The 72,089-nt window shown below is 39.6% G+C and overlaps 1 protein-coding gene across 1 annotated transcript; it reads left to right on the top strand.

Moving 5' to 3' along the window:
• Positions 1 to 33,393: 33,393 nt before the first annotated feature.
• Positions 33,394 to 63,685, top strand: LOC124789172 (trypsin 3A1-like). Its single transcript, XM_047256466.1, has 3 exons — positions 33,394 to 33,769; positions 63,031 to 63,128; positions 63,347 to 63,685. The coding sequence occupies exons 1-3, from the start codon at positions 33,394 to 33,396 to the stop codon at positions 63,683 to 63,685; spliced, it is 813 nt and encodes a 270-aa protein (XP_047112422.1).
• The last annotated feature ends 8,404 nt before the right edge of the window (positions 63,686 to 72,089 follow it).

The raw sequence follows: 72,089 nt of genomic DNA, 5'->3' as shown, positions 1-72,089 counted from the left end.
AGACAACATTCCATTAGAACTACTGATGGCCTTGGGAGAGCCAGTCCTGACAAAACTCTACCATCTGGTGAGCAAGATGTATGAGACAGGCGAAATACCCTCAGACTTCAAGAAGAATATAATAATTCCAATCCCAAAGAAAGCAGGTGTTGACAGATGTGAAAATTACCGAACTATCAGTTTAATAAGTCACAGCTGCAAAATACTAACGCGAATTCTGGTAGAAGCCAACCTCGGAGAAGATCAGTTTGGATTCCGTAGAAATACTGGAACACGTGAGGCAATACTGATCTTACGACACGTCTTAGAAGAAAGATTAAGGAAAGGCAAACCTACGTTTCTAGCATTTGTAGACTTAGAGAAAGCTTTTGACAATGTTGACTGGAATACTCTCTTTCAAATTCTAAAGGTGGCAGGGGGAAAATACAGGAAGCGAAAGGCTATTAACAATTTGCACAGAAACCAGATGGCAGTTATAAGAGTCGAGGGACATAAAAGGGAAGCAGTGGTTGGGAAGGGAGTGAGACAGGGTTGTAGCCTCTCCCCGATGTTATTCAATCTGTATATTGAGCAAGCAGTAAAGGAAACAAAAGAAAAATTCGGAGTAGGTATTAAAATTCATGGAGAAGAAATAAAAACTTTGAGGTTCGCCGATGACATTGTAATTCTATCAGAGACAGCAAAGGACTTAGAAGAGCAGTTGAACGAAATGGACAGTGTCTTGAAAGGAGGATATAAGATGAACATCAACAAAAGCAAAACGAGGATAATTGAATGTAGTCGAATTAAGTCGGGTGATGCTGAGGGAATTAGATTAGGAAATGAGACACTTAAAGTAGTAAAGGAGTTTTGCTATTTGGGTATCAAAATAACTGTTGATGGTCGAAGTAGAGAAGATATAAATTGTACACTGGGAATGCCAAGGAAAGCGTTTCTGAAGAAGAGAAATTTGCTAACATCGAGTATAGATTTAAGTGTCAGGAAGTCGTTTCTGAAAGTATTTGTATGGAGTGTAGTCATGTATGGAAGTGAAACGTGGACGGTAAATAGTTTGGACAAGAAGAGAATAGAATCTTTCGAAATGTGGTACTACAGAAGGATGCTGAAGATTAGATGGTTAGATCACGTATCTAAAGATGAAATATTGAATAGAAATGGGGAGAAGAGGTGTATGTGGCACAACCTGACAGAAAGAAGGGACCGGTTAGTAGGATATGTTCTGAGGCATCAAGGGATCACAAATTTAGCATTGGAGGCCAGCGTGGAGGGTAAAAATCGTAGAGGGAGACCAACAGATGAATACACTAAGCAGATTCAGAAGGATGTGGGTTGCAGTAAGTACTGGGAGATGAAGAAGCTTGCACAGGATGGGGTAGCATGGAGAGCTGCATCAAACCAGTCTCAGGACTGAAGACCACAACATCAACAACAGTTATTGCAGTTTTTACTGTGTCAAATTTTCCATTTACCACTTCAAATTTTTCATTTACCGCATCAAATTGTTTATTTAAATCGGTAAAAGCTCGCATTAGTTCTTTTTTGTCTTCCTTCTCTCGTTCAGCTCTCTCTCTCTTGCTTTTCGTTCCTTTTCTAACCGCAGTTGTTCCTTTTCCCTATCATAATTTGCCATCCAATTTTGGATTTGATGGAGCTTTGCATTCGTATCTACAGTTGGGTTGCTAGCTGCGGGAATCGTTTGAATTGTTTGGTCTGTGTCAATCATATCACCGGCGTTAGCCTCCGCCTCCACTCGCATACTAATTGCACGTGAGCGCAACGAATATTGAGTGCTGTTCATATCGTCACTGTCACCTGCTGTCGAGATTAATTTCTGTTTTCCCTCCGCCATCTCGCGGGTCTGTTTGTCAACAGTATTACGTCAGCTACACGTGGTCTACAACGCTGTTCGTCTGTCCTTTGCTTGTGACGTCAGGTCACGTGCTGTCTGCCAAGTTGCACTCGCCTATCAAACGACTGTGAACTGTAGCGGAGAAGACAAGATGGTAGACGGGCACATTAAACAACTGAATTAGCACACAGCGCTAGCATTTTATAGGTAACACGACGCCATATTTACACATTGAAATCAAGACTCAACAATGGCATTTCGACACTACGCCGCAAATCCTACTAAATTTTGACAAAAAATAATTTTAAGCTGATTTTTTTAAAATGTGCAGATGGAAATAAAAGGAAGAATGGTAATGTATCTCGAAAGACAACTGTAGTACTGAAGCGTCACAACTGCATATGAAAATTTATTCGTAATGTACTTTTGATGACTTGCAAATCGGCAACTAGATATAAAATATCTCTGTTTTCCGCCGTCGGCTCGTCTTTCCTCTTTGAAATTTTCGTCCGCAATTTTTTTAAGCGCGTAGCGTCCACATGAAAAATAAATGTGTTGTGAGATACATCTGTACTAACAGCAAACACAAGAGGGCTGATTTTCGTGATTTCAGTAGAGTCCCTGTTCGGACGCCAAGTGCGTTTTCTTTAATTAGTTATATTTTGGTTAAATTATTATTCTCTTGTGAAAATTCAGAAATCTGTTGTGAGTTTTGCACCACTTCTTGGCTGGAAGAGCAAAGACTTCTAAAAAAAAACTTAAGTACTTTATGTGATAGTTTATATGTCACCTGAAATCGTTTGCAGAAGGCGTAGCGTTCTCAAGATCAAGAACAGAGTTCGCATTGCCACTTAATTTATTTGTGTCGTGATCATGTTCGATCACGACCGGATGTGAGACATAGCAACTACGAAAGCTAAGGGACCACACAGAACTGGAAATTTTCCTTGCTATATTACACCACACGTTAAAAGAAATTGGATTTAAATCACAAACAAGGTAAATGTCAATGCGCCTTCTGCCTTAACTACGACGTTTTCCGACATGCAGTCGGTCCCTGGTAGCTGTATGAAAACTATAAAAACACCGTTATTTCTGTTGCCATTGATAGGAGGTGGATAGCACAGAAATACTTCAAGTAATTTAAGCAGGCACTACAGCATTTGAGAGCACAATAACCAATTTAATTACCTTAGTCAGTATTGCTAACAATAGGCTCCGTAAAGTTTTATGTTCTATCTTCGGTATTCCATAATAGATGCACACATAAATTCTTACATATCACTGAACAATAGTAATATTTTACAATAACTAATTAGTGATTGCGGACCGCGCCACATACACGTCCGCCGTCTTTAAAAAATATATCAGGTCTGTGGTAACAGAAGAGGATTACAATTCTTCAGCTGTGAAAAAATAAGAAACACAAAATATCGTTATCCATACAATTTATGAACAATTCGTATTCTGCGCCGTGGCGCGTAAGATATTCTTTGAAATATCAGGTGGTCGCTGCTCAGCGACGATCTAAGAAATTTTTACACAAATTGTATGGCTTTTATGAGCCTGCATGGTTAGATTATCGAATGTAAGTTTATTTATGTTATCGAAACAGATACTAATATTACACCATTCCTAATTCGGTAATATCTATGTTGAACGGTATTATGGAGAATAACATCCTAGATTGAGAAAAATACAGGGTGGCGCACGAAATATGTTACCAATTGTTTCTTTCACAATTTACGACGCACATTAGATATCCCGCTGGGATCTCTACAGCAGTACCAGCAGAGCTTGGAAAAACAAATGAATTGCGAAATGACGTGTAATTCACGATACTGCCGCTAGGAGACTAGTAAGCAGCAATGGCTGACAATGGAAGACTGACGACACAGCAGTTGTGTTACTTTTTCATGAAATGAAGAGCCTTGTTGTGACTCAGAGGCGTTTTCGACAACAGTTTAACACACGATGGGTCCCTTGCAAGAAGACCATACACAGGTTGTACGATAAATTTGTACAGGAAGGAACAGTGTTGGAAGCGGAGCGATCTAGGCCTAAGCCTGTTTGTTCGCCGGAGAATATTGAAGCAGTACGAGTTGCTGTACAGAGAAGTCCCGGGAAATCGTGTAGAAGGCAGCAGTGCAACTGGGAATATCCAGACGCTCCGTTCAACACATTCTTTGACCTGTGCACAGAAACTCACTGAAGAACACAAGCAGCAGAGACTACTGTTTGCTCAGTGGGCGTAGGATAGGGAAGAAACTCTCAACAACGTTTGGTTTTCAGACGAGGCGCATTTTCATTTAGACGGTGTGGTTAACAAACAAAATGTACGCTTTTGGGCAACTGAAAGCCCAGAAGTGCTTCATGAACGATAACATTATGCTCCGAGGATTACAGCGTGGGCAGCAATTTCCAGTCATGGACTTATTGGACCCTTTTTCTTTGAAGAAACTGAACAGCGAACGTTATTTGAGCATGCTTCGCAATAACTTTATTCCACAGCTTCTTGCTACTGCCTTGCCCTTCAACACGTAGTGGTTGATGCAAGATGGAGCATTTCGACATGCGGATCATTTCACTTAGGTTCCCAGGTCACTTCAATGACGGACAAAATTAGCCCCCCAGTAGTCCAGACCTCAATCCATGTGACTTTTTTCTTTGGGGGTACCTAAAGGAAATAATTTTCCCGAAACGTCCACGTGATTTAATGGAGCTCAGAAGATTTATTCTTCAAGCTTGCAATGAAATTACGGAAGACATGTGCCGTAGGGTAATCACTAACTTCAGTGTTCGTTTGAAGGAAGTTAGGAAACGAAATGGTTGACGTATTGAGCATGTGCTGAGTTAGAACAAATCTCCATGGACGGCTCTTCATTGTAGTATATGTTCCTTTCAGATTGTATTGACAATAAAGTTTATATTCGAAAACAAAATGGCAACACATTTCGTGCGCCACCCTGTATGTCTGTCCTCCATTGATGCAGCACTTCTGTATAATACTTACATCGTCATTATTGGAGCCTGTATTAATAATCTCCACATAGTTTACAGGTGAGTTACTAAAACTACGGGCAGACAGAACATCTTTTCTCAGTCATTATTGCCTGAAAGGTCTACTAACACACCAGCTGACTTTTGGGTTTCCTTATTGCCCCAGTATGCAAACCGCTGTACAATGTTAAATGCAACACAGCAGCTGTTCGGTAAATTCTGTGATAATTTATACCATACAGAAGCAATTGGCACAATGTAAATACTGTTTGTCGTCTCCTAATACATAAAAGCAGTCTTGCAGAGGGTTAAACACACAGTCCAATCTTCCAGCCTCGTAATACCATGTTCTTTAGCCAAGAAGAGTGAAAAAGTTTCCTGTAGATACAGATCACGACACTTTATAAAGTCGATAAGATGTCTACTGATGTCTTCGTTCAGATCTTGGTTTGTGATTCGACATGTAAACTTGTTATACGTCTTTACTCTACAGTTGGAGCTCATGGACATTAAACGGTCTATTCTAGCTGTCTTACCATTGTTTACAATAACGTGCTGTGTCCTTGGTACTATGCTTGCAGACAGAAGTCATGGTTTGATGTCAAGTAGTCACACATCTCCATTTTGTTAAAAATCCGAGCAGTATCTTGCATTGGAGTGGCCGTGCTGTTCTAGGCGCTACTGTCTGGAACCAAGCAACCGCTACGGTCGCAGGTTCGAATCCCGCCTCGGGCATGGATGTGTGTGATGTCCTTAGGTTAGTTAGGCTTAAGTAGTTCTAAGCTCTAGGGGACTGATCACCTCAGAAGTTAAGTCGCATAGTGCTCAGAGCCAGTATCTTGCATTATATACACACCCATAAGATATGTCTTCTACATGCAGATCTTGCAAAATTCCAGCAGTTCATCCATTAGAATACCCATTTGAACGTAGCAGAATTCCACTTTACGTGGCATAGCTACAGACGTTTTACGTTATTTCTAAATGGTATCCAGTGCTTACTTGTCAGTTTTTTCCAATATACCTTCTGCTGTCACATTGCCATTCCCTGTAGGAAAAACGGCAGCTTCACCTAAATGCCATGCCTTGGAAAGTTATCCATGTAAATTGTTGTCAGACACACCACAAACTTCTTCCTTTAGCGTTACAGATTGCCCATCATCCAACTGTTGTCGAGATTCCATTTGATCACAGATTTTAACCAACTTAATGTTGTCACAATATGGTTCTTTAGTAGATATAAGGACATGCACTATGTGATCAAAAGTATCCAGACCCACTCAAAATCATAGTTTATCGTATTGGGTGCATTGTGTTGACACATACTGCCAAGTACTCCATACTAGCGACCTCAGTAGTCATTAGACATCATGAGAGAGCAGAATGGAGCGCTTCGCGGAACTCACGGACTTCGAATGTGGTCAGGTGACTGGGTGTCACTTGTGTCATACATCTGAACGCGAGATTTCCACCCTCCTAAACATCCCTAGGTCCATTGTCTCCGATGTGATAGTGAATTGGAAACGTGAAGGGACACGTACAGCACAACAGCGTACAGGTTGACCTCGTCTGTTGACTGACAAAGACCACCGAAAGTTGAAGATGGCCGTAATGTCTAATAGACATCCGGACCATCACGCAGGAATCCCAAACTGCATCAGGATCCACTGCAAGTACTACGACTGTTAGGCCGGAGATGAGAAAACTTGGAGCTCATGGTCGAGCGACTGCTCGTAAGGCACACATGACGCCGGTAAATGCCAAACGACGCCTCGCTTGGTGTAAGGAGAGTAAACGTTGAACGATTGAACAGTGGAAAATATGTGGAGTGACGAATCACGGTACACAAGGTGGCAGGGTGTGGGTATGGCGAATGCCCGGTGAACGCCATCTGTCAGGTGTGAAGTGACAACAGTAAAATTCTGAGGCGCTCGTGTTAGGGTGTGGTCGCATTTTCAATGGAGCGGGCTTGCGCCCCTTGTTTTTTTGTCTAGCACTATCACAGCACAGGCCTACATTGATATTTTAAGCACCTTCTTGCTTCCACTGTTGAGGAGCAATTGGGGGATGGCGATTGCATCTTGCTACACGATCGAGCACCTGTTCATAATGCACGGCCCGTGGCGGAATGGTTAACGACGATAACATCCCTGTAATGGTCTGGCCTGTACAGAGTCCTGACCTGATTCCTGCAGAAAACCTTTGGGATGTTTTGTAACGCTGACTTCGTCCTGGCCTCACCGACCGACATCGATACGTCTTCACAGTGCAGCACTCCATGGAGAATGGGCTGCCATTCCCCAAGAAACCCTGCAACAGCTGACTGAACGTATGCCTGTAAGAGTGGAAGCTGTCATCAGGGCTAAGGGTGGGCCAACACCATACTGAATTCCAGTATTACCTGTGGAGGGCGCCACGAACTTGTAAGTCATTTTTAGCCAGGTGTCCGGATCTTTTGATCACATAGTGTATAATTCTTGTTGCTAAGAAGTACGCCATTTTAAGAGTAATTTATGTTACCAACGTCAGTAAGAATATTATCCAGGTACTCTGATAATAACCATATACCATAGCGTTTGTCCTCCCAAATAAGTGTAGGATGTTTAGCACTTCGGAGCAAGACATGTTAATACTTCCATCTACCACGGAGAACTGATCATCTGCGGATATTAAAGCTTCATACAGACGCTAAAGATTCAAGATGTTGAACACAGTCGGTCATGTAATACGATTTCACTTCCAATTATACCTTCTAAATTATGAACACTGTTGTACGCTGTTCGGTAGTCCCGTACATTTAAAGCGTCTTGGAGGAGAGCACAAGAACTGGCATATCTGCCTGAAACAACTACCATAACAGAAGAACACAAACGCTATATGTAAAAGAACAGACCGTTGCAGATCTGCAGCCATGGTTTACATATTAATTTAAACACAGTGTATGGGACACTTTCTTTCTTTCTTTTTTTTTTTTTTCAAACACAATTTCACGTTTGTTTTCGCTTGAAAAGGGATGTTTGGTTGTATTTAAATGATGTGGGACTGGAGGTTACTGTTCGTCATACTGGGACCCTTATCCAGTGGAGAGCAATTGTTTGGTTAGCTGGAGGCGTTACAAGAGGTGCGGTTTATTTATTTTTGTGATTATGATATCGGTATGTAGATGATGGGGGTCGAGACAGCTTTTTATCTGACGGAATGGTACTATTGTACTATGATCGGTTCCTGAGAGCATAGTAGACTACAGAAACTTACAATCTGTAGAATTCACAGACACTAAATTAATTGATACTTTGGGTGTGGGAGACATCGAAGATGAGTAAATGTTTTGGATATTCTGCATAGTTTACATTACATTAAAAGTATACAGTCATACATCCTATGGTAGAGTAACGCCAGTGGCAGTTGCCGCAAGAGAGGCCTTACCTGTCTCTGGAGGGTTACTGTAAAATTTGTGGGAGTGAATATTCCAGGTAACATATCACTTCTTCCCACGTACGACTCGCGAAATGATCGCAATAAGAAATTAGAATTCATACAGGGACTTACAAACAATAATTCTTTCCACATGGATGGATCAGGATACAGTCTGCATTTCGATTGGTAAACACACCCCGTGTTGTGTCAACTAATAGATGTACAGATACTTTTGATTAGATAATGTATCCACAATGTTGATCACACAGAGCACGGCACGGAAAAAGAGTGGACCATTGCAGAAGTGCAAACAATGATTACAAACAGCTTTCCACGTGAATGGAGCAGACACAGAGCTTAAATGTTTGTAGTACTCTGCACCACAGATCATAAGGTGGGGTGCTGTTGACATGCAAATGATTTCTTCAGTGCAGCCTTGGTCCAAATGGCTCTGAGCACTATGGGACTTAACATCTGTGGTCATCAGTCACCTAGAACTTAGAACTACTTAAACCTAACTAACCTAAGGACATCACACACATCCATGCCCGAGGCAGGATTCGAACCTGCGACCGTAGCAGTCGCGCGGTTCCGGACTGAGCGCCTAGAACCGCGAGACCACCGCGGCCGGCTTCAGTGCAGCCTTCATAAAGACAATATCATCATCTGGGAAAAGGTCATACGTACCATATTATCTTTTGTAAAAGTTTTGCATCGTATTAAGAATGGCATGCTTAGTCAGCAAGCCGAGGCAACTCGTGGAATAGTATTCTGTCACGATTTCTTACAATACTTTTAGCGGAGAAACAGGAGACCGTTGCAGACGGGCACGAAACGCTTGCAACTTACATTCCATTAGATGAATACATACAATCATCTTTTCCTTGACCAGCAGTTGTGTGTAATAAGTGCGAAAACCGGTAATACCGTTATGATGCACCCTCCACCATAAAGAGTATTATGGCTTGCAGGGTATATGTTTAGATGATGATCTAAGTCATTTGCAGTTTATTGTTTCCATTACTTTCCTGCAAACTATAAGGAAACTCCAGCAATAATTTCCGCTTTGTTGAGAATCACTATTTTATTTAGTGCAGAGCACTGTTGTTAAGACATTTAGTCCTGTGATAGACATGTTCTGTGCTCTTGTTGCCAAGTAATATTGTTGCAACATATCCACGGATGAAGTGGCTTGATCAATACTCATAAGACTCAGACGCTTAACATGTTATATTAGTACAAAAGGCGAAAAAGATCCTATAAAGTGCGGAGCGTTTGGACATGGGATAGTTATGGAGGTGCTGAACAAACTCTGAGATTTTTGGCGAAACAATTGCTGCGAATGATAACACTGTATAAACTGCTACTGCGATTTCCTACAAATGTTATTATAGAGGCAAGAGGCTGCAGTGGGATGTACTGGGATGTACTGAATGGTAAATATCCTACTGCATTACGTACCGACTAAAGTATGTGTCTGACTGAGAGGAATCTTAGGGAAATGTAATGCACTCACAAATAAAGTGACTTCCAAAACATTTATAAGACCTCGTCAGTCTCGATCTCTTAGCAGGCGACATTAATAGAAAAGGTGTGCAAGATCCAATCCACAGTGATATGCATATGAGTATCACAAAGATACTCAACAACAAACTCCAGTGCGCAGTCGCCGCAGGATTGGCTTTTCCTGGAAACCTACCAATGGTTTATGTCATTCATGGACACTGCAGGGTTAGCTGTTGGTATCTGGAGATTGTCGTTTAACGACATCCATTGAAAGTAGTTTGTTGTATGCAGGGATAATAACGATCGTTAAAATTGTGTACGAAGAATGGCGAATTTTAGTATATACAGCGTTGTGACCGGTGCGACGTGAGTGGTTGGGTTGAGGTGTCAGTAGGAACACTGTTGACGGTTAAGAATGACTTTTTTAGTTCAATACATGATAATAATAATGTCGTGTGACGAGGGCGTCCCGTCGGGTAGACGGCTCGCCTGGTGCAAGTCTTTCGGTCTGACGCCACTTCGGCGACTTGCGCGTCAATGGGGATGAAATGATGATGATTAGGACAACACAACACCCAGTCCCTGAGCGGAGAAAATCTCCGACCCAGGCGCGAATCGAACCCGGGCCCTTAGGATTGACAGTCCGTCGCGCTGACCACTCAGCTACCGGGGGCGGACTCAATACCTGATGCAGTGTGGGGACCACACCTCTCTCTGTTGTCTCTGGCTAGTGCTGATGAGCGGGCGGTGGCTTCCACCCCGGCTGCTGACCTGGATCTCTGCGTTGGTGACAGAAGGCCTATTGTCGGCTTGCAGTCTGTGGAGGCCACAGTCTTTGACGTCAGTGGCGCGCTACGTTTCTCGACACTTTGGAAGCCGAGTGGACCCTCACATGCTCGTGGCACCACAGCTATGTGCGAAGATTGCTGTGCGTGGGGTGCGACTGGATGCCTGCTGGCAGGACTTGGACGGTAGCTGATACTGTGGCTTCAAGTCCCACTGGAAACTCACCATTGGGAGCAGCAGGTGCGGATGACAGGTTGGTGGGTCTGTGGCACTGAACCCCGTAAAGGATGCAGTGCTGGTGGCAAGTGCAGTCTGGTCTCGAGCCCATGGATGGTGTTGGCGGCACCCACTTGCCTTGCTGCCCTACATTGCTCTGGAATTGTGGTAGTGTTGCTGGTTTGCTCAAAGGCTGGGTACAATTTTAGAATACATCCACGGAGCAGTGTGAAGTATTTTTCGGTTTAGTAGTAGCGATACTGATTCTGGTTTTTGGCTGGTGGTTGCACACATGGATGGAATGTGTGTGACATGGTCAAAGCAAAAAATATAGCCACAGCTTATCGTAGGGGTGCTACCACGAGAGACACAGGTCACAGATTGGGGTTGCTCGGGCAGTGGGCTGACGATCGAAGCAGCACAAGCGCCGGCCTTTGGCTGTGGTTTCCTTGTGCATCACGCTGCCAGCTATGGCAAACACACGTGACTTGAATGTTGGCAACCAATGCTGTACAATCGCAATAAAGTCATGAGATGTTCAGTTGACTCTTTTATTAGAACATGTTACGCGTTTCGGGATCACACCCATATTCAGACATCTGTTACAAAAAAGTACAAAAGACAGCACACTCAACACGTCTCAACGTTACAGAAAATTAGATCGGGTCATATATATTACATACCACAAACTTCAACCCCTTTCTAACCAAGCAGGCGTACAACCTTGACAACTCAAAGAAAGTGTCCAATAACATATGACTATAACTGAAACACAAGCAGTCTTGAAGCAGAGCGTATATTGACACTAAACAAGTCAACTAGCAGCGAAGCGCCCTCGGTAGGGGGCGCTGCATGGTCATGTGCTCCATGCGTTCACATGTAATTTGATAATAATATACTCAGCATGTAACATCTGACAGGGTGTAATTACGACTAGCAACCGGAATGGTACTTCCGTACACGTTAACACTAAAGTAATTTTTGAAAAATTCTTTAAAAACTCCAAAATTTTTACATTGCCATCCTATACCCACAGCCAGTAGTGGCACTAATACGAATCAAACCATATGTCAGTATAAAATAAATAATGGGGGGGGGGGGGGGGGGGAGAGTTCCTTCGTGAATAAACCTTTCAAGCTCCTAAATCTGTAAAAGAATACCACCAAATTAAATACAACCAACAGTATCCATCAGGAACTAAAACCCTGTGATCAGCTCGCGTACGCAAACGTGTTAGGCGCCATCTGTTAAAGCCAACAGCAACCACGTCGGCGGCAGCCATCCACCTATCGAATTACAGCCAAGTGACATTCGTGGGCCGTGATTGCCCAAATAGAGGCCTTCAAACAACAACTTGCACCCCTCTACCTCATGGAAAAACGTTTAATGGTGAGAAGAAGAGCATTTCCATAAAATCCCAAAACACACACGTGGGTTATACCTCATACATTCCTTATATAAAGTAGTGGCACGACAATTGCCCGAGTCTTACCTATGCTGTTCGGATACTGGAGAGCTCTAGATTTAAAAAAAAAAAAGTGAACAAATGCGTATACGCCAACCTATCTACCCATGTAACTTTCCCCATATGACTTTAAACTAGCCAACCACTCAGCAAAAAACCTAGCCTATCATAACGGTACGTGCACAGAACACCACCAGCTCCTATAAAATACACTATCATAACTTCTTATGAGGGGCTGACAGACACCAAACTCGAAATAGTATCCGTTCGAACAAGCCAAAAAGCCAGTTGTTCTCACCGGAAGCCTGTTCATTAAAGACTGCGTTGGCAGCATGCTGTATACGGGCATAGATCTCCAGATCTTCAAGGTTATCTAAAATCTTCCCTTTTTGTTCTAAATGCAGACTCCTTGGGCTATCTTCTATCGGGGCCAGCTTATGGCCATTCTCCCTCATATGGCACCCCAGCCCACTATTATTACTACACTCCTGGAAATTGAAATAAGAACACCGTGAATTCATTGTCCCAGGAAGGGGAAACTTTATTGACACATTCCTGGGGTCAGATACATCACATGATCACACTGACAGAACCACAGGCACATAGACACAGGCAACAGAGCATGCACAATGTCGGCACTAGTACAGTGTATATCCACCTTTCGCAGCAATGCAGGCTGCTATTCTCCCATGGAGACGATCGTAGAGATGCTGGATGTAGTCCTGTGGAACGGCTTGCCATGCCATTTCCACCTGGCGCCTCAGTTGGACCAGCGTTCGTGCTGGACGTGCAGACCGCGTGAGACGACGCTTCATCCAGTCCCAAACATGCTCAATGGGGGACAGATCCGGAGATCTTGCTGGCCAGGGTAGTTGACTTACACCTTCTAGAGCACGTTGGGTGGCACGGGATACATGCGGACGTGCATTGTCCTGTTGGAACAGCAAGTTCCCTTGCCGGTCTAGGAATGGTAGAACGATGGGTTCGATGACGGTTTGGATGTACCGTGCACTATTCAGTGTCCCCTCGACGATCACCAGTGGTGTACGGCCAGTGTAGAAGATCGTTCCCCACACCATGATGCCGGGTGTTGGCCCTGTGTGCCTCGGTCGTATGCAGTCCTGATTGTGGCGCTCACCTGCACGGCGCCAAGCACGCATACGACCATCATTGGCACCAAGGCAGAAGCGACTCTCATCGCTGAAGACGACACGTCTCCATTCGTCCCTCCATTCACGCCTGTCGCGACACCACTGGAGGCGGGCTGCACGATGTTGGGGCGTGAGCGGAAGACGGCCTAACGGTGTGCAGGCCCGTAGCCCAGCTTCATGGAGGCGGTTGCGAATGGTCCTCGCCGATACCCCAGGAGCAACAGTGTCCCTAATTTGCTGGGAAGTGGCGGTGCGGTCCCCTACGGCACTGCGTAGGATCCTACGGTCTTGGCGTGCATCCGTGCGTCGCTGCGGTCCGGTCCCAGGTCGACGGGCACGTGCACTTTCCGCCGACCACTGGCGACAACATCGATGTACTGTGGAGACCTCACGCCCCACGTGTTGAGCAATTCGGCGGTATGTCCACCCGGCCTCCCGCATGCCCACTATACGCCCTCGCTCAAAGTCCGTCAACTGCACATACGGTTCACGTCCACGCTGTCGCGGCATGCTACCAGTGTTAAAGACTGCGATGGAGCTCCGTATGCCACGGCAAACTGGCTGACACTGACGGCGGCGGTGCACAAATGCTGCGCAGCTAGCGCCATTCGACGGCCAACACCGCGGTTCCTGGTGTGTCCGCTGTGCCGTGCGTGTGATCATTGCTTGTACAGCCCTCTCGCAGTGTCCGGAGCAAGTATGGTGGGTCTGACACACCGGTGTCAATGTGTTCTTTTTTCCATTTCCAGGAGTGTATATGTGGCCGATTCCCGACCCGTCTGGCCAATGTATGTCCCAGCACATCCTCCACATTTAATTTAGTATACACCGGATTGCTTAAACTTATCCGCTTTCCCTTCTTCCTTATATCGTAATATTCCCCCCAACTTCTTGCTTGTATGGAAGTCTACGCGAACGCCTGCCTTCCTGAAGGCTCTAGTTATTTTTTGGCAACATGGTCCAACATATTCCATCGACACAAACTTACTATTTAATTTTTGGCGGCCCAGTTGCCGTGTCTTGCTAAGAATCGTAGCTACAAACTCTCGTACAAATTTTTTCGAGTACCCGCTAGCCCGTCCTATTCTTACAATCATTTCAATCTCCCTATCAGTGGCTTCTGTGCTCAAATTAAATCTGATTAACCTGTTAAACATTGACGAAAAGAACTCCCGCCGCAATTATTGTGTCTGTTGTCGTTGGCTTCCGAAATATGCCTATTTCCAGCCATTCCAATTCTTAGTAATTTGTAGATCGAGATAGCTGAGGGAATTTTCGACTTCTACCTCTACTGTGAGCTTAATGCTCCCATGCATACTATTAAACTGGATAGCTAGCTGGTGTATCCCATCCAACCCCCTTTAAATACAATAAATATGTCATCAACATATCTCCTGTAAATTACAATCTCATTTAGCAAATTGCTCTGAGAGCTGAACAGCTTTACCTTTAGATTATTCATAAAAATCTCTGATAAAAGGCCTGAGAGGCTTGACCCCATAGTAAGGCCATCTTGTTGCTCGTAAGTCTTACTGTTAAATGTGAAATAATTAAATGACAGGGTCAGTCGTAACAACTACATAAACTAAACTACTTCATTATAAACCATCTTACCATTCTTTAGCAAATTTTTGTGGATAATCTCCAGTGTCTCACTGACCGGGATGTTCGTATACAAATTAGCTATATCAAATGAGGCTAACACAGCCCCTCGGCCACCCTAATATTTTGTAGAAGGCCAACCATCTCAAAACTATTACAAACACTAAAGGTCTCCTTAAAAGTATAATATTCTTCCAGTTTATCGTGACAAAATCTATTCACACGAGTAATTTGGGCTTGTACAAGCACTAACAATTGGACGGATGGGTTTCTTAATTTTATGGAGCTTAATTTGAGCCCTAAACCGTGGCATTTTGTGATTCATCATGAAAAGCCTCTTTCTCTTTACATCTGAGTCAAACAGGAAATTCGAGTCACTGCATAACAAGGGGTTAGACTTTAATTTACCTTCACAGACTAATGGCAAAATCATCAAGAGGGTGATCGCCGAGGTGAAGAATGGATATGATTTAGCAAAAGAACCCAAAACTTTGCAGGCCGATATAGCTGTGGTAATTTGTAACGCACTTACGTGGGCTAGACATATGCCACATTTTCCAGATACAGTTTCTGATACTGTGAAGAAACTAAATTTAAAATTAGAGGACAGTAAGATCTTGGTAGTCAAAGCCGATAAAGGATACTCCGTTGTGTTGATTAAGGATAGTGTCTACACTGCTAAGACCCTAAGATTTTTCAATGAAAATGGTATCGTAGAAACTAGTAAAAAGCCCCTAACTCAGTTTGGCCGAGATATTAAAAAATGTATTAATGACTCTCAGTTCCTGTTTGACTCGGTTTATCGTGACAAAATCTGTTCACATAGTAATTTGGGCTTGAACAAGCACTAATAATCAGACAGACGGGTTTCTCAATTTTATGGAGTTTAATTTGAGCCCTAAACCATGGTATTTTGGGATTCATCATGAAAAGCCTCTTTCTCTTTGCAGTGGTCAATATATCTTTAAATCCTACAAATGTAGTTTTGCAGTTCAGAGATCATTCAACTTTCATTCAATTTTGTAACAACAGTATGAGGATTTTGCAATTTCATCGAATTTTGCTATAAATTTTCTATATAAATTTGCTACATATGACTGCAATTCCTGTTCTGTAGTGGGTGTCAGGATGTTTCTCAGGGTATCAATAATTTGCAGATTGGCATGTATACCATCCTGGATAATAATATGGCCCAAGTAATGGACTTTTTGTAGTAAGAACTGGTATTTTTCCATATTAAATTTTAGCTGTGCTGAATATGAACGATCAAGGACGTGATGTAAACATGTTACGTACTCGTGGATATCATGGGAAAACAATACGATGGCATCTAAGTAGATCACACATTGCTTTGGTTTTAAGCCCTGTAATATCCGTTCTATAGTATGTTAACTCAAGAGCGAGCAGCGCTTTTGGTGGGGGAAGTGGCCTTTCCCGGAAGAACGCTGCCACCGGCCTACAGGGGTACCCAAAATCAGTTTCCTGTTACCTGTCTAGTGGTGTAGATCGGCGTGCAGTGATATACGTCTTTTCTGTCCGTGGGATCTTAGTTTCCAGCCTCACTCAGTTAACTTTGTATACTCACTGATATACTTCGGTATCCGGAAGTAATGCCTCATCGCCCTGCACTACAAGAAAATGTGCAGGATACGAAGAAGAGGAAGTATTTGCGGAGTAACGAGCTTTTCGATCGTCTCTAATGTTATTACAGCGTGTGTTAAAGAGGCAACACAAAAAGGACTGTTGGCTAATATTTCCAGTCCCAATCAAAGGACTGAAATTTATGTAAACGTCAGCGTTACCACAATAGGACGCATAAGGAAGGAAAAGCGAAAATAAGCCGCATGCTTTACTGGAATCGCCAGAATTTTGAGAGGAAACCCGTCGTTATAGACAGTTGCAGAATCACGTAAAACCTTTTATGCTTATGAAACAGTAGCATTTGAATGTATTCTGTCACTAAATCTCTATCTCATTTACTATTCTCCTGATTCGAAGACATATTACTTAAAAAATGTGCGCAATAGCTATTCTAAAAACTGCTGAAATTTCCTTCGAAACATATACACCGATTCCGAACTTCTAAGTAAAAAGCTTGACATACGAGGTGCGTTCACATATGAATTTTTTTTTTGGTAAGAACTTTATTTGCTAATCTGCAACAACGTTATCCTCTTCAAAATATTTGCCATTACGCAATATACACTTATGCCAGAGCTTTAACCAATTCCCGAAGGCCGCGCGGTCTAGGCGACTTGTCACGGTTCGCGCGACTCCCCCCGTCGGAGGGTCAGGTCCTCCCTCGGGCATGGGTGTGTGTGTTGTCCTTAGCGTAAGTTATTTTGTGTTAGATTAAGTAGTGTGTAAGCCTAAGGAACGATGACCTCAGCCGTTTCGTCCCATAGTCCTTACCACAAATTTCCAAATTTTCCAATTCCAGACACGCTTTAGGAACTGTTTTTTCAAGATAGTTTATAGGTCTCTTAACTGTGCATTTTTAATCTCATCCGTGCGTGTAAAACCACTGTCCTTTAAAACCTGCTTTGAAATGTTTATACGACTTGTATGTACTCGGTTTACTGATAACAGACTCACCAAAAGCAATATTTAAGATTTCTAAAAATTTCATACACTTTATTCAATTGTTATAACAAAATTTAATACAGATTCTCTAATTTGCTTTTATACAAAATAAATAATCGTTGATGCTACCAAAACACATGTAACCTTTTTGACAGCTGACAGAGTAAATACCCAATATGAGTAACATTGTTCACATACTTTTCAGATATGTTTACGAAGACAGCGAGAAAAAATTAGTGCAAATCGGACTAATACAACACACAAAATTATAAATTTCTGCTTACTTTTTAAACACTCTTCGTGTTGGAAGAATTGTTAAGTTTCAATGCAGCCTTTCAAAGAAACTCCAATCTTTTAGTAGAAACACAAGGTAAGAAGAAGCCTTAAATTCTAGAGATTGATAGCGTTATATGGGGTTCGTTTTACGAATGACAAAAGAGGAACATACATTCACATGAACAGGCATTCGTTTCTATGTTTGTAGTAGAATCCAGACTTCGGTTCTTATGTTTATAAATATTACCTTATAATGTTGTGTTTCGGAAGAAGCTATCATCTTTTGTAACCCTTCTAGTCTTAATGCATTTGCTAAAAATAAACGCAGCAGCCGGGACGTATCTGCACACGACGTCGCCACAGATTTAAAGCCCGCGCCGCGGCAGGGCCGACACTACTTTGTGAAACAGACAGTAGAAGCGCCTCGTGACGTAGCTGGGTTGGCACAGTAAGGACTCGCTCGCTCGCTCTTGAGTTTACCGACAGAGTATAATTGGCTCTGTAAAGTTGCTGATCCATTTTTCAGTCCATGTGGCATGCAGCAATACTGATATCGACCAGACACAACTGTGAATGCAGCCTTAGGACGGTCTCGCAATGTTATCTCTTATTGATGCTATCCATTTTGTATGTCCATAGTTGTAAAACAACGACATTGACCTAATATGAAACTTCCTGGCAGATTAAAACTGTGTGCCGGACCGAGACTCGAACTCGGGACCTTTGCCTTTCGCGGACAAGTGCTCTACCGAGCACTAGGTTCGCAGGAGAGCTTCTGTAAAGTCTGGAAGGTAGGAGACGATGTACTGGCAGAACTAAAGCTGTGAGGACGGGGCCTGAGTCGTGCTTGGATAGCTCAGTCGGTAGAGCACTTGCCCGCGAAAGGCAAAGGTCCCGAGTTCGGGTCTCGGTCCGGCACACAGTTTTAATCTGCCAGGAAGTTTCATATCAGCGCACACTCCGCTGCAGAGTGAAAATCTCATTCTGGAGACATTGGCCTAGATTATTTTGTTTATTAGGTACAGGGTAGGTATGTGTGACAATCCACCACTTCACATAACGGTAGATGCTGCAAAATGTGTATGCTTTACTGCCATCTGATGATTTCTTAGGCATGATTACAATTGGTGTGCCCTAGGGGCTATTACTCTCTTCTCTGTTCTCTTAAAATGTTGTTGATTTATAAACTGCGCTGCTAAATCTACAGAGTAAGAACCAACTCGTTTTGCCAATTTTTTTCTATTAAGAAAACTACTATTAACCACCAACAGTAACACACTCTTCAAAGCCAAAACACAATAAGGATCCCTTCTGCGGATCAAGCAAATAACTAATTCGACCGAGCGAGGTGGCGCAGTGGTTAGCACACTGGACTCGCATTCGGGAGGACGACGGTTCAATCCCGTCTCCGGCCATCCTGATTTAGGTTTTCCGTGATTTCCCTAAATCGCTTCAGGCAAATGCCGGGATGGTTCCTTTGAAAGGGCACGGCCGATTTCCTCCCCCATCCTTCCCTCACCCGAGCTTGCACTCCGTCTCTAATGACCTCGTTGTCGACGGGACGTTAAACACTAATCTCCTCCTCCACAACTAATTCCTATAATCAGAGTGCCCTCCGACTCTATGCCCATACAACTGTTCCACGTCGATGTCGGCTGTTAGCAGCTGGTAGCCAGCCTAACACGACGGAAGCGACGTATCACAATCGTTGCGGAGGAGAGGATGGTGGAGGTGGCGCACCGCTGGACCGACCTATCTTCTCCGCAATCGGCGAGTCAACTACCTGCTGAACAGCTGGGCGCCGCCGGCTTATCTATCCCCGGGTGAAAGGATATTTCTGGGACTTTTTGCACACACTTGATTGCCAGGAAACAGTTCGTTGATCGTCGCGCCCCCCTTCCTCTGCTGCTGGTTGATGCCATCTGATGGACGTTGACCGTACCTACGTATTTTTTTGTCAACTGTGGTACTTGCTTGTGAACACTCTTGCGTCAGCAGACTTCACAACGGAGTTGGCAACCCGTATCGCTGGTCTGTGTGCGGTGTTGCCGCTGCAGTATGCGTCAGCGTTGACTGCAGCATGTGCCATTACAGTTCGTAAATGCTGTGGAATTCTTAAGGTTTCTTAAACACATGTGAGTCGTTGCAGTGATAATATGATGCTGAGTAAATGGCATGTCAGGCAGTGGTCCAGGAGGATTAAATAACTCAGTGTATTCTCTCAGCAGTGTTTCCATGTTCTCCTTATCCTGTCCCTCTAAATGTGATACTTTTCTCTTCACTAGACCAAACATGACATACCGTCTTGGCATCACATGGACTGACATGAAATCTCTATTCATTTCATCCTTGTTCTTTACTTCTAAGCTGGTTGTCAAAGTAGACGAAGGTCAAGGTAGTTGATAGGGAATCAAAGGCAAGGAATTTTGAATTTCTCTGATACCTCTACGGTTCTACATGTTCTGCAGGTATGCCTATTGAAGTAGGACCACTTGGTCGTTTTGATCTGTGGAGGACAGAGGCTTGGAAGTGGACAATGTTTTCGTAACAATTGCTCCTAAGTTTAAGTAAGCTTCAAGTAAGTAATACTTTTATATTAATGAATTTTAATTGATTCCTCTTAAGCCTTATAGATTTACTGATGCTTAAACAACAATTTAATGAAATTATTCTGTAAAACTTTACGCACGTTTAAATCTGTATCTACAATCTCGACTGCAGTTAAGATGGTGAATTGTGCAGCGGCTAAGATGGCGAATTAGCCTTGTCACCCACTTCTCTCTGGTGCCATGCTTCTGATCCCTTTGTTATTGTATATTCATGTCATTTTGATTACAGGCTGCGTAATAAATATGGGGAAAGTGTACAGGGTGGTCCATTGATCGTGACCGGGCCAAATATCTCACGAAAAAACGAAAAAAAAACGAAAGCACGAAACTTGTCGAGCTTGAAGGAGGAAACCAGATGGCGCTATGGTTGGCCCGCTAGATGGCGCTGCCATAGGTCAAACGGATATTGCATATTCGTGTAGTACGTAAAGAAATATGAATGTTTCAGTTGGACCACTTTTTTCGCTTTGTGATAGATGGCGCTGTAATAGTCACAAATATATGGCTCACAATTTTAGACGAACAGTTGGTAACAGGTAGGTTTTTTAAATTCAAATACAGAACGTAGGTACGTTTGAACATTTTATTTCGGTTGATCCAATGTGACACATGTACCTTTGTGAACTTATCATTTCTGAGAACGCATGCTGTTACAGTGTGATTGCCTGTAAATACCACATTAATGCAATAAATGCTCAAAATGATGTCCGTCAACCTTAATGCATTTGGCAATACGTGTAACGACATTCCTCTCAAAAGCGAGTACTTCGCCTTCCGTAATGTTCGCACATGCATTCACAATGCGCTGACGCTGATTGTCAGGCGTTGTCGGTGGATCACGATAGCAAATATCCTTCAACTTTCCCCTCAGAAAGAAATCCGGGGACGTCAGATCCGGTGAACGTGCGGGCCATAGTATGGTGCTTCGACGACTAATCCACCTGTCATGAAATATGCTATTCAATACCGCTTCAACCGCACGCGAGCTATGTGCCGGAAATCCATAATGTTGGAAGTACATCGCCATTCTGTCATGCAGTGAAACATTTTATAGTAACATCGGTAGAACATTACGTAGGAAATCAGCATACATTGCACCATTTAGATTGTCATCGATAAAACTGGGGCCAATTATCCTTCCTCCCATAATGCAACACCATACATTAACCCGCCAAGGTCGCTGATGTTCCACTTGTCGCAGCCATCGTGGATTTTCCGTTGCCCAGTAGTGCATATTATGCCGGTTTACGTTACCGCTGTTGGTGAATGACGCTACGTCGCTAAATAGAACGCGTGCAAAAAATCTGTCATCGTCCCGTAATTTCTCTTGTGCCCAGTGGCAGAACTGTACACGACGTTCAAACTCGTCGCTATGCAATTACTGGTGCATAGGGATATGGTACGGGTGCAATCGATGTTGATGTAGCATTCTCAACACCGACGTTTTTGAGATTCCCGATTCTCGCGCAATTTGTCTGCTACTTATGTGCGGATTAGCCGCGACAGCAGCTGAAGCACGTACTTGGGCATCATCATTTGTTGCAGGTCGTGGTTGACGTTTCATATTTCTCTGAACACTTCCTGTTTCCTTAAATAACGTAACTATCCGGCAAACGGTCCGGACACTTGGATGATGTCGTCCAGGATACCGAGCAACATACATAGCACACGCCCGTTGGGCATTTTGATCACAATAGCCATACATCAACACGATATTGACCTTTCCCGCAATTGGTAAACGGTCCATTTTAACACGGGTAATGTATCACGAAGCAAATACCGTCCGCACTGGCGGAATGTTACGAGATACTACGTACTTATACGTTTGTGGCTATTAAAGCGCCATCTGTCACAAAGCGAAAAAAGTGGTCCAACTAAAACATTCATAATTCTTTACGTACTACAGGAATATGTAATAAAAATGGGGTTCCTCTTTTAAGAAACGTAGTTGATATCCGTTTGACATATAGCAGCACCATCTAGCGCGGCAACCATAGCGCCATCTGGTTTCCCCCTTCAAGCTAGACGAGTTTAGTTCTCTGTAGTTTTTTCGTTTGATGCTTATTTCGTGAGATATTTTTCCCGGTCAACATCAATGGACCACCCTGTATGTAAGGAAGACAGATCGACAGAAATGGAGCAAAGAGGCATTGTGGCATCTAAGAAGTGGAATTCATGTTAATGGCCCCACTAGGAAGTTCAGCCTCTCTGAAGCTACTTTACATCACTTCGTAAAATACATATCAGTGAAGTAAACCCTGTTATATTCATATTTAAATATACCTGAAAATCTCATTTAAAATTAATAATTTATCTATTTGTTGTTCATTAAAAGTAAAGTTAAAATAAAAGCTGTCACTTGAGCTTTCGAAAATCTCATTGTGGAACTAATAATTCACATAGCATATTTTATTTCAGGGTTTGACACAAAATGAGGACAGATTTCAAAATAAGTTTGATGATCACCAGTTACAAGGATCAGAGCAATATCTCATCGATTTGGACAGAAGAGCTTTTCGATTGACATGGTCTGACTTCACTCGAATTATCCTCGATTATGCTGAATTTAAAAATATAGACCACAGATTCAGCAAAGCTAAAAAGATGACTGGGAAACATTTTATTCACACTTTCATAACACAGTTCAAGTTTTCTTTTTGTAAGCCAGAACCTATGGTGGCAGCTAGAATGGCCGCATTTAATAAAGTGAATGTTGAGGGATTCTTTCATGTATACAGGAAAATAAGAATAAAATACAACTTTGAGTCCCGCCAGGTTTTTAGTGTTAATGAGACAGGATGTTCAACTACTCCCACAAAGGTACCACCAGTACTGAGTCCTGTTGGCAAAAGAAGGGTAGTGAAGGTTTCCTCTGCTGGGAAGGGAGCAAATGTCAGCGTTGCTTGCTGTGTTAGGGCCACAGGTCAGTTCATAGCTCCATTTTTTTATTTACCTCTGGGCTAGAATGCAACCAGGATATCTTGATGTTGCACCACTTGTATCTCTAGGAGTTGACCAGGAATCTGGCAGGATGAATGCTGAGAGCTTTGTAAAATAACTGGGGTATTTCATTAACCAAGTAAGATCATCCGAAATCCAGTCCTTTTGCTTATGGATAATCATATTTAACATCTCACTTCCGAAGCCATTACTCCCTGCAGAAATAATTTCATAACTGTTCTAGGTTTCTCACCTCACACAAGCCACTGATTGCAGCTGTTGGATGTGTCACTTTAAGCACCTCTGAAGACTACCTGTAGTGACTGTCTTGCTAATCATCCAGGCCAGGTAATAACAATACCAGTCATTGCTTTTTTCAGCATTGCCTTTAGCAAAGCTGCATCTTTAAACCTCTACCAAGGCCTTTACCTAACCCTATACTAATTATATTTTATCTCCATTGCCCCATGTAGAGCTTGGTGCGTTATCAGTATCCTCACCTACCTCTAACTTTACATAAACCTCTGCTTCACCTCTGTTATCTGAAGCTGTACCTAACGGAGGTGCAAGAAAACGAAGATATAACTTGTCATCTATACACATAACCTGTCCACCCATGAAAATAGCTCGAAGGAAAGAGACAGAGAAAAGAGGAGAATCAGAGGAAAGAACAACAAAGAAAAATGAAGAGAGAGAAAAAATTAAAAGAGAATGCAAAGGTAGAAAAATGAAAGAAGTTCCTAAACATAAACTTGCGTTCGACGAAACTTTTGGAATGAAACAAAGAAACGATCCTTGAAGAGACCACTGAGACTCACCTCCAAACTCATCCATCGAAATTGAGTACGCCGACAGTGGTTCCGATTATGTCGATGGAAAAGACTGCATCCATCGTGGTGAATCTGGAAAGGGAGAAATATGGTATCAGCGTTCGCGCTGTCAAGAATGGGCTCATGCACAGTGTACAGGGATTAAATTAATGAGAAACAAAGGAGAAATATTATATTGTGATTTTCGTGATGAATAGATAAGCAGCAATGAAATGTCTTTGTTCTTTAAATAAAATGTTCACTCTGTGATCTTACCCATACCCCAGACTCATATTACCCTCCTTGTAGGGTAAGTTGACGAATGGTACTATCATTAACCAAAACAGGTCCATCTAAAAAAAAATTTAGTCTTAGGAAGCGTTTAAGAGCTTTAATCTAAAGGGGACACACGAAGTAATAATTTTTTCCACAAATAAACTATTTGACTTCAAAATAAACGTCAAAAATATCATAATATAACTTAATTTCGTCAACTTACTCGACTTTTTCCTACCATGGGATAACTTTGGTTCTGTAAAAGTAAAGCTATCTATCCTGGCAGGCACAATTTACTTTCCATCAATTTACTGTACATTGGAAAAACAACATCGTGTAAAACACTGTGCTTTATCCATCTCTTCATTATCAGACAAAGGCTCAACCATACTTAAAAACTTAATCAGTAGATCAGTTTCTACACCTACCCAGAGTAATTTTCCTGTACCTTTAGGTACGATATCCAGTGAACTGACTTTAAGGAATCTTGTGCACAGTTTACTTGACCACCCATGACCTAGAGGTGATCGTGGTTACAGTGTTGGTTCTCTGGCCACAAAAGCAAGGTAGAATTGTGTTCCATCCAGTTGTAATACACGCGTTTCTAAGTCAGCTTTTGTGTGATGTGTAACCAGAAAATCTAAACCAAGTATACTTCTACTGCTAACAACAGGAAGAACTCCTGCAATGATTTGGAAGTTACTTCCCCACTACTTGAAATTCCAGCACTGCAAAACCAAGTGAGTGGAACATTACCCTCACCTATATCACTTAACCTCGAGTGTGGTAGATTCAGTTTTACTTCACCAAGTACCCTTTCTTGCCAAAGTTACTTACGACCCTGTAGCAAATAAAAATCTGCTTAATTTTCCTCTCAAGTAGCTGCGCGGAAAGAAGTCTACCAATAATCCCACGAAAGAGCGCCCCATGGTAACAGTTACTAGTGGCGTTGTACAGTGGCCACACTACCCCCTGCCTTATTTAATGGAGGGCAACGAGGCAAACCATGTGACCAATTTCCCTGTTTCTGTCAACTTTTGTGTATAAGGTTTTGTCTGGAGTGTCCACACCATTTTCATGCGTGACATTATTGACCTCGACGATAAAACAGTTGTCGTTTGTACTAAATACCAATTTTTCACATGGTTTAGTGACCACATCAGCTTCGTGTAATGCTCCTGCAGCATCTACTGCTTCATTTAAAACCTTTGAGGATTCCGTTTGCACCCTACATGAAATTTCCGATGCTAGATCGCGCAGAAATGCATCAGGTACTCCATTCTCGGCTTCCTGTAATATTGTCTTCTTGGCATCACCGTCCTTGGTCATTTCATAAGCGTTAATATCAATTTTCTGAAAGTAGTCTACAAAACTGTCTACCTGTTCTCTGTGTTTCTGAAATACGTTGTTAAGCTGATAACTGTAGTACATTCATGAATTTTACCTCTTATACCTTTTTACTATCCCTTCTCTCAAGTTGTGAAATCACTGCGCATCTCTTAATTTGCCGGCCGAAGTGGCCGTGCGGTTAAAGGCGCTGCAGTCTGGAACCGCAAGACCGCTACGGTCGCAGGTTCGAATCCTGCCTTGGGCATGGATGTTTGTGATGTCCTTAGGTTAGTTAGGTTTAACTAGTTCTCAGTTCTAGGGGACTAATGACCTCAGCAGTTGAGTCCCATAGTGCTCAGAGCCATTTGAACCATCTCTTAATTTCTTATGGTACATTACACAAATTCTGGCGCCCACCGCTAGATTGGAAAGAAACCATACGGGTCCAAGTAAAGTCTAAGTCGACACTTCTAATATTGCTGCGTAGGATACCCCTCTTGCAAAACCATGGTACTGACTGTTGTCATCCATTGGTTGTCCATCATCATCTTCAGGAATTATTTTCACACCAAATGCAGTGACATGTGTAGTACGGGCTGGTGTGGGCACTGACTCTCTACCAGTGGGGGATATGGATACTGTGGTGTCACCGCCAGACACCACACTTGCTAGGTGGTAGCCTTTAAATCGGCCGCGGTCCGTCAGTATACGTCGGACCCGAGTGTCGCCACTATCAGTGATTGCAGACCGAGCGCCGCCACACAGCAGGTCTAGAGAGACTTCGTAGCACTCGCCCCAGTTGTACAGCCGACTTTGCTAGCGATGGTTCACTGACAAATTACGCTCTCATTTGCCGAGACGATAGTTAGCATAGCCTTCAGCTACGTCATTTGCTACGACCTAGCAAAGCGCCATTACCAGTTACTATTGATGCTGTAAAACATGTACCATCAAGAGCGATGTTCACCATTTACGAATTAAAGTTAAGTATTCCAACAGCTACGTCCATTTTTGCTAAAGTCTAACTTCCTTGTCCTGTTCCAGACCTCACGCCAGCCTGCGTGGGCTAAAACGTGTGCCTTTCGGCTTCCTCTCATAGTGGGTTGGCTCTCTTGTCAATCCACAACAGATACAGCAGAAGGCAGCTTATGGATACAAGGAAATCTTTATTGTTTATTGACATTTATTCAGTCTTCGACAGTCTTCGATGCTGCTCGGGTTAATATGTGGCGAGTGTAGCAAATACGCTGGCACAGCATCTCAACCTTTCTCGACAGCCCAGCACCACCCCTGTCAGTGGTACCAAGCACCTACTGACACCATCTGCATTGTGTCAGTAGATGTCTCGAGTAACCAGATGTAGCAGGCTGGTCGTAGCATTAGCAGCTGTTACAGTGAATACGGCACGCTACCTCTTGTGCCAGTGACAAAAGATCATGTTTTACACATAACAACATCAGCTGGATTAATATTTGTCAAAGATAAATCATAACATTAAATCCTCCATGATTCCAGAAATATTACACATTTTTGGAATCAGTATGAAAACTGTTTTATTATGAGACGATTCCACATGATATCTGAGTCTATATATTTCGCAAAAGTTTCATTTATTTATTTCGCTAAAATGGTAGACCAGTTTGTGCGAATAAAACTGCACTGAATTACGGTTGATAGCACTGAAATATACATGCAAACAAATTTAGTACGGAACACAAAAGCTCTATTAAGTTAATACACACACAAATTAAAGCTAGCCTTCAGGCAGCATAATTTTATTATTTAATACATGTTTATAATTTGTTTCGAGTCGTCACATTCCTTAAGTTTGGGACAGGGATTGGGATGTTTTTAAAAACATTTCAGAGAGGCGCCAAGCGTCTCTTTAGGCTGTGTTGATGATTTGGTAGCTCACTTAGATCTGGAATAATTTTAATTTTTGTTAATTTCAGCCAAATGTAGGTTGGCAACATAGCAACATAACTGATGTTATGTAATAGAGTCTTTGAATCTACTGAACCTATTAAATTCATCACGTTTCACTGATAAAACGCGCAAGTTGTATTTGTGGCAGTTTGTATTGAATAGGCTTTATTTCTATCAACCCTAAGCATGGGTAAAGCAACTCCTAGGAGGCGTGCGCTGGCCAGGGGCAACCATCGCGCCAGTTGGGCGCGGGCTGTGTTTCTGGGAGCTGGACTGCCACTACCCTGAGGTGACAGAAGTCAGGGGGTACCTCCTAATAGTGAGTCCGACCTCCTTTTGCCCGGCGCAGTGCAAGTGCAGCAACTCGAAGTGGCATCGACTCAACAAGTCGCTGGAAGTCTCCTCCGGAAATATTGGGCCATGCTGCGTCTATAGCCGTCCATAACTTCGAAATCGTTGCCAGTGAAGGATTTTGTGCATGAACTGACCTCTCGATTATGTCCCATAAATGTTCCGTGGGATTCATGTCGGGCGATCTGGGTGGCCAAACCATTTGCTCAAACTGTCCAGAATGTTCTTCAAGCCAGTTGCGAACAACCGTGGCCCAGTGACGTGACGCATTGTTATCCATAAAAATTTCATCTTTTTTGGGAACATGAAGTCCACGAATGGTTGCAAATGGTCTTCAAGTAGCCGAACACTATCTGTCCCCAGGCAGTGTTCGGCTCAGTTGGACCAGAGGCACAGTCCGTTCCATGTAAACACAGCCCACAGCTGCCACCAGCCTGTACAGTGCCTTGTTGACAACTTGGGTCTACGGCTTCGTAGGGTCCGCCCCTGGAGAGGTGCTGCAGGCGATCGTGCTGTTAGCAAAGGCACTCGCGTCCATCTTCTGCTGCCATAGACCATCAACGCCAAATTTCACCGCACTGCCCTAACGGATACGTTAAGCGGACATCCCACATTGATTTCTACTATTATTTGACTCAGTGTTGCAGCTCTACGCAAACGTCGTTGCTCTCGGTCGTTAAGTGAAGGCTGTCGGCCACTGCGTTGTCCTTGGTGAGAGGTGACGCCTAAAATTTGGTTTTCTCGGGACCCTCTTCAACTGTGGATCTCGGAATTCCCAAATGGAATGTCCCATGCATCTAGCTCCAACTACTTTTCCGCGCTCAAAGTGCGATAATTCCCGTCGTGCGGTCATAATGACGTCGGAAACATTTTCACATGAATCATCTGAGCACAAATGTCAGCTCCACTAATTCGCTACTCTTTTATACCTTGTGTACGCGATAGTGTCACCATCTGTATACGTGCATATTCCTATCCCATCACATTTCTCGTCTCAGAGTATAGTTCCAACTGTGTTGCAGCTACCATAAACCACGCCGCTGAACGTTATAACAACGACTCAAGACAGCTGTAATTTGGGCGATGTCCTCAAGCTCTAACGGATACGTTCCATTTACGGTAGTAAATCAGTTGGAAAGTCCAGAAGTCCAGGAATACGAGAGAGGATTAGACTTACCAAGTTGCATTATCAACTAAAGGGCTAAAGTTGTATTTTAGTGCTCAAACAGAGGGGTATAACTAATTCGATTCTATGTGGGGGAGTTCATAAGCAAGCACTGACTGCAGTTGATGTCTTTTGGTGATATGTGTACATTGGTGGATTTCTCGCCTATTTTAGATTCGTCGGATTAAAAATTCAACACTCCCTGTAAACACTATGTCCTTTTCAGTAATAATTAATGTTGTCAATTTAAAGTACGTATTTTCCACCCTTGTGGTATGCTTTTATTGACCCACGTCACTGACTCAGGGGTGCTCGAACAAATCATCATCATAACACGGATTCGTTTTAATTCTTCAATATTTCGCTTATAGGAGCAGGAAATCAGTGTGAAATAGCTACAGAACCATTTGGTCTCATTCGTTAACCAACGGGACCATGTGCACCCTTCGGCCTATCCTTACTGACTTTCTTTTGATCGACACATCTTTCAACACTTACATTAGTGATGCTGTCGCGCTGACAAATCTGAAACAAACGGGTCGTTATGGATAGATTCAAGCATACACTCAACAGTTGAATTTAGAAATCACATGAAGAAAAAGAAAGACCCTGCTTCGTTATACCCACGCTCACTGATGATGCTCTTTAAATGAAAATACGCATAGTAAGAAATGTTCTGCTGTAGTGGAGCAAAACTCTGCAGTCATTTTATTACAAAGGGAGCTATACAGCAGCTGCAGAATAGAACCTCTACATAAGACTCGGCTTTCTTTAGGACTTCCTTTTGTAATACAGTCCAGACTGCACAATTATCAAATAAAGGAAACTGGTTTCAGTCTTTCAGAATGTCTAAATATGAAGCAGGAAGGCCAACGTTTATTTGGAAATAGTGACGTTTGCAATATATTTTGAAATAGTCTTTAAATTACGATCGTTGAACTGTTCTAGATCCAGGTGGCTTGACTTTTTCTCTTTTCTAGTCATCTTGGTTCAGCAGAAGGTTAGGCAAATTCTTAACCATCTCAAGAGGTCTGGTTCATGAAGACAAGGGGGAAATCTTGAAAAATTTGTCACTTCTATAAATAATGTAGCCCGAGGAATAAGAGTGGTAAGCCCGTGTAATGCTTACCATCCTTTAACAGATCTTTTGGGAGCAATTTTATGTATGATTCATAGCTTTTGGTCTCACACTTTTTTCTGAAATGTATTTTGTGTTCCAAGTGAAATAAAGCATGTAAATTAATTTGTATAGCATACGTACATATATATGGAAGTAAGAACAAAGTAGAAGCTTATTTTTTCTGGAAGCTAGGTACACTACTTTGTTTAAAGCTGACTTCTAACAAAGATGTTGCTGTCATAAATTATGATACAAATTTTTTTTAATAATGATTATCAAAAATTTTAGTAATTAATTCAAAGTTTTTCTTTAAAACAGTCTTTAATTTTCAAATTTAAGTCGTAAGAATTGTCTACTTTTTAGTTAAATATGTTTTAAGACAGACGAAATTTCAGCCATCGATCTTTAATAGTTTAAAACCAATGTGCGCCAGAAAATCAGAAAAGAATGAACTTCCTGGAAATTCAAGGTTACGTTTGTGTCTCCGCCTGCAGTGCACAACACTAACGCATCCCAGGTCGATATTCATCTTGTTTCTGGTGTTGTTCTCCTTCCATTTTCTTTTTCAGGCTTTGTATTCTTGCTTCTTTGGTGGCTTCCAACACTGTTTTCTCTCTGCTTCGAATAGTCTCCTGGAATCAAGAGCAGTTAAAGGTTTTGCATGTTTATTCCATCAGGCACTCCCATAAATTCCGTAACATTAAACTTTGACGTTGCACATCATGGAAATATAGCACAACACCCAGTGCGGCAAGTGAAAGAGAGAGACGGATAGATAGCGAGAAGGATTTAGGTGAGAGTCATAAGTCCTTTTCCTCGAAAATGTCCTCCCTTCACGCCTCCTCTGTGTTTCCAAATATGATATTGTGGTGTCACCGCCAGACACCACACTTGCTAGGTGGTATCCTTTAAATCGGCCGCGGTCCGTTAGTATACGTCGGACCCTCGTGTCGCCATTATCAGTGATTGCAGACCGAGCGCCGCCACACGGCAGGTCTAGAGAGACGTCCTAGCACTCGCCCCAGTTGTACAGCCGACTTTGCTAGCAAGGGTTCACTGTCTACATACGCTCTCATTTGCCGAGACGGCAGTTTAGCATAGCCTTCAGCTACGTCATTTGCTACGACCTAGCAAGGCGCCATATTCAGTAGTGAGAATGAATTCTGAACAGACAATATTGTGAATCATGTACCGTCAAGAGCGACGTTCATCATTAATGGATTAAAGTTAAGAATCAAACTAGCTACTTCCGCTTTCTGAATTCTCATTCCTTGTCATGTTCCAGACCTCACGACAGTATAGTTCTTCCCTCCTCTCGCCAGCCTGCGTGAGCTAAAACGCGTGCATTTCGGCCTCCTCTAGTAACACGGTGTTGGCTCTTCAGCCAACACAACAGATATATCACTGATCTCATTTATACTAAGGTTACAGTACACGCTAGTTGCCTAGTTGCTTCTACCGCCCTGATGGAATGCATAAGTTATGAATATTATTCACCAACCTGCGGTCTTCTATAGTCGTTGTCCCCTGAGCAGAAAACAGCACGCAGGTCGCGGGTCCTGTATCTTGAAGCTGTAGTAAACTAAACTATTAATAAGGAATTGGTATTATAAAAATAATTAAATTTTTAATTGGTTTGTTTAAACGGGGTGCTACTCGCTTTTTATTAGAAGAATACGAGAAACTGGACGATTTTACGTACCCCAAGTAATTTCCATGCTTCACACATTCACAGAAAATGAACAGAATAACGAACTGCATGTTTGCATAATTACTATGAAACGAGTTTTCAATTACATATCCAAAAACCAAAGATTCCTGATTAAGTTCTTAACCACTATCGACCGCGGCCGACATCATATCTGTCCTCAGAGTCTACCTATCAAGCTATCACATTTTTAAACCAGACATTGCTAATTAATTAATGATTGATACCGACCGCGGCAGACAATTTGTCTGTCCTCCGAGACTGCCAAACCAGCTCTTTTATTTACAAACCAGGGATTGTTAATTAAGCCATAACTGATACCGACCACGGCACACATGTCATTCCGCCGAGACTGCCGGTAGAGTTCTGATTTTAGAGCAAAACCACTTCGCCTGCCATCCTATTTAGGCGCGATCCGAAGATCGAAATGCTTCGTCTGGCTTCTCGTCTAGCATTTTTTTATCATACTGCTGGTAATTGACGCTTTTGTAATAATGGAATGATAGCATGCTACTGAGAGATGCTTTTACATGAAATGTAAGTAAATTCATTGTTTAGTTTTTATAATGTTAGTAACATAAGTTTATCATTTTGGCGCGATTCCTCCGAACACAGCAGCCACTAATTGTGGAGGAGGAAGATAATTTAGGAGATCTTTCTCACGATAGACGCACAAAATACACCATCTGTCACCGTTTCCTCAGAACACATTAAGTCATCTTCCCACTGCTGCCTTCTCAACTGTTCTAAGAAGAGCTCCTTGTAGCTGAATATGATGGCTGTAAAGCCATAAATATTACACCAGCACACCTATTTTTCAAGGTAGTTAGTCCCACCAGAAAAGATTTTGGTATCTGTTCCCGTATAAGTCACTAAAAAGTCACAAAAAACAAGAAAGTGAGAACAGAATCCTGTTTTTAGCACAGCTATATGAGTAACATTGGGGCTTTATCACGTGTTGAGACGCATTTAAATTCCTCTTCCTTCAGTACAGAATTTTTTAGGACAAAAATTAAATAATCGATTTTTTGACATATTCACGTACTAGTCCCCTTAAAAAAGCAGACTACGCAACTGGCTTTCGCCACTGAGTGTAATGTCAGTGCTGGAACGATTATGTTCTCAAAAAATTCGTTTTGAATGTGGAACCCAAGCACCAGAAGTTATGTGTAGTTCCCCTTCTTTACTGCAGTAATAATACCAGCTATGAAGCCACATCTTCCTTAGCTTGAGAGATAGCGGAGGGTCTGCTTGGGCTCAGTTGACATTCTACGGCGGCAGCCTAGAGGGCCGCGCAGGAGTCGGCGCGATGCTGGCGCCTCTAGTGGCGGTGCTGGCGCTCGTCAGCGTGGCGTCGACATCAGCTCAGGTCCCGCGCATCGTCGGCGGCACCAACGTGTCGATCGAACTCGTGCCGTGGCAGGTGTCCGTCCAGATAGGAGACAAACACTTCTGTGGTGGTTCCATCATCAGCAAGTCCTGGGTGCTCACCGCGGCCCACTGCATCCGTATGTATTACAGTTACCGGATTCGCGCCGGCACCGCCAACTTGAGAACAGGCAGGCTATACGACGTCATAGAGAAAAAGATACACGAGAGATACAACATGCTGGCGTACGACTGTGACGTGGCGATCTTGAAAATACGGGGAGAGTTTCGGCTGGGAAAGAAGGCCAAGGTATGTGGTAACGGAATTATCTGTATATAGCTTATCGATTAGAATGGTAAAAGTTGGATAGATAACGTCAATTCACAGGGAAAAAACATCCATTTCTTACATTTTTGTTTGCGCTGGTATTGTATTTCTTTATTCTAAGAGGTGCATTCAGTAAGTAATGCAGCATATAGTTTTTCTGAAAGCATGTTGCTTTTATTCTGGATTCCAGTACACCATATTATTCCACGCTCTTTGAGCTACAAAGCCATATTTTTCAGTGTAATCTCCGTTCAATACGACGGCCTTAGGCCACGTTACTGCGAGGACCTGTACGCCCGCATGATAACACTCTAATGGTCGATAACGGAGCCATCTTCTTGCTGCATCAACAATCTCCCCATCATCCAACCCCTTGGGCCAAGCAGATGGGAAGGTGCGAGATCCGGGCTGTAAAGTGGACGAGGAAGAACCGCTCAATAAAATTTTGTGAGCTCCCCTCGGCAGCGAAGACTTGCCTGAGGCCTTACGTTGTTACGCAGAAGGAGAAATTCGTTTGCATTTTTGTGCTGATTAACACGTTGAAGTCATTTCTTTAATTTCCTGAGGGTAAGACAATACGCTTCAGACTTGATCGTTGCACTGTGAGCGAAGACATCAGAAAGAATAACCACTTCCGAATACTAGAAGACCGTCGCCATGACTTTACCAGCTGAGGGTGGCGCTTTGAACTTTTTCTTCGGAGGAGAGATAGTGTGACGCCACGCCGTGGATTGCCGTTTTGTATACGGTTCGAAGGGGTGGACACATGTTTCACCGCCTGTGACGACATTTGACAAAATGTTGCCACGATCAGTCTCGTAACGCGCAAGCAATTCAGCACAGACGGTCCTTCGTTGCTCTTTATGTCCTTTTGTTAGATAGCCAGGAACCCAGCGAGCACACGTGCTAGAGTACCCCAGCTAATGGACGCCTGTGTCACTACTGCCCACAGAGACGTCCGCTTGTGCAGCGAAGTGTTTGGCGGTGATCCGCCGATCACTTCGAATTAGACTGTCCGCACATTCCAGCACTGCAGGAGTCACAGTTGTATGCGGACGGCAGGCACGCGAAAGATCGGACAGTTTTGCGCGACCTTTTCGTGATCATGACAGATACTTCTCCCTAGGCCTCAGCGTGCCAGGCCTCTGTACACATTCCGGGACCATCTACCAATATCTGTCATGCTGTGGTTTTCCAGCAAAAGAAGCTCATTGGCAACTCTCTGCTCGAAACGCACTGCTAAAACGAAACTAGTCTCCTCCTACTCTATTTTTGATTTCCCTTCTTTTTTTATTTACACCATGTACTGTAACATTCTGATAAATATGATACTGTGCTGGCTGTACCGCACTTTTACCCAGGTTCTGAAACGTTTCACCATGAATTTCGACAGTTTTTGTCCGCCCTTTGGCTCATGTTCGCAAAAACTGAACTGTCATTTCATCAGTATCTGAGCATATATTCCTTCATTGATCATACAAAACGTCTTGAAATTCAGAAACAAGTGTTGAATCTCGCCTGTAATCTTCTTAAACTATGTCCTCATTTTCAATTGGTCAAAATTTGTCTGTGCAGTTATGAAGCCTCTTCAAGTACTGTTTCCATCTTCACACCTATCTTCCGCTTCTGTTACCAGTTTACTTTTGTCATCTCTATTCGATGTGCTTCTTGTTCTGTTCCTCATACAGTGATTGATTATTATCTGTGTGCAATATCTACGACACACTAGTTTAATTTTTGCGCTAGCGCGTCACTTCTGTTGACAATCAATTGTACCCTAGTTTTCCTACATTCATGTAGACTTTCGACATTTTGCATTTTATTTGTTTCTTTACGAATTCCATTGTATCATCTATTACCTATGGCTGCTTCTTTTTATGTTTTTTTTCCAGTCCTAGTACATTTTATGTTGCATTTAACACGGCTCTTTCAAGACCATTCCGTTTGGTCTTTCACGTCAGTGCCTCCTTGAAGTTTCCTTCTACATTTGTCGCGTGGTCAGGCTGAGTATTTGATTCGTTCAGCTTTTTTAGGTTCCGATAGTACAGCTGCTTCCTCTTAAACTTCTTTACTTTTAGTTGGCCTTTCACTACCTCTGTAGTAATATGCAGGAAAACAATACATGTCTCAAGGAAAACAAGAGAAGAATGGCACTGCCCAAGAGTGCCTTATAAAATATGAACTCCATTTAACAAGCACATCTGGTTCCACGCTAAGATAATATCTGTAAAGACCAACACATGGAGTGTTCCCACACAAAGTCGTGACACCTAAATGTTAGCAAAGTAGGAGAATGCTCGCCCCGAAACTGCGGAAATATGTTTGTGAAGGACAATTACAGAAAATACGAATGAGATAACCCTACAAGAAATTGAAAAAGAGAAAGAATTACTGAATGTACTCGTAATAGGTCAACAGAAAGCAAAACACACTGCACGCTTAGTTAGACATCATATTCTTTTATACAATATTTTCGAGAGCAAGATCGTTGGGAAGAAAACGAGAAGACGACCAAGAACATACCGTTTAAAGAAAAACATAATCAGTGAGATAGGATGTTCTTCATAAATGGAGATGAAGAGGGCTGCTGAAGGATCGAAGCTACGCCTTCTTTTCGAAAAGGAAAAAGTAGAAGAGGAAGAAAAAGAAGGTAGTTCAGTAGTATTACGTAAAGTTTACTATAAATGTCAGCTCCTGGGTAACTGGTGAAGTCCTTAACTCGATTCCGAAAACTTTGTTTCAGGTAAGTATATTCAAAGTTAAATATTTATTGATCACTTGCTATCTTCGACGTGTTGCTCGATCTCGAGATGTTCTTGTGAAGCATAATCGCGACGGCTAACTTGTGCCAACTAAAGGGCTCTATTGATCTGATTCCCATGAGGTTTCGTTTGCCAAGGCTGAGCTGTTCAGTTATTATCTATTCCCTACCTCCAGAGACGATTGCACTCCATTTTCCCGCAATGATAGAATTCTGTTTCCCTTTTACGTCGCATTACTGCAGCTATTAATGTTGTTGTGATCATGTCAACTGGTGGCATCACAAGTCCCTTACCAGCTCTTCGATTTTCGCCAAGTATGACTACTGGAGGCGTCTTTAAGTTCCTCCTTGACGAAGCCTGTCTCTGTATCAACCCCAACAGAAAGGAAAGCTGATTCTGCACTGTGAGCGAGACAGGGAGGTCAGATTGGCGTACCCTTATTTTGGCGTACCCTCCTTCCTGTGAAACTTGCGTGCGTATTTCATAAACCTTCAACTCCTACGTGCGTCTCCTACCGCCTCATAAAACACGTAACATTCATCCTTAAGTGGCAAACATTTGAGAAAGCTAGCACTCCGCATGCAGTGTTTTGTTCGTGTCTGTGAAAGACCGTGAGCTCGACTTGTTCTCGTCATTTGAAAGGAGATGCACGCCAGATAATGTTGCAACCAGTGCCGTAGGTGGAAGGAGCTGGCTGCTTCCTTGCTAGCTGCTAGCTGATACGTCTATCCTGCTGCCAAGGCGCCTTCCACCGGAACACTACGTGCCAAGTTATTCCGCTGTGTCCTGATACACTGGAGACGAAGTCAGTTTACTTTCTCAAGTCAGGTTTACAGTTACCACTGTCTGATAGCATATTTTATATTTAAATTTTGTTTTTAGGGTTCCGTTCCTCAACCGGTAAAACTGAATCTAAATATCTTCAACATTTCGCGGCCTTTTCAGCAACTGTGTATATATTAATTTTAATAATTAAGAGCCTCAGTTGCACGGGATAAGACAACGTTCTTCAGAATAACAGTAACTACCGTCTTTCCATAGTGGGCATCGTCAAGCTAAAACTACAAACCCTTAAATTATCGTCAGACTATAAAACTTATCTTGAACTGCCTCGGCGCCACTTCGCGACAGTGATGCGTCAGCCACGAGTGCTATACTGGAACTGACTGTAGCGTCATGAGGCCCGCCTAGGCGGACACAACACCTTGCGCCTACGCATAAACTGTATGATGGTTATTTGTTGGGACAAGACGTGAACTTAACTCGTGAACTTGAATCGACCAGCGTCTCTTTTTGTTAAAAAAAAAGAAAGAAATTGCTTTGTCCTTTCATTGTGGAAAGGTTCTACTGTCTTCATATACTAGAAACACCCCATTTTGAAGTGTTACCAGAGTGTGAGAAGATGCTATTCCCTCAAATGTTTCACTGAGACCTGCACTCTGTTTTTTATTGATCAAAACTAATAATTATTAGCCACCCAAGTTTCTCTTGACAGCAAAGATTCTGGTGCCTCCCACGTGTGAATGGCGTTACTGTGTGTACACTGACCAGCCAGAACGTTATGACGCCATACACTATCGATGTAAATCCGTCCAGGCGATAGCAGCTTCACCTGGCGAGGAATGACTGCTAGCTAGACACATGCGTGGTGCCTACAGTATCTGTGAGGTGCTTATGGTAGGCCCATTCAGCAGTACCATTCCTAACAGTGTACACAGGCTTGTAACTCTCATGAAACTGTGGTGACAGAATGCCTCATGCCACCAGCTCCTACATCGGAACCTGCTGATAAGTCATGGTAATTCTAAAATTTATTCAAATTCAATAACATTTTGTTTTTTACCTCGAAAAATAAAATGTAATCTAATAATTTCCAGTAATTTATCTTCATCTTCTGAAAAGATTTTAGTGTAATGATCTGGAAGAGTTATTTTATATTTATAATCTAAAAGTAATAAAACTTTTTACCATATTTAATTATTAAAATTACAGGTTTTGTAATACTCAAAGATATGTCTCTTTTCAGCTCTGTTGACTTAGTATACATGTCTGTACAGCCATTAATATAACTGTTAAGTTCACTTACTAGATTTTCAACACTACCATTCATGTTCATTTTGTTTTGCTTCTATTTACATAGAAAAACGTTAGATTTTCAAATTTTTGAAATTGGAAATTTTAAAAAGTTGAAAATACTAAATTTTTGAAATTGAAAAATATTTAAAAAGGATTAAATATTTTAATTCAGACAATCTAAATTTTTCAGTTTTTTTCCTATCTTTGTGAAAATACTTCAAAAGGAAATGTAAACATGAAGTTAACTGTTCTATAATTTTTCTAATTTATATTCATTTATGTAATTAAAATTTTTCATTTTAATATCTGTGTTGTGAACCATTAGTTGAATTCTTCTTACAATACATAATTACATAAGCGATTGCATCATTTGGTATATTTTCATTAAAATACATGTAATTTCACTGTCATTTTTGAGTGGTTGAAACATTCATTCTTCTAGACATATTTATTATTGAGATAGGAAAATGTTGAATAAAACTGCATTGATTTACATTTGCACTTTTATTTAACTGTACTATTCCTTCAAATGCTTTAAAAACATTGTATGCTTTTAAAAAATTATTCAGTGGATCAATATACCATAATTCTTAAGAAAAAACTTCACTTTTTTCCATTCTTTACATAGACATTTTTTAATTTTATGTGATTGAATAAAGAAGAAACATGTAATTGATTATTTTTTCTATTGTGCAACGAAGAAAATTAAGTACGACATATCAAATGCATCAGAATTAAAATATTATAATAATTAGTAATATATGTATCTAAATTTATTTTTTCATTTAATGAAAAAACTTCAGTTGTTTGTAGTTCAAAGAAGGAAATTTTTTTTTAATTTATCAATCTCTCTTGTTCTAGTTCAAGCGAATATTCTGGTTCAAATTTAACAACAACATCAATTTCCATTATTTTTACAACAATTTTACATTCATTTGGAAGTGTACTATCATCATTATTAGTAATCCTCCAAAGAACGGAAACTTCATCTTTTTTCCTTGAAACCCAATTGAAAATTACTATTGGAACTTATTGCCAAATTATTTCTTTAAAATCCACCAAGTAATTCAAATGGATGAAGTAGTTCATTTGGTTTGTTTTTAATTTTATTTTTATCATAGTTAAAATGTTGTTTTCCACAGTTAATTCATTTGATAGAGATGATGTTAATCAAACAGGAGTTGATGAAGAAATAATTACTTCTTCTATTCTACATAAAATATTGTAATAACAACAAACAGTTTTAACACATAAATAATCTTCGATTTACCATCACATGCTGAAAAAACTGTTCCATGTATGTGAATAACATTAAATGTAATATAAAATTATGAATAATTATTATAAAGCTAAATATCACCGATATTAATATCGTCTTCTGCTTGTTTATAGGTATATTTACACTGTTTTTGTTTTCTCATTAACAGGAAATGAGTAAAATGGATAACCCTCGATTTTGTTTGTGATTTCTTAAGGAAAAAATTTATTAAATCACTTTTAAAATTACCATACTGTTACAAGAGCACCATTGAAGTCAGTCAAGTTATCACTTCCATCAGTGATAGTAACCTTTAAATTTTGAAAGGTATTAAAAATTGGAATATCTATAGGATCATTTGGTACATATATTATTGGTCCTACAATTTCGGCATTTGGATTTAATGAAGAAATGATATTACTTTCTTTATGAAAAATGATCAATATGTATAACAAACATTCCATCATCTAATTTAAAATTAATACTTATTACTTCAAATGGAATAATTTTAGGAACAGTATTTACAATTGCTTTTTTCATTAGCTTCAATAATCTGATTATTGACTCTCAAAAGCTTGACCAATAAATTTTTCTTTGTTCATACATTGTTTAACATCACTTTTGATAACAACTGTGTTTTAAAATTGTATCTTGCTTAACAACTGATCGTTTTTAAATTGTATCTTGCTTAAAGTGTATATTAGGTTTCTTCAACTGAATGAATTTTTCAAATTGTGTTAACCAACAGTATTTTCTTTGTTACTGTATAATTTAATAGTTTTTGATGTAAAAACCAATTAGTGAAACATTTTTATAAGTGTCTCCTATTTGAATAGTTAATCTTTATTTAGGAACAGATGAATTATTACTCAACTCAGCAGTCTACTCATTTATATTAATAAAAGTTATGTAAATAAACAAGAATTTCAGTGAAAAGTTAAAAATTATAGGACCAAGTGGTTCCAGATAAATAATACTAATGTTTGATAATTATATTTTAGTACATGGAGGGTTAAATTGGGAAAAAATTAAACATTTGTATCTGTATTCTAAAAGTTTAAATCAACAAAAAATTAAGAATTTATAGAAATATGCGAAAAAATAAAATAAAAGTTAATGAATACCGACTTTTATTGAAAATAATGAAGAAATTGTTCCATTAGATCAATGCCAAAATAATTCACCTGATGTTTTTGATGATTTCATTATTGAAAATTAAGACATAATTAGAGAACATTTTTCTAGAGGAAGAAATAAATAAATAGATAATTTTTAACCTTATTGAAAAATACCAAATAATTAGTTACAGATAATCTGAATTTTTAAAATATTTTTGGAGAAGATGTCTTAAATTTAATGCATACTTATCATGAATTTGTAGGGTGTGATTTAAATTTGATGATTTTAAACAAATGTATAGTAAATATTGGAATAAAGATAAAGTTCATTATATAACAATACATACAACAAGAAAAATTGATAATGTCAAATGTAGAGGAAACATTAATAATTTTTTAAATATTAAATGTAAATGTTAAACAATAATGTAGAACATAAATGTTAAACATAAACGTTGATGATTATCGATGAACATGAACACTGTATATTGATGATGAATACAAATATTCAATGACAAAAATGATTACAGTTTTGTATCTTAATAAATGTTTCAGAAATATGACCCAGATGTTGTTAAAAAAGCTGGACATAATAGATACTAAAAAGAACAATTAAAGAAAGGGTTTAAAAAACTGAAAAAAACAACCAATAAACAATTACAAAAAATTTAAAGCTCAAGCAGTTATAGATGAAAACAGTCATGTTAAACAAGAAATTGAAAGATTAGATGATAATGGTTGAAAGCTATTGAAGAAAATGGAGAAGTTGAAAAACAAATGGTATGTTATAATCAACATTATTTAGAAGAATTTAAATATGTATTACAATTAGTAATGTGATAGTTATAAATGAGCTTATACAAAAAATGAATCAGATATAATAATTTTGTTAGACAATTATGAAAAAGAAAGAAAATTAAAATCAAAGAAATATAAAATAAGGAATGTTACAATTTATCAGTCATAGTGAAAATACTGCTTTTGGATTGACACCCATTGGTTCATTTAAATTTGTTGCTAAATACCAACATAATTTGATGGGGATGAGTTAACTATTGGTGACAGGACATATGAAGTTAAAGATCCTTTAACAAAAAAACAAATAGCTATAGATAATATGTATAGATAATCTAAAAATTCTGGTACATCAAATTATGGAACAATATTGTCTCTATCCAGAGCATTATATTCTGATAATAATCCAAATGCAACAAAATCAACTAAATGCAATAAATATAAATATTTGATAACAGAAATTGTTGATCTTTATCGTTCCAAAATATTACCAGTAAAAGTATATTTAAGTGTAGAAGAAGAAATAGGTGAAGGTTTAATTAATAATATCCAGAAAAACTGTTAAATATATTTGAATGGATGATGTACATCAATTAATTGGTAGATTAACAGTTATCCTTGGTGAAGAATTAGCTGGAAATAAAAATTATTATAATGAAAAGTTGGAATAACAGAAATGTTTACTAGTTAATTCATAAATTTAGAATTAACCATCCAAAACGAATTCTCTATTTTATTAGAATTTTGAATAATTTACCACATACATTTTGGGGTAGTGAATACGAAAAAGAATTGATTAATACTTCAATTTATATTCACCATTTAAAAGCATTTACCTGGTTATTACTGGTGTGGGCCTGGAACTAAAGTGAATGAAAGATTAGCACATGGAGATAAAGGAAAATATCTATTAGTTGAAGCAAGTTCAAATGTGATAGTTTGTATAGAGATAATAAAGATTTAGAAAAGGGACTATAAAACAGATAAAGAAGTAATTAATTGCAAAAAAACATTATATGCTCCTGATGATTCAATAGGTGAAACTTAGCCACAACTGAAGTTCGAGGAATAATGTATAGAAACGAAAATTAAGAATTGGTTTAAATTTTGATGATAAAGAGTGCAGTTATATACAGAATTCTTAACTGATTTTTAATCCCTATAAATGAATAATATTTCAATTGATTTCATTTTGCTACAAAGTGGCTTACAGGGTCCCAGGTTCGATTCCTGCCTGGGTTGGGGATTTTTCTGCATGTATACCGAGTGTTTGTGTTGTCCTCGTCATCTGATCATCGTCATCATCATCATTCATGGCAGTGGCTAAATTGGATTGAGTAGATAATATGACTGTGTAAGAATTGGGACTTTGTACGGGCACTGATGACCTCTCAGTTGAGCACCTCACAAACCAATCATCATCATCACCAAGTGAGAAAACTAAAGCTAATGTTGTACCAGATACTATTGGTCAGTTTTAACTGATGCACAAAAGACAAAAAAGATGACAACAGCTAAAAGTGGGAATTTATGCGTAACAGAAAGTCCACCTCCTGTGGGCAAAATATGTTGATTTTCTAAATAGAAAGAAGAAGGTTTAGGCTCAACTAAACATGAATGTGGATTTTTGCGATCACTATTGTCAGCTTTACCATTTATGTTTGACACTGCTTCAACAGCTGCAGCTATTGCAAAAGTATTTATAAATGAAAAAAGGTGATAAAACATTACAAGAACCAAAATGGAACAGGAATAAGGGAAAAAAGAAATAATCATAAAATTTCATAATCCTTTATCTAATTATGACATAGAAGAATTAGTTAAACAATTAAAAATTAGGTACTTCTGTGGTGTTTTTACGATTGATGAATTACCTGATAATAAAATAATTTGGAGTATGGAATAGTAAATTTAGATACATATCATGCTGATACTCATTGGATTTGTTATTAAAAAATATATATAAAATATGTTTTTGATTCATTTGGAAGAAATATATCAAAACAAGTAGTAAATCATTTAGCAGAAATCACTTTTGTTCCAACATCAGAAGTATACAAAGTTCTAATGAATTTATTTACAGACATTTGTATGTATTTCTTTTAAAGCTATTATGTACAAATTATAAGTTTACTGCAATTATTAATATGACTAATGGGGATTTTTGGAAATAAGATAAATAACAAATTAATAGAGAATTAAAGAATGAAGTAGCATCAGTTGAAGCAGTTAATGTAGTAGCAACATATAATCCAAAAATAGAAAATATGATTAAATTATTTCATAATGAATTACCTAACATTGTTGAAACAGCTAAAGGATATATTGATTTTAAAGGTAGCAGACTAGTACATTTAATACACTCTATAAGTGGTTTATGTTGCAGTTACGAAAAATATATAGAAAAAAAATATGATACAAAACATGAATGTACAAGCATTTTAGTGCAGTTGAATAGTTATGTTAATAAAACAGATTTTAATGGTAAGAATGTAAGAATATTCAACTTAATAAAACTGATTTATCAAATTACCTTACAAAAAAGGAAATAGAAAAAGGGTTTCAGATTATTTCTCAAAAACATATTTAACTCCATACTGAAAAGATTTAAGTAATCTTAAGGATAAAGTACATAATAAACAACTAATTGAAACTACTTTTATGACTCAAAAAATAAACAAAAAATGTATAATTTCACATATGTATCTCTACTTAAATAAGTCCCTGTTATTGACAAAAATATAAGTACAGATTTATCAACTAATGATTTAGATATTTCAGTAAGTGTTTTCGACAAATTTTACGATATGATTCCTGACATCTGATCATAAAAATATTGCAGGAATAAAATTTTCTTACTATAAGATTAAAAGATACTGTTAAAACTGTTTTACTTGATGTAAACTTAATTACACTTGGTGAAATAATTTAAAATTTAATTATGTTTTGTCCTGTATAGAGAATCATAATCATATGTGCTGTTTTAATTGCACAAAAATTTACTGAAACGCATAATCGACAATAATTGACAGCTAACGTTGGAAAACAGGGAATTGGGGGAATTTGTCCAATTTGTAAAACGAAAAAGGTAAATTTATTAAAAAAATTGTACATAATGGCTTACAATTATGAAGAAACGAATCATGAATTATGTAAACCAAAGAGAAAATATTTTTAATGGAATGAATGTAATTTCATTTTGAACAGATGTTTCATCTCAAACTGAAATGATAATTAGATCGAAAGCCTTACCTGCCAATACGTGCTATTAATACATCAATGGGGTCAGCTGAAAATCTGTACCCCGACCAGGGCTCAAACCCAGGATCTCCTGCTTACATGGCATATGCTCTATCCATCTGAGCCACCGAGAGCACAGAGGATAGTGCAACTGAACACACCAAGTAAGAAACTTGCTGAAACGTTGCTCAAGAACAACACATTGACTTGTCTGTCAACCTGAGAAGATTTTATCACAGATACCATCTTCACATAGTTAAAGGCTACCCGGCCATTGACCTTCTTCTGTGCAAATACGCACACTTTGCCTGATATTTACAGGATTCGTCAGCCTAGTCTGGCACGAGTAATGAGTGAATGGGCAAGTATCTACTAGGAACAATACAAATGTAGGTTATAGACTGCAGTTGCACTGTCCCCAGTGGCTCAGATGGATAGGGTGTATGCCATGTAAGAAGATCCTGGGTTCAAGTCCCCGTCAGGGCACATTTTCAGCTGTCCCCATTGATGTACTAACTACACCTGTCAGCAGCTAAGAGTTTCAATTTCATTCTAGAGAAGCTGCATGGTCATCAATGGTATCTGTTCTTTTGGAAACAGATACCATCTTCACATCATTGTAAACTGATTTACTCGAAATGGATTCTACGAAAATAAAGTAAATAAAATTTGTTAAAGTAGATAAAAAATGAAACAAAACAGAGAAAGCTTATTGAAAGGTTTTTGTGTAACAAGTTTGTTAGATACTAATGCTAAATATAAAATAGCTGATAAAATAAGAATAAGTAAATTAAAAGGAATTTTCGAAAAACGATGTGCAACAAAATGTTTAACTGATATTTGTGGAATTGACGAAATTATTCATTCTAATAGAGTCACATAAAAATGAAAAGATATAATTGGTGTGGAAATAAAAGGAATTTTTTTACAAACTGGAACTATCGAAAAAACATTTTCCAGATGTTTATGTCGTTGCCAAAGTTTTGTAAAAGAGAGGTAGTAAAGTATATCAGGGTGTATACGACCCAGGACAACCGGGAGATCCGGGAAAAACCCGGGAATTTTTTTCATCTGGGAGAGAACAGGGAAAAACCCGGAAATTTTTTAGAATTCCTGGAATTTTTCATTGTTTTAGTTTTCGGTTAAATTTTTGTAACTTTTACAGGTAACAACCAATACTCTAACTAAGAATATTACTATATCTAGCTAGTGTAGAATAATACTGCAGCAATAAAAAATGAACGAGAGAAAAAGAAACGAAAAAAATTGAAGTTGCCAAGGAAATTTCACCCCACTCAACAACAAAACACAGTGCACTTACAAGCATCTTTTTTTTTTTTTTGGTCATCAGTCTACTGACTGGTTTGATGCGGCCCGCCACGAATTCCTGTCCTGTGCTAACCTCTTCATCTCAGAGTAGCACTTGCAACCTACGTCCTCAATTATTTGCTTGAAGTATTCCAATCTATGTCTTCCTCTACAGTTTTTGCCCTCTACAGCTCCCTCTAGTACCATGGAAGTCATTCCCTCATGTCTTAGCAGATGTCCTATCGTCCTGTCCCTTCTCCTTATCAGTGTTTTCCACATATTCCTTTCCTCTCTGACTCTGCGTAGAACCTCCTCATTCTTTATCTTATCAGTCCACGTAATTTTCAACATTCGTCTATAGCACCACATCTCAAATGCTTCGACTCTCTTCTGTTCTGGTTTTCCCACAATCCATGTTTCACTACCATACAATGCTATACACCAGACGTACATCCTCAGAAATTTCTTCCTCAAAGTAAGGCCCGTATTTGATATTAGTAGACTTCTCTTGGTCAGAAATGCCTTTTTTGCCATAGCGAGTCTGCTTTTGATGTCCTCCTTGCTCCGTCCGTCATTGGTTATTTTACTGCCTAGGTAGCAGAATTCCTTAACTTCATTGACTTCGTGACCATCAATCCTGATGTTAAGTTTCTCGCTGTTCTCATTTCTACTACTTCTCATTACCTTCATCTTTCTCCGATTTACTCTCAAACCATACTGTGTACTCATTGGACTGTTCATTCCGTTCAGCAGATCATTTAATCCTTCTTCACTTTCACTCAGGATATCAATGTCATCAGCGAATCGTATCATTGATATCTTTTCACCTTGTATTTTAATTCCACTCCTGAACCTTTCTTTTATTTCCATCATTGAAGAGTAGGGGCGAAAGGCTACAGCCTTGTCTTACACCCTTCTTAATACGAGCACTTCGTTCTTGATCGTCCACTCTTATTATTCCCTCTTGGTTGTCAATGGCTTTAGGAAGACTATACAATGTTTCATAACAACAAATTGCCTCCGATGGGCGTGACGTCACAACTTTACATCAGATTCGTTTGAGCGGTTGCGAGTGAGCTTATGCATGTGTGCAGTTGGCTCTTGTATGAATAGTACCTTCTCCTGCTTCTGGCTACAAAAGTGTGGCAGTTAGCTGTATAAGCAATAGTAGCAAGCAGTCAGATGCTATCCAGAAAAATTTTACTGGTGCGCCTAAGCTGCCAGATTCATGTATGCGCAACAGGCCGGGAACTAGGGTGTGGGGGCTCACTGGATTAGCTGCCCCGGGTGATAGTTTAAGGGGGGGGGACGCCAAATTCATATTATTGAGGAAAAATACCTTGTTTCACAAAGACCCTAGCACCCAGTGCACGTTGGTCTATTGATTTCTCATATGATTTTGAACGCATCCGTGTTGGTTTTTGAACATTTTTAAACAAATTCTAAGACGATTTCTGAAAGAATCGCAAGTTGATTTTTGAATACGTGGATAGTGGACGTGATGTCTCTGCCATGGGAATCCCCGTCACATCTAGAAATAAACTTTCCTGTAGACAAATGGGGACTGGTCTACATGAGCTGAGCAGAATAAAGACGAACGGATGAATGCCAGTCACTGTTTATGTGGTTGACTGGGTTTGCAAATTATCAGCGTTGTTATAACTAGTAGCGAATTCCATAGATGGAATGACTAACAGGAATAACAGGCAACAAAGATTGCGTATTGTCTCCTCCGTGTGTCCAAGAAAATGAAATTTTGACAGAAAATTTTTGGCCAGACCGTTACACTGCTAAGGGCCAGTTATACAGTCCCCGGCTAGCAGCCGCTAAAGTTCTATTGTACGAACATGTAATAATGCCCAACTGGATAACTAAACCGGTGACGAAATTAACCAGAGAATAAGTTTTGACAGTGGCAGGAATAGTTACAGAATTCGTAAAAAGATTGTTTGTTAGAACGAGGAAGGTGAAGAAACGGGAACTCACACAAATTAGGGCAGAATATGACGATTCGAAATTTATTTAAAAATTTAGTACTTCTACTTTTCGATCTCATGCTTCAGAAGCTAGAGAGTATGAATGAAATGTGAAACTATTTCCTAACACAAAACTTTTTGCTTGTAGCAGGCCTAATAGGCATTTGATATTGGTACTTCGTGAATTATATTTCGTCGTGTTATAAAAATGACCATTTGTGCCAAAACAGTCTCATTTCTTTGGTGTGTGTAACAACTGCTGCAATATTGTGCAGGCCTATTTCATTTTATATAGCTGTAACAAAATACGTGTGATCAGATCGAGAAACAACACCAGTCTTGGGTACAATTTGTATTACCAGCTTTTCTAGTATTAGACAACGACATTTCGTTTTTTCATGTAGCAAAACATTGACGAACTTTGATGATGTAGTAGATTCTTCCCCAGAAAGGAAAGTGCGCCATACAAAGCTGTGGCAAGATTAGAGAGAGAAGAAGCTAGGACGTAACGATTGAAGAAACGTGTACTGTCTTGCTTGTCTCTGTCTTTACTCGTTTTATGTATCCTATGTTTAATTTTGTGTCACACAAATCAGCAAGTTATTAGCTAATAGGCAGTAAAGACTGTAAATTTTCTGAGGAGTTCTTGGTCTGCTGGTTACAAATAATCCCAACCAGTATTAATTCCGAGATTTTTTTAAAGAGGAGCAGGACATCAATAAAGAGGAGCAGGATGTCAAACCGGCCGACTGGGAGCAGGAGAGGCACCACAGGACATTTTAATTTCCACTGGCATTAATATAGTTTGGTGGCACCCATTCCATTACAAAAAAAAAACATGCCTGAATTCCACAGAGCGAAATACAAGAGGCATGCAATGGAAGAATGCTGTGTGGAGAGGCGTGGCACTGCACTTTGCCACACTTAAGACCAAAAAACATGTCTTACGTTCCTTCGAATATATATGTTTTATGTATCAGACTCTTCAGAAAGATGTGTGCTACAAAATGAAGATATTCTTGAAAAGTCGATTTTTAAATTTTTGGTGTTGTACCACAAATGCTCGAGGGAGGGGGGAGCGCCACTGTCTTATATCGCCCCGGTTCGGGAATATCGTAGATCCGGACCTGATTTACAGAGCAGTCTGAGTTGTAGTGGGAGGTGGTAGTCTCCACGTGACCCGTGTTTACGTTGAGTGATTTTGCTGTTTCCACTTAGTTTATTGCTCTCACTTCAAATGAAAACAAAACGGATTCCTGTGGCCGGGAGCTATCAAGTGAATTAAAATACATGGCCTTGCAGAACAATGAAGTTATTTTTGTCGGTTTGCTAAAGAAATTTGACTTTTACTAATCTTTTCTGCTGAGGCAGTCAAGTGTTTAATTCCACACTATTGGCTAGTTTCAACTGTTCGCTGCATTTCAAGTTCACGTTTCCATATTCTAGCACGTATGGCATTATGCCTTAATAAAGAACCAAACATGAGATAATACAGTACAGGTACTCCAAGATAATTTACATCTGAATTTGGACATACTAATGTGCACTTTAAGCCGAATGATGCATTTTAGTATAGTTCACAAAATTCCCATGCTCTTGGAGTGTCCTCTTATGTCTTGTTTCTTTTATGACATAATGTAAGAGCTTTTAATGTTTTACACGTACGAACGTACGGGCTTCCTGCGTCGTAGCTGCGCAAGCGCTGCGACCCCTGTTATTTGGCGCGCTCTGGCAACTGCAGAAACGATTCTATTTCTAACAGGTCGTGAGAAAATATTGTGAATGGTTGTTTGGAGAGCGTTACTTTCAAAGTAAATTTCCTTTTACGCTAGATGGACTCTGTCTGATGAATTTCTTAAATCACAGAGCATTTGACTCTCACTCAAAAATCAAATCTTTGAGGGCGACCATTTAGAATATTTTCGAGCCCAGAAGATCAGACATTTATGTCATTGTTAGAAAATTTACTGGCATATTTTTGTGATGTATCTTTAAAGTGTAACACCCACAAAAATGATCATTATGTGTTAAAGCTTAGCTTCTCTTGCAGCTTATTAATCTTAGTGACCAATATTAAATGTAAAAGCTTTTCTTTTATTGTAGCAACACTATGTACATATGTATATTAATTTAAACAATTACCTTTTTCTGTTTGTGTGTTCGCGTTACTTTACAGTGATGCTGCTATTGGGTGACTACATCACATGTCCTATGATCAGAATATCCGCTGTCATCGGCTGGCGAGATCGCTTGACATGAGCTACAACTGACTTACAAAAGTGAATCTCAATCTCGATTTCAATACTTCAGAAAGTAACATGTGGTGTGTGGTGGAATTAGAATTTATACTTTCGTAATACGAAAATATGCAGTGTACATGTTGCTGCACATCAGACATCTTTCTAAAACGTGTTTTTCTCCTAAGTTTCGTTTTCTAAAGTGCCGGGAAATTCTACGCCGATGTATAAAATCACATCCATTTAAAGGATTGAAAAGTTTTACAGTTTCGAGGAAAACTACACTGTTACTTAACATGGAAAAAAATGTACTTTCATTCGGGAGAAAGTATATTTTTAACCGGGAAATCCGGGAAAAATCCGTGAATTTTTTTTCGTCGTCCACATATACACCCCGCATATGTTAAATGGTTAGGATTTCACAATTCGCAAAATTATGGAATAATAAAAATAACTATATTAAAATGAGTAAGTTATTGAATATTAAACATATATGTTATTGACTATAATATTCACTATGCTTATTATTTTATTAAAGAAGATAGAGTATATATTGGTACTAAAATAAAGGACAGCAAAAATGATGTAATGCCTGAATTTTTAAAACTTATAAATTTGAATTAATGGAATTAGAGGGTTTGGATAATTCTAGTGTATTAAATGAATGTAAAAAATCGTTATGATTGATATTCTAAAATTCAGTCATGAAAAACATTAGTTAGAAATTTAGTTTCATTTTCAAAAAAACATCATGCAAATGTTCTTTTGAATAACTATCTTAAATATTGACATAATTTTGGCTAAATACACAAATAAATCTTTCTTCGATCTTTTACTGCATTAAGTACATAGTTAATTTTCAAAACTTCTTCACAATTTGGATGTTTACTTCAGATAAAATATATCTGTGTATGAATATTTTCAAATTTCATTCGAATAATGTAGTTATCCTAATGACAATTGTATGATCTTAAAACACAAGTGTCAGTCTTAAACTTTCAGCAGTTGTTTCATTAACGACATGTGATAGTACACTATTTATTTGTTCCTTTCTTTCATTAAAATTTCTATATCAGAATCAAATCTTTCATTTTGTTTTTTTATACCATTATCCTTAATAGTGTTCAGATTTTTTAATGATTTATTTGAACTTAATAAAACTGTTTCACATTAATGTTTATTTTATATTCGCTATATTATGGAATTGATGGACAAACTTCACCATAAATCCAAGTTTAAAAATGTTCTGATTAAGGTATTTTTATCTCATTATTAAACTACAAAACCTGTTTCATTTATAATATTTGTATGTGAATATAACTGTAGTTGTGAACTACCTCTTAATTCTTCATTTTTTTATGTGTTACTGTAACATTGTCTTTCAAAGCATCTCTTAAATTAATGTATTCCAGAACATCACAGATATCTTTTGATTTAAATAATGGATTTTTTTCATTAATAATCAATCACATCTGTTTATCATTATAAATATGTTTTAGATATAAAAATGAATCAATTTATATGTTATAAAGTTTATTAAGTTTTAATTTTTGTAAATTCTAATAATTTATTATGGAAAGTGAAAATAAAGTGATTTGTCCATTGCGCAAACAAGAAAAAGAAATTCATAAACGAATATAATTTACAAATAAGAAAACATGTTCACAAATAGGTTGTATTGATTGTATAAAGAAGAAACAAATACAATATAGAGCAAAAATCAGAACACATAAAAGGACTAATTGATGACTGGAATAAAAAACGTTTACATGTGAAAACTTAAAAAAAATGAAAAATCTTCTTAACATATTGAAACCCATGACTATAACCAAAGAGAGGAAGTGCTTTTCGATTATAAGAAAATATAGAAAAGTGTTATCATAAAGTTGAATGTTTTTATGGAAAATTGATTGTAAAATATATATGAAAATGCATCAGAAATTGGACAACAAATAAATTTTTATTTTATAATATTTTGTTTTATAAAGATCATGGATATACATTGTTCAGTTTTTCAAAACTGTAATTTTGTAATATTTATATTTTATATTTTTCTATTTCATTTTTTATATTTAATACTTTTTAAGAACTGAGATTAAATTCGTTTATTTTTAAATGTCCATATGGTAGTTATTAATTCCACCTTGTAATATAATTCATTTATTGTCTTCAGAACATAAAATATTTTATTACATTCAGTCATGACAATTCATGCTTAAATGAACAAAGTAAATCCATTTTTCTATGTTGTTATATTTTGTCATCTAAACAGTTTTTATAATTATCAGAACTAATTGTATGTTTTACAAAAGCATTTTAATCTGCTTTAGATATTTTGTGTTCTTTGCCTTCTAATTTTTAAGCATAGTTTTTCGATCTTCAAATGATGTGTTTCAACATATTTTTTCCTGAACTTGCATGTTTAATCTTTCCTAAACTTTGTTTTACTTGTGTAATTTTGTATAAATTATTTTTTGAGTATTGCTTGCATCAAATTCGTTTATAAATGATTTCATATCTATATAAGGATTTTCATTTTTTTATATCATGAATAAAATAATCTGTATCCATGTAAAATGAATCAAAAATTTTCCCCATAGTTTTGTTTTATTACATTGTCATAAAAATTGGTTTATTGAACTTTACTATAGTTTTTCCATAAGAACTGCAATTATATTTTCTAAAAATAAAGAAGTATGATCTTAATTATGTTCTGAAATTGATTTTGTCTTTTTTTGGATTTGTTATTGTTTTAATATTTTGTCTATTCATAATATTTTCCATCATTGTAGCAAAAACAGAATTAGTGAATGATTTATATTTTTTGTATCTATTTGTTAGCTGTGTTTTTGCTCATATCTCAGTTAAAATCATCATATGTTTTCAACCAATCTGTATGTTCTAGTGACGATAGTCAATGATTTCTTGTTTACTTTTAACCAATACTTAAACACTTTCAGCAGATTCTTTAGATATTTGTTTTAACATTTCTACTAATTTTTTGACAGTTGTTAACATCCTTTAAAAGACAATCAAATCCTGCATAAATTAAGTTAGGTATTCATAATGAATCACTATAATTTTTAAATTTAATTTTCGCCTTCTAAGGGATATCAATTTTTACATCTTTAAGTTCTTTGTGATCGTTTCTGTAACTGTCTAACTTTTCATGTGAATAAAAATATCTTAAACATTTATCACAAGAATAAATTCGATGTCCATTTTTGGTTGATTGTGAACTAGTTAATCAAGATCGATTTTTATCAAACATTATTGAGAATTATATTCTTCTAAAACTAAAAGTAGATTAACATGTTTTTTATGTTAATTTTTTTATATTGTAAAGAGGATATACACTACATTTTTCATCATAAGCATAAACATGCTTAAGTTCAAAGTCCCACCATTACGCCAGTGGATATAGTTTCCAGTGCTCACTGAAATCCTCGACAGGAGCCAGTTCTGTATTGGCTTATGTTCTCTATCTTACTTAGCATTTTGGGCTTTAACAACGCTCTCTCGAAATCTTTATGTTGTCGAGATGAAAGAACCTCTTTTTCCAAACTGGACGACTCAAATAATCGTTCCATTTATTAAAACCTGGAAGTACAACATCATTGATGTACATCACCTTTAAGGAAGGCCCATCTACAAATTTGGATGGAGTTCAAGAATTTTCCCTCAGAAACTAAGAGCAATTTTGGGAAATCTAAAGGACCTCTATACAGTGTCTGCTCTGCATTCTGAAATTCTCTGAACTTTCAGCAATCAGCATCTTCTTTGTGTGGCATGTATTGACATTAATAGTTTTTTTCAATTTTGCATTAAGTGCTATAGTCATGTCAAAAGAATTTCTATTTGGTTTTCATACATTCCTGATGCAAAAAAAAAAAAAACAGTAGTTGCCTGTTTCCAGAATAACTTAATCAGCCTTTGAGCCACACTGAGGGGACTGCTACAGGACTCCATTCATAGCCAGCTCTATTTTCAGTCTACATGTGGGAAATGGACACTATCTTTTCACTGGGCCTTAAAACTCCCCAGCTCATAAATGTTCCATGTGTATGCTCTACACAGCATAATCTTAAATCTCTGTCTGGCATTAGACAGCGCCATTTCTATGCGAGAGATCCAGTTTGATGACAAAGGCCTAACTATTTCAAACAACAAATCTCCAGTAGTTCACTTCAGCCACAGAAAACTATCACCAATCAGTTTGGTCCCTTTAGTAGAAGGGATCTCTTTCTGCTGATAATCAAAGGCAATTTGTTTAGATGACATTTGGCCTACGTTTAATGGGACCTGATCATATCTGTCACGTTCTTAAGAAAAAAACAGCATTGTCACAATGAGATCTATCGCAGAAACTTAGTGGGATGCAGTCCTTTACATTCCTCTGATCACGTTTAAGAGCCTCTCCCGCTGAGTCACCGGCCGTGGAAGCTTCTTATATCATAAAGATTCCAAACTTACAACTCAGAAACTTGATGCTATTGAAGTGTGTTGTGTGTGAATGTTCGATGGAGCAATGTGATCAATTCTGATGGACGCCAGTTAAAAGCAGCTGAACTCCTGGAGAAAAATCAACATCAGTACATGAAGGAAAATTTATTTGTCATAGGATTCAGCAGACTGATGGTAGATTAATGATCCTTTTACGACCTGTTCACTAGATCCACATCATAAATGGAATAGCTTTACTCCTAAGTGACAGTAGTGAACTTTATGAATGCCATAATACGCTGGAGTGGATCAAATTCGTTACATAGGTCCACTTGAAATGCCATCCAGGTACCAGATGAAAATCCTCGATGTCCACTATTACAGCCTTAAGGAAAATAGTATCAGTAGAGCTGTACCAAGTTTGATGGACTACTTTTTTCTTTATGAGGCACACTTTGCCCAAGTGTTTACTTATGGCCCTTGATATCAAAATACTTCATCAATAGGTTTTCTATTCTTTATTTTATGCAGAAAATTTTCAACCTTTTTCGAATGATGCCACTTTGCTTTGTTTTCAGTGTGGAAGTGAGAGTAACATGAGATAATCGAATTTGGTATTTATTCAGGTTCCAGAAGAAAATTATGGTATCAAACCCAGCATATATCAGTCCACCAAAAATTCGAATTGTGTAACAGAATTAACTTCCAAATTTTGAGACAATATATGATAATCACTGTTGAACAAAGGAAGAAGTAAAACAAACAGCTTTCTATCGACCTAGCTTATGCAACTAGAGTGTTAGCAAAGAAGACTGGTGTGTCTCGTTCTACACTGATTTCAAGTATTTTTTCTGAAACTGGCTGTTGAAATGCAACAGAACAGATATACAGGTGATTTATGCTGCCACTGTTTAAGATAGCCATGAGCTTCATCGAAATGGAAACAAAACTACTGATTTCTTATAATGCCATTTGTGTCATTTTGAAAGTTAAATCGGAAGACATCTATTTTGACCTCTATTCTCTGTGAATCTCGATGAGCAGTGCCGACGACGCATCAAATAATTATACCATATAACTTATTGAAGTTTAATCTCATGTAATCAGTTTCAGCATATGCGTAGCCCAAGTAGGTAGTGGTCCAAGAACTTTATTTCTGTTTAAGATTAAGACACTAATTATTTGTAAAAGAGATGCTAGTGCTTATATTAGTAAAACAAAATGTTTATTGCACGTTATCTTCAAATTTTGAATATAAAAAAAGTACATAATACTGAACTGTGGCCTCAAAGCTTGTCAGCACTACAGTTCCCACGCGACCCTACACTCTTCCTGCCACGTTGCATTCTGGATCCTGTATTCAACCCAGGAAAAGAAACAAATCGTGAACTTTATTTTTCAAATTTACATTTTGCGCCATGTTGCTACAGCGTTGTTACAGGTAGACAAAAGTAAAATTCTCTGGAATCGGTGGTGAGGGAAATAAATCTTGCAGTCTCACACACACTAGTGCGTTCTATCGACTAGTTTTCGGAGGTCCTATCGAATAATTACCGTTTCCTGTAACGACTGCAGTCCCAAAACTCTCATCGAAAAAATTCGTTTAACCGTAAAAACGACAAGGAATTCTTAGCAATAAAATAGCAGAAAATCGCGTACCCCCTCACTTGAAACCCTGTGGAAATGAATGGGCATCAGCCTACTTAACTAAATTTAATAAATAATAAACTATGTGAAAAACAACTTCAGTTATCTAAACTACAACTGTTGGCCTGTTGTCCATTACAGCTTTTTTTCTTCTTTATAACTATTTACTACATTAGCATATATTTCAGTTTTTTCAGATATCATAAGTTTTCACGTCTTATGTAAAAAACTATAGATCTATATAAATCGCTTTATTGTCACAGCATGTTGCAGAAGGGACCAGACAGCTAATTAACAAAACAAATAAAATCGATAGCTCGCTTGTCCCATGAAATGTAGCAATTCCATAATATCTGATACACTTATTAAATTCGTCTTTGGGAGGCTTATAAGGCTTGTTAAAGTGTTTCACGCCAATCTCAAAATGTCTACATTTAAGTCTGTATAATAAAATAAAACAAAACGTATCTTTCCAATCTTGTTACTGTACTGACTCATACATAATAAAGTTACCAATTAAAACTTGTACTACTACAGTTGGAAACCTTCTAGGGCTACACTACCTTCGGCTAGTCTTGCTATAACAAGTTGTATAGAATGGACTCAAGGAAGGGCTCACGCGATGTAGCTACAGCATATAGACAGAGGGAGGACAGAATTTGTAGCCCGATGGGGGAAGAAAGAAAGGAAAAGCAAGAACGAGGACGTAAGAACCTAAGAAAGAAGATTGGCACCCTTCCAAACCTCATCACGGACACCCTTACTGGAAAGGGGGAGGGGGTCTTCATACTCTGCGGGCCACATATTTTGGGTGTGGCAGAGTGTACTTCTGGTACCTCTAAACGAGCACCTCTACCCTGTTCCATTCCCGTATGGGTCGTAGGGAGAATGATAGTCGTAAGCCTCTGCATCGCTCTAATTTCTCGAATTTTCTCATCCTGCTTATTGAGCGAGATGTATGTGGGAGGAAGTAATAGCAAACATCTCCATGATGCACAACGTTTCTCTTGTAACGTCTAACAGTGAAGTCTGTTGAGTATCCCGGTAATGCTGTCGCGCCGACTAAACGATCCCGTTACAAAACGCGCCGCTAGTCTTTGGATCTTCTCTATCTCTTTTGTCAGTCCTACCTGACAACTATACCAGACTGATGAACAATACCCAGGAATCGGTCGAACAAGCGGGTTACAAGCTACTTTAAGATTCTTCCTGTGAAACCCAGTCTGGCATCTGCTTTTCCTACTATTTGTTTTATGTTTTCATTCTACTAGATATTTTACGGTGGATATTGTTTCCATCAATTTCTCATCAATAGCATAATTGTACGGTAGTCGATTTCTTCTCCCATGTATACACAGTATGTCATTTATTTACGCCCACGATCAACTGCCGGAGCCTGCACCATTCATCAATCCTCTGCTAGTCATTCTTCAGTTCGAAAATGTTGTTGTGGGGGCGTCGATGGACAAACTCGGGACTCAAGATGGCCGAACTGAAGTCGGGATCCACCGCGCCACTTTACGCCAGTAGGCAGAGAAAGTTAAATAGCGTCAAGGGGCAGTGCAGAGTGATACTGCGGTATTCTGAAGCGTTTCTTGATTCACATAAGTTACAGTACTTCGATGGGTGCAGCACAGTGTCAGCGTGCCGCCGCAGAGTTGTCCCGCGAGTCCATCCGGCTCAGCAACTCCTGGTATGCCGACACCGCTGCACCATCATCAAGGCTGCTCAGCTGGAACCCAGCCGCACTTGCCCAGTCGCCACCCACCGAGCGTCACGTCCTGCGCCGCGTAGCTGCCGGCGATTCCAGAAACTGCTACAGTCCCTGGTCCTCGCCGCGCTCTGCCCCGTTTGGCCTCTCTGTCTGACCGTGGGACGAAGGTGGTTGTACGGGTCACCCGTGGCCCTTGGCCGCTGCTGCTCCCAGGACAAGACCAGACTCGAACCCGCGCCATCCTGGACACTGTGCCGCATCTTGCCGCTAGTGGTGCTTGCCAGATGGCAACATCCGCTGCCGACTCTGGTGCTGACGCAGCGCACACCTTGCCCGAACCCTGGTACGCCAGATTGGAAGCGAACGTGGCCCATCCTGGATCTGCTGCAGACCGCTGTCACTGCCCTCCTTCAGGCAGTCTGTGCCATCTCCAAGTACCCGACTGTCGTTCCATCCCGCCACAGTGTTGTGTCCCGGGAGGCGGAATACAGCCCAAACAGTACATAGAAATAAAGAACAGGTTACACAGAATATTTACAACATCGCTGCCAGACTGGCCCCTATAAGCATAGACCAGCACAGGTCCGTCCCGACTCTCGACTGACTTGGCACACGCTTGTCTCTAGTTAAAATTGCCCGTCTATTTATACTGCCTTTCCCCTCACTTCTGACGTAGTGTCATAGAGAGACAGAAACTATGGCAGCCCTCCTGGCTCTGGGCTAGTGTCCCGCCTCATACATCGCAATAGTTTCAAGCAACGCAGCAGTTTCCTGCCTCGTTGTTGCACCACTCAGAACACATCGTGTGTGCAATAACGCCACCGCAGCTCTGCGCCATGCTTACTCTGTCTGGCCTGCTACCCGCCAACTATCACTACATTCTGCCAGTAGCCCCAGACTTCATCGCCCAGCCGCGCCTTTACTGAATTTTAACAACATTCCCCTTTTCTACGACTAAGAATAATACTAGCGCAGCACTGTTTTCTGGCGTTGCTGCTTTCTTATAGACAACCACATCATCTGTGAACAGTCTTAAAAAGCTTCTGACGCTTTCTATTTAATCGTTCATATACATTGTAAACAGTAACGGGTATTTTCTCGGGGTACCATGGATATTACCTTCATAAGTGTCGATTTTGTTCCATTAAGAGTGATTTGTGCTCTGTCTCCAAGAAAGTCTTGAATCCTGTTGCAGAGCTGGTCCGAATTCGATGAGCTCGTATTTTTTTCACTAGTGGAACGGAGAATAGAGCTGTTTGCCAACCCTATAGAATGATTACAATCAATTTCACCCCCAACAGACCTCATAAAGTGATACCCACGCCCTACTATGGAATGCCGCCATGAAATGTAGTGCAGTTGCAAACCTTGATTTCCGAAGAGAAACGGAAGAAAAGAAAACTTCAGACTATGGTAACAAGATCCTACAACAGATTATTGGAAGACTTCAAAGGTACTACTCCTTTCTGTAGACTTGGAATGACTTCTACTTAAAAGCTAAGTACAACTACCCTCCTGTAAGATATATTCGTGCAGCCGATGCCATTCCTTTCCAATGAACCAATAAACAAAATAAGCACAATGGCTTTCCCTACAAAACTTATTCAAACTGTATTGACCTTCCCATAGAAAGAATACGAACGCTCCCCAAATGTGGTCAGGAACGGAAAAAATCCCCAATAATAAATACTTAATATCATGATGCTCAAAGCCCCATAAACTTACAGAAATTTATATTCTTACTCTATAATCCGACGAAACACTTATTAGGTTTAAATCCCGTCCCACTCAGATATGGAAAGTGGGAAAAGTATTTGCCTGTTCGCTCTGTTATTTGACTAATTTAATGGTACAGTGGTTGAGTGACAGACAACGAATCCAAACGTCTCAGGCTCGATTCGTGGTAGTCGTAGGATTTTTATCTGTCTAACCGGTTCTTTCGAATGATAAATGTCATTTCCACCATGTTTGGTATCCCCATTAAGCAGCATGTCCTCTTCTAAGTGGTTAGGTAAGTCACTTCAAAGGTCGGAGAAACGAAATTGGCAACCTTTTACAACAGCGCTGTGCCCAGTAAAGAATTGTAGGGCTGGCGCCAACCTTCAGTTTGATGACAGAATTACCTTTCATCTGCATGCTACCTACATGACTGACACGTAGGGTGTTGCAGAACATTTTTAGTTTCCGCGCTGCAAGTCGGCCTTCGACTTTAAGTAGTTCTCTCGTGCTTGGCTGCGGCTTTCATGATGTGTTTACCAGGTATAGTGGCTTGCAAAAAAGGAGGCGCGTGTGTGACGCTTCGTGGTCAGCGACTTTTCTATTACCCACAGCACTTGCTCTAGCCGTTTCCTACATTGTTAACTAGAGACGTCCGGATACGTGCCACATTGGGAACCTCCGATCAAACTCTCGCAGGAAAAATTATATGCTGAGGAGACTATTGCTGTCCCTTGTTAACGCAATACTTGCTGCGTTTCCTTTACGGCACGAACAATGAACGTTACAGTATGGCTGTGCTCCACATTTAGACCGGCATATGTATATTTTTTAATTATAATTCACTTTATTGTTTCTGTAATACTCCGTTACATGTCTGTGTTACATGCAATATATGAATGCGAATATGTACAACCGTCGGCTGTATAACGGAATGACGACAGTGAAAATTTGTGCCGGACCAGGACTATAATCCGGATTTCCTGTTTTACGCGAACTTTCACCTTAGGCGCTTTGTTTTCTCTGTACGACTCACAGTCAGTCACAAACTTTCATATCGTCGTTGATGCGTTCTACTTTAGTATCCCTCACTTCTACGTCTTACACATCGCCATAACTGTTTGTTTGTTTGTTTTTCTCTACAACTTACGATAATGCGTTACGCTATTCTAGACAGTGAATGGTTGCTTTGTACTGGTAACACAACTTTTGTTGATCGCCCCCTTGCAACAAACGACGTATCCCGCTAATTGAGAAAGTGTATCTTTTGACATCTTGTTTTACTTTCTTTCCATTAAATTTAAGCGCAGTAGCTTTACGGTTGTTTCTCTACCATGTTCCACCACATTCTTCAAAGTTACCATGCAGACTTCAACATTTAATCCATTTAAATATGCACTTTTAGGTTTCCAGCTTCTACCCTAAGCAAAACGCTGATCAGCTATTCCCTACATGTTATAACGCACTATGTAATTCCCGTGCGATGGGAGGACATTTCATTTTATCTGAAAGTCGCTACCTGGTAACGGCAGATAAATACGATATTGAAGTATGCAGTGCATGCTTGTCCGGACCAACACTTCTAAACAATACAGGCACTGTAATATCGTATATGTTACATCAAGTTACCTCCTTTTGGTGACCTACAGGTGGAATACGTTGTCAACGATTAACATAGTCTATAATCGCCCACTGTTTAATACAGTATCTGATCAAAAGTATCCGGACAGCCCCAAAATCATACGTATTTCATAGGAGGTGCATTGTGCTGCCACCTACTGCCAGGTACTCCATATCAACGACCTCAGTAGTCATTAGACATCGTGAGAGAGCAGAATGGGGCGCTCCGCGGAACTTACAGACTTCGAATGTGGTCAAGTCATAGGGTGCCACTTGTGACATACGTCTGTACGCGAGATATCCATACTCCTAAGCATCCATAGGTCCACTGTTTCCGATGTGACAGTGAAGTGGAAACGTGAAAGGACACCTACAGCACAACAGCGTACAGGTTGACCTCGACTGTTGACTGACAGAGACCGCCGACAGTTTAAGAGGGTCGTAATGTGTAAAAGGTAGACATCTATCCAGATCATCACACAAGAATTCTAAGCTGCATCAGGATCCACTGCAAGTACCACGATAGTTAGGCGGGAGGTGAGAAAACTTGGCTTTATGGTCGAGTTTCTGTTCATAAGTCACACCACACCCTGGTAAATGCCAAAAGGTGCCTCCGTTGGTGTAAATAGCGTAAACATTGTAATATTGAACAGTGGAAAAACGTTGCGTGGAGTGACGCATCCCGGTACACAATGTGGCATTCCGATGGCAGGGTGTGGGTATGGCGAATGCCCAGTGAACGACATCTACCAGCGTGTGCCACCAGTAAAATTTTGAGGCGATGGTGTCATGGTGTGGTCGTGTTTTTCATGGAGGGCGCTGGCACTCCTTATTGTTTTGCGTGACACTATCACAGCACAGGCCTACATTGATGTTTTATGCAACTTCTCGCTTCCCACTGTTGAAGAGCAATTCAGGGATGGCGATTGCATCTTTCAACATGATCGAGCACCTGTTCATATGCACTTCCTGTGGCGTAGTGGTTATATGACAATAACATCCCTGTAATGGACTGGCCTGCACAGAGTCCTGACATGAATCCTATGGAACACGTTTGAGATGTTTTGGAACGCCGACTTCGTCACAGGCCTCACCTCTCCTCAATCCAGCACTCCGTGAAGACTAGGCTGCCATTCTCCAAGAAACCCTCCAGCACCTGATAGTACGTATGCCTGTGAGAGTGGAAGCTGTGATCAAGGCTAAGGGTGGCCAACACCATATTGAATTTCAGCACAACCGATGGAGGACGCCACGAAATTGTAAGTCATTTTCTGCCAGGTGCCCAGATACTTTTGATCACATAGTGTATTTATACTTATAATTTCCATACTGTCTCTTAGCTCGTCCAGGTAGGGTTAGATTAGAACCAATCAGTAAACACATGGAAAAACGCGCTAAACCTCATGTCAGCGCCGTAGCATTGCAAGCAAACGTAGCAGTTCCTTAGATGGAAATGAACGGTTAACTATGGACAGGAGCTATTCAGAATGAGGTTTTAACAGAGAAACGTGTTAGAACAACAAAGTAAAGAAGGTAACTGCAGCTGTGGAACATTTACTTGGTGAAACACACTAAATGCCTCAAAGTTCATTTTCTGCTGTTGTTGACTCGCTGTTTTTCTTACAGATAGTGCCTCTGGCGACCTCCCGTCCGCAGGCGGGTGCTTCAGTGATGGTGTCTGGGTGGGGGGCGATGGTGGAGGGGGCCAGCACGACCAACTTCCTGCGCGCCACCACTGTGCAGGTGGTCTCCCTGAGCGAGTGCCGGAGCTGCTACTTCAGCGAGGCGCTCACGAGCAACATGGTGTGCGCCGCCGTGCCCTCTGGCGGCAAGGACGCGTGCCAGGGCGACAGCGGCGGCCCCCTCGTCCACGGCAAGAAACTCGTCGGAGTCGTCTCCTTCGGCAAGGGGTGCGCGCGACCCTACTACCCGGGCGTCTATGCGGACGTGGTTTCGCTACGCAGCTGGATCACCGAAAACACCGACATCAAATAACTGTGCATTGCGGTCCAGATGACAGTCGCTTTCGAGCACCAGGTGTATTTCCATATTACGAATACAGTCTTCAGTGTGTCCACTATAAACCTGTGGGTAGTTACGTGACCTGGAGCGGCATCGATGCATTCGACGTCCCGATAAGTGTCACGTTGAACTAAAATTACTGTAGGCAAGCCAGAAAAATGTGGTTTATACTCACACAGCAAGTGAGGCGTACGCTACGGTTTCTGTGCTGTCGGGGCCCCGCATTCGCAATGCTCACTTTGTAGAGGATGATTGGCTGTAACCTGTATCGAACCGAAAATTGCTGTTGAGGACTGCGTCTGCAAGATTCTGTAGCACTGGAAATAAATGAATATGGACCCAAAATTCTTTTGGAACATTTGAAGAATATATTCGTCGTAGTTCTACTTTAGTATCCCTCATTTTTATGTCTTACATATCGCCATAACTGTTTATTATTTTTTTTTCTATACGTTACTGTCATGCGTCACACTATTCTAGACAGTGAATGGTTGCTTTATGCTTTACACTGGAACACATCTTTTGTTGATCACCCCTTGCAGGAAACGATGTATCCCGCTAATTGATAAAATTTAAGCTCAATAGCTTTACAGTAGATTTCTCTACCATGTTCCAGCACATTCTTCAAAGTCACCACGCAGACTTCAACATTTAATCCATTTAAATATGCACTTTCGGGTTTCCAGCTTCCACCCTAAGCAAAACGCTGATCAGTTATTCCATACATGTTGTATCACGACGTTTCACTGTATACCATACTCCTATAGAGTGATTTTCGAAACTTGTTTCTGTTCAGAAGACTGACTTCAGAAGTTCATATTATGATCCATTTTGCTTTTAATGGATTCTTTAGTAACCGACTGTTAGTTTTACAACCTGTACAAGTCGTGCCTCCGGAGGTGAGTAAATGTCTCTTCTGTCTGCCAAGAACCCGAACGTTAATAAAACTCTGGAACAGCTGCTGTGTTATTCTTCCTGTGAAGGGAAAACAATACTGAGAGAAACCTGTTCATGCTGTCAGTTTGGGCATATACGCAGCCTAAGTAGGTAGTGGTCCATTCACTTCATTTCAGTTTTAACATTCAGACACTAATTATTTGTAAAAGGAAATCTAGTGCTTATATTACTAAAATAAAATTTTACTGCACGTTATCATCAAACTGTATAAACAAGTACATATTGCTGAACTGTGGCCTCAAAGCTCATCAACACTACGGTTTCTACGCGACCTTACAATGTTCCTTTCACCCTGCGTTCTGGATCCTATACACAAGCCAGATAAAAGAAACACATTGTAAACTTTCTTTTTCAAATTTATAATTCGTGTCTCCATGCTACAGCTTTGTTACTGGGGGACAGAAGTAAATTTGCTGCAATCGGTGGTGCGGCAAATAAATCTTGCATATACGCTGAGTACTTGCACCATTTGCAGCCTTGTGCATACTAGTAAGTTTTATCAATTAGTTTTCGGAAGCGCTGTCGGATAATTATCGTTTCTTGTACCAACTGTAACCACAAAACTGTAATCGAAAATTCGACTAACAATGAAAACTATATGAATTGCAACGATCTCCATCCTGATTGGTATGCAACCCAAGCAAAATCCAACTCCAGTGAAGTTAATTCTAAGTTTCCTTCATATAGCTATTTTACGATTCCTCGCCATGAGGTCAGAGAAAATTTGTGAATAATTGTGTTATGAGGATTATTTCTTTTACTCTACGTAGAGCATTTGCTGTAATGATATTGTACATTACAGGATACAAATATATGCTTGAGTCTTCTCGAAAGCCAGAGTGCTGTCTTTGAAAGGCAGTTCTTATATGCGTAGTGCTTACCTCAAGCAGGAATGTTCCAAAGTTCGGTCAGTGTGTGTGTTTCGAATAAACTACACATCTGCATTGTAGGAATCGTCGAACTCCCGATTAGGTGGAACCTTCTTAAATCTTAATTCAATGCCAGTGTCAACTAAATCAGTATTCCAGTAACTTGGCGTTACAATCGGAATTTATTAAATGCTGACTATACATCAGACAAGTCATTAGCCATTACCTGAGGCTGATATCCAGTCCAGACTATGATATTCAACCAACTGAACAACAAAAGAATTAGCCTGTGTTGACATTAATGCAGTATATTATGTTCGAGTCGTTGATATTCCTAGGAGGCGCATGCATGCAGAACTCTCTTTACTATACTTGCCATGACATCAAGCGCAGTGCTACGGCTCTCATCACCACATGAAACCCTTAAGGAGTGCCTCAAACAAATAAATAGAAGAGCCACAACAGAACGTCCTCCGTAATAAATCTTCACATAATAAGGATAGTCTAGCCCTCGAAATGACCTTCCTACTTACGTTTACCTAAACGCAAAAACATGTTCGCTTGTTCATTTATAAAGCAAGCTCTTCCGATTAATCACATGGTTTTTACTCAAATTCTTATCATATGAATTTAAGAAATAATAAATTAATGTGAAAACTACTTCATTTATTTGCATTACAACTGTTGGACTGTGTCCAGTATATCTTTTCTTTTTTTCCTCATGACCATTTTGCACCAGCGTATATTACAGTTTCTTTCAGGTCAATAGAAGCCTGTATGTTTTGAATACACATTATAAAGATACATGAGTTTTTTTCTACCACTGCATGTTCCAAAAGGGACCTGTTACATAAATAGGGAAACAAACGAAAACATATAGTTCGTATGTCCCATAAATTGTAGCAATTCCGTCTAACATTAGGTAATATGCCTGGAGAATTCGTTTTTGAGAGATTTATAAGCATTCCAGTATCAGTGGGCCAGATATTGCGGCCACAGAATGAGGCATCTGTAGAAGAGAGACCAAGGGAAGGTTTAGGCTTCCTTCACTCTTCTTGCTAACCACAGTAAAAATTGCTTTATATTTCCTGCTGCAAACATTTTGTACAGTAATCTATATCTTAGAAATTCCCTACGCTATGATAAGAGGTAAAAAACCTTCAACACTAAGAATTATCCACTTTCCCAGACCTGTTACTTCAATCCACACTTAAAAAACAATCTACTAGTCACCACTCGAATAAAAAAATTTTCAGAAAAAATTAAAATAAAATCTATGATTCACTACCCAGCCTAATATTGCATGTCGAGTTTCCTTATGAGTAGCAACATTCATGCACACTGTACAGTAAGTGTATATTACCACCCCTTTGTCAGGGCACCCACTAATAAAATACTTCCTTACCACTGTGCTATAGTTGTAGCAACTTTATACACTATCCCTCCACTATGACAAATTTTTCCTTGTTACCTTATACAGAATAATATTTAAATAAGTATAACCCTCTTATTTATTATTTCAACCATAACCCTTTCCCCAAGAGCCCAGTAAGTTGTGAGAAGTTTTGGAACACACTTCTTACACCAATAATTTTGAAGAATGTTATTTCTATTGCTTATTATTCCCTCATTTACTTAAGATTGCTCTCAAATCATAAGTGTTGTACATGCTTTTATCTTTCTCCATCTCTGATCTAGTTAATACTACTGTTTTGAGTATGGCATTTCAGTTACCAGTAATGGTCCTTCATTGAATGGGTAGAATCTACTTATGGCAGTCTCTCTTTTAACGCTTTTCTCGTGCTTTTTAACTAAAACTGAATCATTCATCTTGTACTGTTCTGGGGTACCTCTCACTCACCTCTTCTTCCTTTTCTCTGTCTCCCTTGTTAGCAAATCACTAATATAATTGTATGATACTGGTTAAATATTATCATTCACTTGCAGCCAGCCATTCAGCCTACCTCAGAATTTGTTCTGCTTGTACTTACCCTCCTAAAATTTCAATGGAGAGACTTTCATGATGGAGGTTGGTAACCTATTCAGTACCATTTCAAATTCTACTGCTAGTTCTGTCCACCTTGAATGTCTGCCCACACAATAAATTTAGCATAACCTGGCTGCCTCACATATGACTCTTGCAGTGAGGTTGTTTTGAGGATAGTACCTACAACTTAAAACTATGACTTATGTTTTTCCATGCTAGAAACTCTTTGAACTATTTGGTCATAAACTGTGTTGCATTGTTGGACAATAGATTATTAGGTTTACAAACATTTCTAAACTATGATTTTTTATTTTAGCTATTACAGTATTGGTAATTCTCATTTTAGTTTTCTCTTTTTGTTTAATCAATTAGATGCACATTCCATCACAACAATGATGTATCCAATTCCTCCACATCCTGTAAGTAGCTGACCACAGAAGACCACTGCTGTTAATTCCTGCAGTTTACTCAGAATGACGACATACTGCATTGTGCATACAGCAACAGTGTGCTCTTTAACTTTTGACAAGTAATGCAAAATTCCAGTAACATTTATTTCCTTGGTGACTCATGATCCTAGAGTAATAATACTCATTCATATGTATAATATATTTTTTGACGTAAATTTGCAACACTTATTTGTACTTACCAAGTTACTAATTTTATGCCATCCTTGGGTATACATAGTAACCATTTCTCATTGTAATTCTTGCTGTGAAATAAAGTCCCTTGTACAGTTTCCACTAGTCACTGGTGATCATATTGTCCTGTTGTCAGTTATTAATATAAATGTTCCCTGCATTGTAACAGAAAGCTCTTGCATCTTTTTCACATCTATAAACGTTTAAAAAAGGAATTTCAAAGTTTTCTCTTTCTTTTACATCTCAGTTTGACATGCCCTACAGGTAGCATAGATAGACAGTCTGGTACAGTACTGCTACTGTACACTGTGTAGTAGGAACAACTTCATCTCTATTTAAAATCGAAGTAGTGATGGGGAGGGATCTCAAGGCATGCCATCACACCCATGCTGCCCATGATACCTCACCCACACTTACATTCTGCTTAGAAACTGAAAAATAAAGAGATGCACATACATCTTCCTAGCAGTGGATACTTGGGTGGTGACTCCAATGCCAAAAAAAGAAGTTCAAGTACTACACCTGTAAAATTCACTTCAAAATTTTGTGGATAATCACTGGCAGTCATAAAATCAGCCACTGAGCTGTCAAATGTGCAAACTTACATGTGCCAGGAATACAGCAGCAACAGTTGAGAATGAGACATGCTTGTACTAATTTAGAAGTCCAATCATAGCGTCAAAAACATGGCAGATATATATGACAGAGAAGTATGATATTTTTTATGAGAATAATGGTCAATACCCTTCTTGTACAACACATCTGGAGATAAAAAACTGAACTGATATCTCCAGCAGAGTGCAGCACCAACTGATGGTAGATGACTAAAATCCGATACAGCACAGGCTCTACCACCATCTAGTGGAAGGAATATGAAGGCTATAGCTCAGGAGTGAAAGCAGATGTGGCCTGCAGCTTTTTCTTATGCTGCAATAACATCTAACGTCCTGTATGAATTGTACATGGAGCCAGCTGACATATACGACAAATCACTGTATTTTCATGTCATAGATTGAGTTCTCCATAGTGATCCATTTTGCAAAGAACATATCACACAGTCGAAAAATAAAGGTATCACGGTACAGCACACATACAATACCTATATACATATTTAACTCCTCATCCTTATCGTGAACTTCACTTTCTGTGGCGATCAATAATGTGTTGTATAGGCTACATATGTTTGTGACACTTGGACACTTTAAATATACACATTGTGTTGGGTCTTGAGATGTCAACTTCATCATATCACACTCAGACATATCGATAATGAATGCATTGTTGCTGTGAAGATAATAATGCATTGAGAGAATGGATTATACGCAGCTATCACGCCGTCCTCGATGGATTTCTGCTTGCTGCACGATTTATACCACTCCATATCACTGTAAATCACTGAACATTCCCCATTTCCTCTATAACTTCAAAGTCTATGTCAGGTACTACCCAACATTAACATGCTTTGGTGCATTGGCTGTCAGTTAATAAGTAGTATTGAACAAGAACACTCTTTAACAACTTAGCCGATGCTTTATGAGCAACTGTTGGACATAGTGATAGCTATAAGTCTGGAAACAATTCCATGTCCTACTCTGTTATATTTGGTACCACAGCAGAGATCTTTTCTGCCACTGACTTGCTGGTGGAGGTGATGGATATAGTGGAAGCTCAAAGTCTGGAAAGAATTTGCCATGCTGCCTTGATTTCCACTTCAGCATATCAGGATCTGCATCAGGGAACTTTTTTGGATGCTGACGTGATTTCTGCATCTGCTGCTGATAAAACATGTTTGATTTACAGTCATGTTTGTCGGGAGCTGCATCACAGAGTGTGTCTGCATGTTAGCTTGATATATGCTGCTGCTGTTCAACTATATCAGGCGCTGAATTGTCTGCACCATGGAGATGTTGAACTGAGGAAGACAGAAGAAAACCATGAGAAACTCATATATCCTCACACATAACAAATAATAAACATTGACAGTGAGCAATGGTTTAATACTTACAATCAAGTGCACTAGACAGTTTCTTCTGGCTCAAGGTGGTAGATTCATAATTATCAGCCTTTCACTATGGAGTTTGTGGCATAAGTGATGGGTTCACTTGATTGTTAGTAAGCCTGAATGCCACAAATGAGTGGTGGGGAATGAACAACTACTGCACCTTAGGACTGGAACAACTATTTTGGATTGCACAAATATTCCTGGGTCGGGTATCTTGAGTGAAAGGTAGTCAAAGACGTCATGGATTCTAAACACAGAAATATACTGGTTAGTACCTGTAGGACAGTGTCATAAGTATACTGTTACCCTACTCAGTGGTTTAATGCACTGGAATGTCACATATGAATAATACGCTAGAAATTAGTGGGAGAGACTTCTGAAGTGATCTAATGGATGGGCTCTATAACAGTTCCATAACATCTGTACACATAATACATTTTACACACTGGATGGATTCGCTGATATGTGTCAGGCTTTTGAAAATGAATTCATTGTATGGTATTATCAAGGCTGATGTATATTTTCACTGTTCCTGGGTGGGTTTCGTCTCTGTTGATATCAAATTTCCGTCACACCAAGGTGGATATACAATGAAAATCGGTGTTAGTTAAAAAATAATATTCTCACCCCTCAAAAGAGTTTGTGGGTCACTGCAGTACTTCTGGCTGAGAATCTTTGGCAACTATTTGGGAACCTACTGCAATCTGAATTCACTTCAAGGTCTACTGCTTGCATCTATGGAGTCTACTATTGGTACTTCTACTACCACTAAAATCACTAGTACTATACCAACTGAACCACAATGACCCATGCATCTATATGAACTATGTAGCACATTTTCCTGTACAATCACACTTACAAATCATCAGAAATGAGGGGTGTGGTGTGTGGGTGGTATGTGATGTGTAGTTTGCTTGGTGAGTATTGTGTGTGCTGTGTGAGTTGGGTTAGGTGTACAATGCACAATTTATGGTGTGTGTGGTATGTCATATAGGTGGTTAGTCATATGTAGTGTGTTGTATGTTGTGGTATGGTATGGCCTGGTGCAGTGTGTCCTGTGTTGTGTATGATGTTGAGTGGTGTGTGGTGAGGTATGGTGTAGTATATATTGTGTGGGATGTATGATTATGTTGTATGTGGTGGTTGTTGTGTGTGTTATCTGAGATGTGGTGTGTGATGGTGTTTGACGTGTGTAGTGTGTGACATGTACTGTATGTGGTGGGTGTCATGTATGTTGTATGATTTATGTTGGGTGTATGATATGTGACTTCTGATGCATGTGGTGTGAGATGTACGTGGTTTGTCGTCTGTGGTATGGTGTGTGATATCCTCTGTGATGTGTTGTCTGTAGTGTGCTCTGTCACTTGGTGAGTCATGTGTTTTTTTGTGTTTGGTGTGATGTGGTATTGTGTATGATGTACCTTGTGGTATGTTGTGCTATTTGTGTTTGGTGTGTGTTGTGGTGTGTGTTTTCTGGCATGTGTGTTGAGGTATGATGAGATGAGTGTGGTGTTCAAGACTTTGATGTTGCTTCACCTAAGCCTCACAACTTAGAAAAGTGGCTATGTATGCTCTGCAAACCTTCATACAACGAATTGCAGAGTATATGTTATTTCACTGCTAGTCATTCCCTTCCCTATTCCACTCACAAATTGGGCACTGCGAGAATAATTATGTGTCTCTGTACATTAAGTGTTCTATGTCAGTTAATTTTCAAATGTTCAAGTGTGGTGAACCTGTGTGACTTATAATTTGCAAGATGGATCGCTGTGGAGAGATTCAGTCTGCAATGGACGTCTCTTAAACTGCTCTTCGATTATATTTTCAGTGTGTGCTTGAATATAAAGTTAGTGTTCCTGACTTGTGGTCAGTATTAAATACTGTCCTGAGACGTTACCACATGTGGAAATACGGAACATCA

Source organism: Schistocerca piceifrons, chromosome 3, assembly GCF_021461385.2.
Source record: "Schistocerca piceifrons isolate TAMUIC-IGC-003096 chromosome 3, iqSchPice1.1, whole genome shotgun sequence".
NCBI classification, from domain to species: domain Eukaryota; kingdom Metazoa; phylum Arthropoda; class Insecta; order Orthoptera; family Acrididae; genus Schistocerca; species Schistocerca piceifrons.
Note: the sequence above shows the minus strand (reverse complement) of the source record. Positions and strands in the feature narration are given on the sequence as shown.

Bases quoted from the DNA above. Each gene is read 5' to 3' on its own strand.
- LOC124789172 (XM_047256466.1), top strand. From the start codon at position 33,394: ATGCTGGCGCCTCTAGTGGCGGTGCTGGCGCTCGTCAGCGTGGCGTCG. The intron at 33,770-63,030 runs GTAACGGAATTA...ACTGTCTCTTAG, and splicing joins AAAGAAGGCCAAGGTATGTG to CTCGTCCAGGTAGGGTTAGA. The intron at 63,129-63,346 runs GTTCCTTAGATG...TCCCGTCCGCAG, and splicing joins CATTGCAAGCAAACGTAGCA to GCGGGTGCTTCAGTGATGGT.